We start from the raw sequence: 72,089 nt of genomic DNA, 5'->3' as shown, positions 1-72,089 counted from the left end.
CAGAATTGTGTAATATAAAGTCAGAATTGCGAGATATAAAGTCAGAATTGTGTGATCAAGTCCGAATTGTGAGATATAATGTCCGAATTGTGAGACATAAAGTCAGAATTGTGAGATATATTGTCCGAATTGTTTCAGAAAAAGTCAGAATTGTGAGATTTAAAGTCAGAATTGTGAGATATAAAGTCAGAATTGTGTGATATAAAGTCAGAATTGTGAGTTAAAAAGTCAGAATTGCGATATATAAAGTCAGAATTGTGAGATATAAAGTCAGAATTGTGAGATATAAAGTCCGAATTGTGAGATTTAAAGTCAGAATTGTGAGATATATTGTCCGAATTGTGTCAGAAAAAGTCAGAATTGTGAGATATAAAGTCAGAATTGTGAGATATAAAGTCAGAGTTGTGAGATATAAAGTCAGAATTGTGAGATATGAAGTCAGAATTGTGAGATATAAAGTCAGAATTGTGAGATAGTCAGAATTGTGAGATATAAAGTCTGAAGATATAAAGTCCAAATTGCGAGATATATAGTCAGAATTGTGAGATATAAAGTCAGATTTGTGAGATCAAGTCAGAATTGTGAGATATAAAGTCCAAATTCTGAGATATAATGTCTTGTGTATAAAGTCAAAATGGTGCGATATAAAGTCAGAATTGTGTGATCAAGTCAGAATTGTGAGATATAAAGTCTGAAGATATAAAGTTCGAATTGTGTATATAAAGTCAGAATTGTGAGATATAAAGTCAGATTTGTGTGTATAAAGTCAGAATTGTGAGACATAAAGTCAGAATTGTGTGTATAAAGTCAGAATTGTGAGATATAAAGTCAGAATTGCGAGAATAAGTCAGAATTGTGAGTCAGAATTGTGTGATATAAAGTCAGAATTGTGTGATCAAGTCAGAATTGTGAGATATAAAGTTAGAATTATGAGTCAGAATTGTGTGATATAAAGTCAGAATTGTGAGATATAAAGTCAGAATTGTGAGATTTAAAGTCAGAATTGTATGCTATATAGTCCAAATTCTGAGAAATAATGTCTTGTGTGTATAAAGTCAGAATTGTGAGATATAAAGTCCGAAGATATCAATTCCGAATTGTGTATATAAAGTCAGAATTGTGAGATATAAAGTCAGAATTGTGTGATATAAAGTCAGAATTGCGAGATATAAAGTCAGAATTGTGTGCTAAAGTCCAAATTCTGAGGTATAATGTCTTGTGTGTATAAAGTCAGAATTGTGAGATATAAAGTCAGAATTGTGAGTCAGAATTGTGTGATATAAAGTCAGAATTGTGAGATATAAAGTTAGAATTGTGAGTCAGAATTGTGTGATATAAAGTCAAAATGGTGAGATATAAAGTCAGAATTGTGTGATCAAGTCAGAATTGTGAGATATAAAGTCCGAATTGTGTGTATAAAGTCAGAATTGTGAGATATAAAGTCAGAATTGCGAGATATAAAGTCAGAATTGTGTGATATAAAGTCAGAATTGTGTAATATAAAGTCAGAATTGCGAGATATAAAGTCAGAATTGTGTGTATAAAGTCAGAATTGTGAGATATAAAGTCAGAATTGCGAGAATAAGTCAGAATTGTGAGTCAGAATTGTGTGATATGAAGTCAGAATTGCGAGATATAAAGTCAGAATTGTGTGATCAAGTCAGAATTGTGAGATATAAAGTTAGAATTGTGAGTCAGAATTGTGTGATATAAAGTCAGAATTGTGAGATATAAATTCAGAATTGTGAGATATAAAGTCAGAATTGTGAGATTTAAAAGTCAGAATTGTATGCTATATAGTCCAAATTCTGAGAAATAATGTCTTGTGTGTATAAAGTCATAATTGCGAGATATTAAGTCAGAATTGTGAGATATAAAGTCAGAATTGCGAGATTTAAAGTCAGAATTGTGTGTATAAAGTCAGAATTGTGAGATATAAAGTCAGAATTGCGAGAATAAGTCAGAATTGTGAGTCAGAATTGTGTGATATAAAGTCAGAATTGTGAGATATAAAGTTAGAATTGTGAGTCAGAATTGTGAGATATAAAGTCAGAATTGTGAGATATAAAGTCAGAATTGTGAGATATAAAGTTAGAATTGTGAGTCAGAATTGTGAGATATAAAGTCAGAATTGTGAGATATAAAGTCAGAATTGTGAGATTTAAAGTCAGAATTGTATGCTATATAGTCCAAATTCTGAGAAATAATGTCTTGTGTGTATAAAGTCAGAATTGTGAGATATAAAGTCCGAAGATATCAATTCCGAATTGTGTATATAAAGTCAGAATTGTGAGATATAAAGTCAGAATTGTGAGATATAAAGTCAGAATTGCGAGATAAAGTCAGAATTGTGAGATATAAAGTCAGAATTGTGTGATATAAAGTCAGAATTGCGAGATATAAAGTCAGAATTGTGAGATATAAAGTCAGAATTGCGAGATAAAGTCAGAATTGTGTGATATAAAGTCAAAATGGTGAGATATAAAGTCAGAATTGTGAGATATAAAGTCCGAATTGTGTGTATAAAGTCAGAATTGTGAGATATAAAGTCAGAATTGCGAGATATAAAGTCAGAATTGTGTGATATAAAGTCAGAATTGTGTAATATAAAGTCAGAATTGCGAGATATAAAGTCAGAATTGTGTGTATAAAGTCAGAATTGTGAGATATAAAGTCAGAATTGCGAGAATAAGTCAGAATTGTGAGTCAGAATTGTGTGATATGAAGTCAGAATTGCGAGATATAAAGTCAGAATTGTGTGATCAAGTCAGAATTGTGAGATATAAAGTTAGAATTGTGAGTCAGAATTGTGTGATATAAAGTCAGAATTGTGAGATATAAAGTCAGAATTGTGAGATATAAAGTCAGAATTGTAAGATTTAAAAGTCAGAATTGTATGCTATATAGTCCAAATTCTGAGAAATAATGTCTTGTGTGTATAAAGTCATAATTGCGAGATATTAAGTCAGAATTGTGAGATATAAAGTCAGAATTGCGAGATATAAAGTCAGAATTGTGTGTATAAAGTCCAAATTCTGAGGTATGATGTCTTGTGTGATCAAGTCAGAATTGTGAGATATAAAGTCCAAAGATATATAAAGTCCGAATTGTGTATATAAAGTCAGAATTGCGAGATAAAGTCAGAATTGTGAGTCAGAATTGTGTGATATAAAGTCAAAATGGTCAGATATAAAGTCAGAATTGTGTGTATAAACTCAGAATTGTGAGATATAAAGTCAGAATTGCGAGATATAAAGTCAGAATTGTGTGATCAAGTCAGAGTTGTGAGATATAAAGTCAGAATTGTGAGATAAAGTCAGAATTGTGAGTCAGAATTGTGTGATATAAAGTCAGAATTGTGAGATTTAAAGTCAGAATTGTATGCTATATAGTCCAAATTCTGAGAAACAATGTCTTGTGTGTATAAAGTCATAATTGCGAGATATAAAGTCATAATTGTGAGATATAAAGTCAGAATTTCGAGATATAAAGTCAGATTTGTGTGATATAAAGTCAGAATTGCGAGATATAAAGTCAGATTTGTGAGATATAAAGTCAGAATTGTGTGTATAAAGTCCAAATTCTGAGGTATAATGTCTTGTGTGATCAAGTCAGAATTGTGAGATATAAAGTCCAAAGATATAAAGTCCGAATTGTGAGATATAAAGTCCGAATTGTGATATAAAGTCAGAATTGTGAGATATAAAGTCAGAATTGTGATATAAAGTCAGAATTGCGAGATATAAAGTCAGATTTGTGAGATATAAAGTCAGAATTTTGAGTCAGAATTGTGCGATATAAAGTCAGAATTGTGTGATTAAGTCAGAATTGTGAGATATAAAGTCAGAATTGTGTGATATAAAGTCAGAATTGTGTGATATAAAGTCAGAATTGCGAGATATAAAGTCAGATTTGTGAGATTTAAGTCAGAATTGTGTGTATAAAGTCCAAATTCTGAGGTATAATGTCTTGTGTGATCAAGTCAGAATTGTGAGATATAAAGTCCGAAGATATAAAGTCCGAATTGTGTATATAAAGTCCGAATTGCGAGATATAAAGTCAGAATTTTGAGATATAAAGTCAGAATTGCGAGATAAAGTCAGAATTATGAGTCAGAATTGTGTGATATAAAGTCAAAATGGTCAGATATAAAGTCAGAATTGTATGCTATATAGTCCAAATTCTGAGAAATAATGTCTTGTGTATATAAAGTCAGAATTGCGAGATATAAAGTCGGAATTGTGAGATAAAGTCAGAATTGTGAGTCAGAATTGTGTGATATAAAGTCCGAATTGTGTATAAACTCAGAATTGTGTGATCAAGTCCGAATTGTGAGATATAAAGTCCGAATTGTGTGTATAAAGTCAGAATTGCAAGATATAAAGTCAGAATTGTGTGATATAAAGTCAGAATTGCTAGATAAAAAAACCAAAATGTGTCTATAAAGTCAGAATTATGAGATATAAAGTCAGAATTGTGTAATATAAAGTCAGAATTGCGAGAATAAGTCAGAATTGTGAGTCAGAATTGTGTGATCAAGTCAGAGTTGTGAGATATAAAGTCCGAATTGTCAGATATAATGTCCGAATTGTAAGATATAAAGTAAGAATTGCGAGATAAAGTCTGAATTGTGTGATATAAAGTCAGAATTGTGTGATCAAGTCAGAGTTGTGAGATATAAAGTCCGAATTGTCAGATATAATGTCCGAATATTGAGATATAAAGTCAGAATTGTGAGATTTAAAGTCAGAATTGTATGCTATATAGTCCAAATTCTGAGAAATAATGTCTTGTGTGTATAAAGTCCGAATTGTGTATATAAAGTCAGAATTGCGAGATATAAAGCCAGAATTGTGAGATAAAGTCAGAATTGTGAGTCAGAATTGTGTGATATAAAGTCAAAATGGTGAGATATGAAGTCAGAATTGTGTGATCAAGTCAGAGTTGTGAGATATAAAGTCCGAATTGTCAGATATAAAGTCAGAATCGTGAGATTTAAAGTCAGAATTGTATGCTATATAGTCCAAATTCTGAGAAATAATGTCTTGTGTGTATAAAGTCCGAATTGTGTATATAAAGTCAGAATTGCGAGATATAAAGCCAGAATTGTGAGATAAAGTCAGAATTGTGAGTCAGAATTGTGTGATATAAAGTCAGAATTGTGTGATCAAGTTAGAGTTGTGAGATATAAAGTCCGAATTGTCAGATATAAAGTCATAATTGCGAGATATTAAGTCAGAATTGTGAGATATAAAGTCAGAATTGCGAGATATAAAGTCAGAATTGTGTGATATAAAGTCATAATTGCGAGATATTAAGTCAGAATTGCGAGATATAAAGTCAGAATTGTGTGATATAAAGTCATAATTGCGAGATATTAAGTCAGAATTGTGAGATATAAAGTCAGAATTGCGATATAAAGTCAGAATTGTGTTATATAAAGTCAGAATTGCGAGATATAAAGTCAGATTTGTGAGATATAAAGTCAGAATTGTGTGATATAAAGTCAGAATTGTGAGTCAGAATTGTGTGATATAAAGTCAGAATTGCGAGATATAAAGTCAGAATTGTGTGATCAAGTCAGAATTGTGATATAAAGTCAGAATTGTGAGTCAGAATTGTGTGATATAAAGTCAGAATTGCGAGATATAAAGTCAGAATTGCGAGATATAAAGTCAGAATTGTGTATATAAAGTCAGAATTGTGAGATATAAAGTCAAAATTGTGTGTATAAAGTCAGAATTGTGAGATATAAAGTCAGAATTGCGAGATATAAAGTCAGAATTGTGAGTCAGAATTGTGTGATATAAAGTCAGAATTGTGAGATATAAAGTCAGAATTGTGAGTCAGAATTGTGTGATATAAAGTCAGAATTGTGAGATATAAAGTCAGAATTGTGAGTCAGAATTGTGATATAAAGTCAGAATTGTGAGATATAAAGTCAGAATTGTGAGTCAGAATTGTGATATAAAGTCAGAATTGTGAGATATAAAGTCAGAATTGTGAGTCAGAATTGTGATATAAAGTCAGAATTGTGAGATATAAAGTCAGAATTGTGAGTCAGAATTGTGTGATATAAAGTCAGAATTGTGAGATATAAAGTCAGAATTGTGAGTCAGAATTGTGTGATATAAAGTCAGAATTGTGAGATATAAAGTCAGAATTGTGTGTATAAAGTCAGAATTGTGAGATATAAAGTCAGAATTGCGAGATATAAAGTCAGAATTGTGTGATATAAAGTCAGAATTGCGAGGTACAAAGTCCGAATTATGTATATAAAGTCCGAATTGTGAGATATAAAGTCAGAATTGTGTAATATAAAGTCAGAATTGCGAGATTTAAAGTCAGAATTGTGTGTATAAAGTCAGAATTGTGAGATATAAAGTCAGAATTGCGAGAATAAGTCATAATTGTGAGTCAGAATTGTGTGATATAAAGTCAGAATTGCGAGATACAATTCTGAAAGTCAGAATTGTGAGATATAAAGTCAGAATTGTGAGATATAAAGTCAGAATTGTGAGATTTAAAGTCAGAATTGTGTGATATAGTCAGAATTAAGTGTGTATAAAGTCAGAATTGTGTGTATAAAGTCAGAATTGTGTGTATAGAGTCAGAATTGTGTGAATAAAGTCAGAATTGTGCGATATAAAGTCAGATTTGTGAGATATGAAGTCAGAATTGTGTGATATAGTCAGAATTAAGTGTGTATAAAGTCAGAATTGTGTGTATAAAGTCAGAATTGTGTGTATAGAGTCAGAATTGTGTGAATAAAGTCAGAATTGTGCGATATAAAGTCAGATTTGTGAGATATGAAGTCAGAATTGTGTGATATAGTCAGAATTAAGTGTGTATAAAGTCAGAATTGTGTGTATAAAGTCAGAATTGTGTGTATAGAGTCAGAATTGTGTGAATAAAGTCAGAATTGTGCGATATAAAGTCAGATTTGTGAGATATAAAGTCAGAATTGTGTGATATAGTCAGAATTAAGTGTGTATAAAGTCAGAATTGTGTGTATAAAGTCAGAATTGTGTGTATAGAGTCAGAATTGTGTGAATAAAGTCATAATTGTGCGATATAAAGTCAGATTTGTGAGATATGAAGTCAGAATTGTCAGAATTAAGTATGTATAAAGTCAGAATTGTGTGTATAAAGTAAGAATTGTGTGTATAGAGTCAGAATAGTGTATAATGTCAGAATTGTGTGATATAAAGTCAGAATTGTGTGTATAGAGTCAGAATTGTGTATAAAGTCAGAATTGTTTGATATAAAGTCAGAATTGTTTGATATAAAGTCAGAATTGTGTGATATAGTCAGAATTGTGAGATATAAAGTCAGAATTGTGTGTATAAAGTCAGAATTGTGTGTAAAAGTCAGAATTGTGTGTATAAAGTCAGAATTGTGAGATATAAAGTCAGATTTTTTGAGATATAAAGTAAGAATTGTGAGATATAAAGTCAGAATTGTGTGTATAAAGTCAGAATTGTGTGATATAAAGTCAGAATTGTGTATAAAATCAGAATTGTTTGATATAAAGTCAGAATTGTGTATAGAGTCAGAATTGTTTGATATAAAGTCAGAATTGTGTATAAAGTCAGAATTGTTTGATATAAAGTCAGAATTGTTTGTATAGTGTGTATAAAATCAGAATTGTGTGATATAAAGTCAGAATTGTGTGTATAAAGTCAGAATTGTGTGATACAAAGTCAGAATTGTGTGTATAAAGTCAGAATTTTGTGATATAAAGTCAGAATTGTGTGTATAAAGTCAGAATTGTGTGTATAAAGTCAGAATTTTGTGATATAAAGTCAGAATTGTGTGATATAAAGTCAGAATTGTGTGTATAAAGTCAGAATTTTGTGATATAAAGTCAGAATTGTGTATAAAGTCAGAATTGTTTGATATAAAGTCAGAATTGTTTGATATAAAGTCAGAATTGTGTATAAAGTCAGAATTGTTTGATATAAAGTCAGAATTGTCTATAAAGTCAGAATTGTGTGATACAAAGTCAGAATTTTGTGATATAAAGTCAGAATTGTGTGTATAAAGTCAACATTGTGTGATATAAACTCAGAATTGTGTGATATAAAGGCAGAATTGTGTATAAAGTCAGAATTGTTTGATATAAAGTCAGAATTGTGTATAAAGTCAGAATTGTTTGATATAAAGTCAGAATTGTCTATAAAGTCAGAATTCTGTGATACAAAGTCAGAATTGTGTGTATAAAGTCAGAATTTTGTGATATAAAGTCAGAATTGTGTGTATAAAGTCAGAATTGTGTGATATAGTCAGAATTGTGAGATATAAAGTCAGAATTGTGTGATATAAAGTCAGAATTGTGTGATATAAAGTCAGAATTGTGTGTATAAAGTCAGAATTGTGTGTAAAAGTCAGAATTGTGTGTATAAAGTCAGAATTTTGTGATATAGTCAGAATTGTGTGTATAAAGTCAGAATTGTGTATATAAATTGTGTGTATAAAGTCAGAATTGTGTGTATAAAGTCAGAATTTTGTGATATAAAGTCAGAATTGTGTGTATAAAGTCAACATTTTGTGATATAAACTCAGAATTGTGTGATTTAAAGTCAGAATTGTGTATAAAGTCAGAATTGTTTGATATAAAGTCAGAATTGTTTGATATAAAGGCAGAATTGTGTATAAAGTCAGAATTGTTTGATATAAAGTCAGAATTGTGTATAAAGTCAGAATTGTCTATAAAGTCAGAATTGTGTGATACAAAGTCAGAATTGTGTGTATAAAGTCAGAATTTTGTGATATAAAGTCAGAATTGTGTGTATAAAGTCAACATTGTGTGATATAAACTCAGAATTGTGTGATATAAAGGCAGAATTGTGTATAAAGTCAGAATTGTTTGATATAAAGTCAGAATTGTGTACAAAGTCAGAATTGTTTGATATAAAGTCAGAATTGTCTATAAAGTCAGAATTGTGTGTATAAAGTCAGAATTTTGTGATATAAAGTCAGAATTGTGTGTATAAAGCCAGAATTGTGTGTATAAAGTCAACATTGTGTGATATAAACTCAGAATTGTGTGATATAAAGGCAGAATTGTGTATAAAGTCAGAATTGTTTGATATAAAGTCAGAATTGTGTGTACAAAGTCAGAATTGTTTGATATAAAGTCAGAATTGTCTATAAAGTCAGAATTGTGTGTATAAAGTCAGAATTGTGTGATACAAAGTCAGAATTGTGTGTATAAAGTCAGAATTTTGTGATACAAAGTCAGAATTGTGTGTATAAAGTCAGAATTGTTTGATATAAAGTCAGAATTGTGTATAAAGTCAGAATTGTTTGATATAAAGTCAGAATTGTGTGATATAGTCAGAATTGTGTGAATAAAGTCAGAATTGTGCGATATAAAGTCAGATTTGTGAGATATGAAGTCAGAATTGTCAGAATTAAGTGTGTATAAAGTCAGAATTGTGTGTATAAAGTCAGAATTGTGTGTATAGAGTCAGAATTGTGTATAAAGTCAGAATTGTGTGATATAAAGTCAGAATTGTTAATAAAGTCAGAATTGTGTGTATAAAGTCAGAATTGTGTGATATAAAGTCAGAATTGTGTGTATAGAGTAAGAATTGTGTATAAAGTCAGAATTGTTTGATATAAAGTCAGAATTGTTTATAAAGTAAGAATTGCGTGATATAGTCAGAATTGTGAGATATAAAGTAAGAATTGTGTGATATAAAGTCAGAATTGTGTGTATAGAGTAAGAATTGTGTATAAAGTCAGAATTGTTTGATATAAAGTCAGAATTGTTTATAAAGTCAGAATTGCGTGATATAGTCAGAATTGTGAGATATAAAGTAAGAATTGTGTGATATAAAGTCAGAATTGTGTGATATAAAGTCAGAATTGTGTGTATAGTCAGAATTGTGTGATATAAAGTCAGAATTGTGTGTATAAAGTCAGAATTGTGTGTAAAAGTCAGAATTGTGTGTATAAAGTCAGAATTGTGTGATATAAGGTCAGAATTGTGTGTATAAAGTCAGGATTGTGTGTATAAAGTCAGAATTGTGAGATATAAAGTCAGATTTTTTGAGATATAAAGTAAGAATTGTGAGATATAAAGTCAGAATTGTGTGTATAAAGTCAGAACTGTGTGTATAAAGTCAGAATTGTGTATAAAGTCAGAATTGTTTGATATAAAGTCAGAATTGTGTATAAAGTCAGAATTGTTTGATATAAAGTCAGAATTGTTTGTATAGTGTGTATAAAATCAGAATTGTGTGATATAAAGTCAGAATTGTGTGTATAAAGTCAGAATTGTGTGATACAAAGTCAGAATTGTGTGTATAAAGTCAGAATTTTGTGATATAAAGTCAGAATTGTGTGATATAAAGTCAGAATTGTTTGATATAAAGTCAGAATTGTGTATAAAGTCAGAATTGTTTGATATAAAGTCAGAATTGTCTATAAAGTCAGAATTCTGTGATACAAAGTCAGAATACTGTGATACAAAGTCAGAATTGTGTGTATAAAGTCAGAATTTTGTGATATAAAGTCAGAATTGTGTGTATAAAGTCAGAATTGTGTGATATAGTCAGAATTGTGAGATATAAAGTCAGAATTGTGTGATATAAAGTCAGAATTGTGTGATATAAAGTCAGAATTGTGTGTATAAAGTCAGAATTGTGTGTAAAAGTCAGAATTGTGTGTATAAAGTCAGAATTTTGTGATATAAAGTCAGAATTGTGTGTATAAAGTCAGAATTGTTTGATATAAAGTCAGAATTGTGTATAAAATCAGAATTGTTTGATATAAAGTCAGAATTGTCTATAAAGTCAGAATTGTGTGATACAAAGTCAGAATTGTGTGTATAAAGTCAGAATTTTGTGATACAAAGTCAGAATTGTGTGTATAAAGTCAGAATTTTGTGATATAAAGTCAGAATTGTGTGTATATAGTCAACATTGTGTGATATAAAGTCAGAATTGTGTGATATAGTCAGAATTGTGTGAATAAAGTCAGAATTGTGCGATATAAAGTTAGATTTGTGAGATATAGTCAGAATTAAGTGTGTATAAAGTCAGAATTGTGTGTATAAAGTCAGAATTGTGTGTATAGAGTCAGAATTGTGTGAATAAAGTCAGAATTGTGCTATATAAAGTCAGATTTGTGAGATATGAAGTCAGAATTGTGTGATATAGTCAGAATTAAGTGTGTATAAAGTCAGAATTGTGTGTATAAAGTCAGAATTGTGTGTATAGAGTCAGAATTGTGTGAATAAAGTCAGAATTGTGCGATATAAAGTCAGATTTGTGAGATATGAAGACAGAATTGTGTGATATAGTCAGAATTAAGTGTGTATAAAGTCATAATTGTGTGTATAAAGTCAGAATTGTGTGTATAGAGTCAGAATTGTGTATAAAGTCAGAATTGTGTGATATAAAGTCAGAATTGTTAATAAAGTCAGAATTGTGTGTATAAAGTCAGAATTGTGTGATATAAAGTCAGAATTGTGTGTATAGAGTAAGAATTGTGTATAAAGTCAGAATTGTTTGATATAAAGTTAGAATTGTTTATAAAGTCAGAATTGCGTGATATAGTCAGAATTGTGAGATATAAAGTAAGAATTGTGTGATATAAAGTCAGAATTGTGTGATATAAAGTCAGAATTGTGTGTATAGTCAGAATTGTGTGATATAAAGTCAGAATTGTGTGTATAAAGTCAGAATTGTGTGTAAAAGTCAGAATTGTGTGTATAAAGTCAGAATTGTGTGATATAAGGTCAGAATTGTGTGTATAAAGTCAGGATTGTGTGTATAAAGTCAGAATTGCGAGATATAAAGTCAGAATTGTGAGTCAGAATTGTGTGATATAAAGTCAGAATTGTGAGATATAAAGTCAGAATTGTGAGTCAGAATTGTGTGATATAAAGTCAGAATTGTGAGATATAAAGTCAGAATTGTGAGTCAGAATTGTGATATAAAGTCAGAATTGTGAGATATAAAGTCAGAATTGTGAGTCAGAATTGTGATATAAAGTCAGAATTGTGAGATATAAAGTCAGAATTGTGAGTCAGAATTGTGATATAAAGTCAGAATTGTGAGATATAAAGTCAGAATTGTGAGTCAGAATTGTGTGATATAAAGTCAGAATTGTGAGATATAAAGTCAGAATTGTGAGTCAGAATTGTGTGATATAAAGTCAGAATTGTGAGATATAAAGTCAGAATTGTGTGTATAAAGTCAGAATTGTGAGATATAAAGTCAGAATTGCGAGATATAAAGTCAGAATTGTGTGATATAAAGTCAGAATTGCGAGGTACAAAGTCCGAATTATGTATATAAAGTCCGAATTGTGAGATATAAAGTCAGAATTGTGTAATATAAAGTCAGAATTGCGAGATTTAAAGTCAGAATTGTGTGTATAAAGTCAGAATTGTGAGATATAAAGTCAGAATTGCGAGAATAAGTCATAATTGTGAGTCAGAATTGTGTGATATAAAGTCAGAATTGCGAGATACAATTCTGAAAGTCAGAATTGTGAGATATAAAGTCAGAATTGTGAGATATAAAGTCAGAATTGTGAGATTTAAAGTCAGAATTGTGTGATATAGTCAGAATTAAGTGTGTATAAAGTCAGAATTGTGTGTATAAAGTCAGAATTGTGTGTATAGAGTCAGAATTGTGTGAATAAAGTCAGAATTGTGCGATATAAAGTCAGATTTGTGAGATATGAAGTCAGAATTGTGTGATATAGTCAGAATTAAGTGTGTATAAAGTCAGAATTGTGTGTATAAAGTCAGAATTGTGTGTATAGAGTCAGAATTGTGTGAATAAAGTCAGAATTGTGCGATATAAAGTCAGATTTGTGAGATATGAAGTCAGAATTGTGTGATATAGTCAGAATTAAGTGTGTATAAAGTCAGAATTGTGTGTATAAAGTCAGAATTGTGTGTATAGAGTCAGAATTGTGTGAATAAAGTCAGAATTGTGCGATATAAAGTCAGATTTGTGAGATATAAAGTCAGAATTGTGTGATATAGTCAGAATTAAGTGTGTATAAAGTCAGAATTGTGTGTATAAAGTCAGAATTGTGTGTATAGAGTCAGAATTGTGTGAATAAAGTCATAATTGTGCGATATAAAGTCAGATTTGTGAGATATGAAGTCAGAATTGTCAGAATTAAGTATGTATAAAGTCAGAATTGTGTGTATAAAGTAAGAATTGTGTGTATAGAGTCAGAATAGTGTATAATGTCAGAATTGTGTGATATAAAGTCAGAATTGTGTGTATAGAGTCAGAATTGTGTATAAAGTCAGAATTGTTTGATATAAAGTCAGAATTGTTTGATATAAAGTCAGAATTGTGTGATATAGTCAGAATTGTGAGATATAAAGTCAGAATTGTGTGTATAAAGTCAGAATTGTGTGTAAAAGTCAGAATTGTGTGTATAAAGTCAGAATTGTGAGATATAAAGTCAGATTTTTTGAGATATAAAGTAAGAATTGTGAGATATAAAGTCAGAATTGTGTGTATAAAGTCAGAATTGTGTGATATAAAGTCAGAATTGTGTATAAAGTCAGAATTGTCTATAAAGTCAGAATTGTGTGATACAAAGTCAGAATTGTGTGTATAAAGTCAGAATTTTGTGATATAAAGTCAGAATTGTGTGTATAAAGTCAACATTGTGTGATATAAACTCAGAATTGTGTGATATAAAGGCAGAATTGTGTATAAAGTCAGAATTGTTTGATATAAAGTCAGAATTGTGTACAAAGTCAGAATTGTTTGATATAAAGTCAGAATTGTCTATAAAGTCAGAATTGTGTGTATAAAGTCAGAATTTTGTGATATAAAGTCAGAATTGTGTGTATAAAGCCAGAATTGTGTGTATAAAGTCAACATTGTGTGATATAAACTCAGAATTGTGTGATATAAAGGCAGAATTGTGTATAAAGTCAGAATTGTTTGATATAAAGTCAGAATTGTGTGTACAAAGTCAGAATTGTTTGATATAAAGTCAGAATTGTCTATAAAGTCAGAATTGTGTGTATAAAGTCAGAATTGTGTGATACAAAGTCAGAATTGTGTGTATAAAGTCAGAATTTTGTGATACAAAGTCAGAATTGTGTGTATAAAGTCAGAATTGTTTGATATAAAGTCAGAATTGTGTATAAAGTCAGAATTGTTTGATATAAAGTCAGAATTGTGTGATATAGTCAGAATTGTGTGAATAAAGTCAGAATTGTGCGATATAAAGTCAGATTTGTGAGATATGAAGTCAGAATTGTCAGAATTAAGTGTGTATAAAGTCAGAATTGTGTGTATAAAGTCAGAATTGTGTGTATAGAGTCAGAATTGTGTATAAAGTCAGAATTGTGTGATATAAAGTCAGAATTGTTAATAAAGTCAGAATTGTGTGTATAAAGTCAGAATTGTGTGATATAAAGTCAGAATTGTGTGTATAGAGTAAGAATTGTGTATAAAGTCAGAATTGTTTGATATAAAGTCAGAATTGTTTATAAAGTAAGAATTGCGTGATATAGTCAGAATTGTGAGATATAAAGTAAGAATTGTGTGATATAAAGTCAGAATTGTGTGTATAGAGTAAGAATTGTGTATAAAGTCAGAATTGTTTGATATAAAGTCAGAATTGTTTATAAAGTCAGAATTGCGTGATATAGTCAGAATTGTGAGATATAAAGTAAGAATTGTGTGATATAAAGTCAGAATTGTGTGATATAAAGTCAGAATTGTGTGTATAGTCAGAATTGTGTGATATAAAGTCAGAATTGTGTGTATAAAGTCAGAATTGTGTGTAAAAGTCAGAATTGTGTGTATAAAGTCAGAATTGTGTGATATAAGGTCAGAATTGTGTGTATAAAGTCAGGATTGTGTGTATAAAGTCAGAATTGTGAGATATAAAGTCAGATTTTTTGAGATATAAAGTAAGAATTGTGAGATATAAAGTCAGAATTGTGTGTATAAAGTCAGAATTGTGTGTATAAAGTCAGAATTGTGTATAAAGTCAGAATTGTTTGATATAAAGTCAGAATTGTGTATAAAGTCAGAATTGTTTGATATAAAGTCAGAATTGTTTGTATAGTGTGTATAAAATCAGAATTGTGTGATATAAAGTCAGAATTGTGTGTATAAAGTCAGAATTGTGTGATACAAAGTCAGAATTGTGTGTATAAAGTCAGAATTTTGTGATATAAAGTCAGAATTGTGTGATATAAAGTCAGAATTGTTTGATATAAAGTCAGAATTGTGTATAAAGTCAGAATTGTTTGATATAAAGTCAGAATTGTCTATAAAGTCAGAATTCTGTGATACAAAGTCAGAATACTGTGATACAAAGTCAGAATTGTGTGTATAAAGTCAGAATTTTGTGATATAAAGTCAGAATTGTGTGTATAAAGTCAGAATTGTGTGATATAGTCAGAATTGTGAGATATAAAGTCAGAATTGTGTGATATAAAGTCAGAATTGTGTGATATAAAGTCAGAATTGTGTGTATAAAGTCAGAATTGTGTGTAAAAGTCAGAATTGTGTGTATAAAGTCAGAATTTTGTGATATAAAGTCAGAATTGTGTGTATAAAGTCAGAATTGTTTGATATAAAGTCAGAATTGTGTATAAAATCAGAATTGTTTGATATAAAGTCAGAATTGTCTATAAAGTCAGAATTGTGTGATACAAAGTCAGAATTGTGTGTATAAAGTCAGAATTTTGTGATACAAAGTCAGAATTGTGTGTATAAAGTCAGAATTTTGTGATATAAAGTCAGAATTGTGTGTATATAGTCAACATTGTGTGATATAAAGTCAGAATTGTGTGATATAGTCAGAATTGTGTGAATAAAGTCAGAATTGTGCGATATAAAGTTAGATTTGTGAGATATAGTCAGAATTAAGTGTGTATAAAGTCAGAATTGTGTGTATAAAGTCAGAATTGTGTGTATAGAGTCAGAATTGTGTGAATAAAGTCAGAATTGTGCTATATAAAGTCAGATTTGTGAGATATGAAGTCAGAATTGTGTGATATAGTCAGAATTAAGTGTGTATAAAGTCAGAATTGTGTGTATAAAGTCAGAATTGTGTGTATAGAGTCAGAATTGTGTGAATAAAGTCAGAATTGTGCGATATAAAGTCAGATTTGTGAGATATGAAGACAGAATTGTGTGATATAGTCAGAATTAAGTGTGTATAAAGTCATAATTGTGTGTATAAAGTCAGAATTGTGTGTATAGAGTCAGAATTGTGTATAAAGTCAGAATTGTGTGATATAAAGTCAGAATTGTTAATAAAGTCAGAATTGTGTGTACAAAGTCAGAATTGTTTGATATAAAGTCAGAATTGTGTGTATAGAGTAAGAATTGTGTATAAAGTCAGAATTGTTTGATATAAAGTTAGAATTGTTTATAAAGTCAGAATTGCGTGATATAGTCAGAATTGTGAGATATAAAGTAAGAATTGTGTGATATAAAGTCAGAATTGTGTGATATAAAGTCAGAATTGTGTGTATAGTCAGAATTGTGTGATATAAAGTCAGAATTGTGTGTATAAAGTCAGAATTGTGTGTAAAAGTCAGAATTGTGTGTATAAAGTCAGAATTGTGTGATATAAGGTCAGAATTGTGTGTATAAAGTCAGGATTGTGTGTATAAAGTCAGAATTGCGAGATATAAAGTCAGAATTGTGAGTCAGAATTGTGTGATATAAAGTCAGAATTGTGAGATATAAAGTCAGAATTGTGAGTCAGAATTGTGTGATATAAAGTCAGAATTGTGAGATATAAAGTCAGAATTGTGAGTCAGAATTGTGATATAAAGTCAGAATTGTGAGATATAAAGTCAGAATTGTGAGTCAGAATTGTGATATAAAGTCAGAATTGTGAGATATAAAGTCAGAATTGTGAGTCAGAATTGTGATATAAAGTCAGAATTGTGAGATATAAAGTCAGAATTGTGAGTCAGAATTGTGTGATATAAAGTCAGAATTGTGAGATATAAAGTCAGAATTGTGAGTCAGAATTGTGTGATATAAAGTCAGAATTGTGAGATATAAAGTCAGAATTGTGTGTATAAAGTCAGAATTGTGAGATATAAAGTCAGAATTGCGAGATATAAAGTCAGAATTGTGTGATATAAAGTCAGAATTGCGAGGTACAAAGTCCGAATTATGTATATAAAGTCCGAATTGTGAGATATAAAGTCAGAATTGTGTAATATAAAGTCAGAATTGCGAGATTTAAAGTCAGAATTGTGTGTATAAAGTCAGAATTGTGAGATATAAAGTCAGAATTGCGAGAATAAGTCATAATTGTGAGTCAGAATTGTGTGATATAAAGTCAGAATTGCGAGATACAATTCTGAAAGTCAGAATTGTGAGATATAAAGTCAGAATTGTGAGATATAAAGTCAGAATTGTGAGATTTAAAGTCAGAATTGTGTGATATAGTCAGAATTAAGTGTGTATAAAGTCAGAATTGTGTGTATAAAGTCAGAATTGTGTGTATAGAGTCAGAATTGTGTGAATAAAGTCAGAATTGTGCGATATAAAGTCAGATTTGTGAGATATGAAGTCAGAATTGTGTGATATAGTCAGAATTAAGTGTGTATAAAGTCAGAATTGTGTGTATAAAGTCAGAATTGTGTGTATAGAGTCAGAATTGTGTGAATAAAGTCAGAATTGTGCGATATAAAGTCAGATTTGTGAGATATGAAGTCAGAATTGTGTGATATAGTCAGAATTAAGTGTGTATAAAGTCAGAATTGTGTGTATAAAGTCAGAATTGTGTGTATAGAGTCAGAATTGTGTGAATAAAGTCAGAATTGTGCGATATAAAGTCAGATTTGTGAGATATAAAGTCAGAATTGTGTGATATAGTCAGAATTAAGTGTGTATAAAGTCAGAATTGTGTGTATAAAGTCAGAATTGTGTGTATAGAGTCAGAATTGTGTGAATAAAGTCATAATTGTGCGATATAAAGTCAGATTTGTGAGATATGAAGTCAGAATTGTCAGAATTAAGTATGTATAAAGTCAGAATTGTGTGTATAAAGTAAGAATTGTGTGTATAGAGTCAGAATAGTGTATAATGTCAGAATTGTGTGATATAAAGTCAGAATTGTGTGTATAGAGTCAGAATTGTGTATAAAGTCAGAATTGTTTGATATAAAGTCAGAATTGTTTGATATAAAGTCAGAATTGTGTGATATAGTCAGAATTGTGAGATATAAAGTCAGAATTGTGTGTATAAAGTCAGAATTGTGTGTAAAAGTCAGAATTGTGTGTATAAAGTCAGAATTGTGAGATATAAAGTCAGATTTTTTGAGATATAAAGTAAGAATTGTGAGATATAAAGTCAGAATTGTGTGTATAAAGTCAGAATTGTGTGATATAAAGTCAGAATTGTGTATAAAATCAGAATTGTTTGATATAAAGTCAGAATTGTGTATAGAGTCAGAATTGTTTGATATAAAGTCAGAATTGTGTATAAAGTCAGAATTGTTTGATATAAAGTCAGAATTGTTTGTATAGTGTGTATAAAATCAGAATTGTGTGATATAAAGTCAGAATTGTGTGTATAAAGTCAGAATTGTGTGATACAAAGTCAGAATTGTGTGTATAAAGTTAGAATTTTGTGATATAAAGTCAGAATTGTGTGTATAAAGTCAGAATTGTGTGTATAAAGTCAGAATTTTGTGATATAAAGTCAGAATTGTGTGATATAAAGTCAGAATTGTGTGTATAAAGTCAGAATTTTGTGATATAAAGTCAGAATTGTGTATAAAGTCAGAATTGTTTGATATAAAGTCAGAATTGTTTGATATAAAGTCAGAATTGTGTATAAAGTCAGAATTGTTTGATATAAAGTCAGAATTGTCTATAAAGTCAGAATTGTGTGATACAAAGTCAGAATTTTGTGATATAAAGTCAGAATTGTGTGTATAAAGTCAACATTGTGTGATATAAACTCAGAATTGTGTGATATAAAGGCAGAATTGTGTATAAAGTCAGAATTGTTTGATATAAAGTCAGAATTGTGTATAAAGTCAGAATTGTTTGATATAAAGTCAGAATTGTCTATAAAGTCAGAATTCTGTGATACAAAGTCAGAATTGTGTGTATAAAGTCAGAATTTTGTGATATAAAGTCAGAATTGTGTGTATAAAGTCAGAATTGTGTGATATAGTCAGAATTGTGAGATATAAAGTCAGAATTGTGTGATATAAAGTCAGAATTGTGTGATATAAAGTCAGAATTGTGTGTATAAAGTCAGAATTGTGTGTAAAAGTCAGAATTGTGTGTATAAAGTCAGAATTTTGTGATATAGTCAGAATTGTGTGTATAAAGTCAGAATTGTGTATATAAATTGTGTGTATAAAGTCAGAATTGTGTGTATAAAGTCAGAATTTTGTGATATAAAGTCAGAATTGTGTGTATAAAGTCAACATTTTGTGATATAAACTCAGAATTGTGTGATTTAAAGTCAGAATTGTGTATAAAGTCAGAATTGTTTGATATAAAGTCAGAATTGTTTGATATAAAGGCAGAATTGTGTATAAAGTCAGAATTGTTTGATATAAAGTCAGAATTGTGTATAAAGTCAGAATTGTCTATAAAGTCAGAATTGTGTGATACAAAGTCAGAATTGTGTGTATAAAGTCAGAATTTTGTGATATAAAGTCAGAATTGTGTGTATAAAGTCAACATTGTGTGATATAAACTCAGAATTGTGTGATATAAAGGCAGAATTGTGTATAAAGTCAGAATTGTTTGATATAAAGTCAGAATTGTGTACAAAGTCAGAATTGTTTGACATAAAGTCAGAATTGTCTATAAAGTCAGAATTGTGTGTATAAAGTCAGAATTTTGTGATATAAAGTCAGAATTGTGTGTATAAAGCCAGAATTGTGTGTATAAAGTCAACATTGTGTGATATAAACTCAGAATTGTGTGATATAAAGGCAGAATTGTGTATAAAGTCAGAATTGTTTGATATAAAGTCAGAATTGTGTGTACAAAGTCAGAATTGTTTGATATAAAGTCAGAATTGTCTATAAAGTCAGAATTGTGTGTATAAAGTCAGAATTGTGTGATACAAAGTCAGAATTGTGTGTATAAAGTCAGAATTTTGTGATACAAAGTCAGAATTGTGTGTATAAAGTCAGAATTGTTTGATATAAAGTCAGAATTGTGTATAAAGTCAGAATTGTTTGATATAAAGTCAGAATTGTGTGATATAGTCAGAATTGTGTGAATAAAGTCAGAATTGTGCGATATAAAGTCAGATTTGTGAGATATGAAGTCAGAATTGTCAGAATTAAGTGTGTATAAAGTCAGAATTGTGTGTATAAAGTCAGAATTGTGTGTATAGAGTCAGAATTGTGTATAAAGTCAGAATTGTGTGATATAAAGTCAGAATTGTTAATAAAGTCAGAATTGTGTGTATAAAGTCAGAATTGTGTGATATAAAGTCAGAATTGTGTGTATAGAGTAAGAATTGTGTATAAAGTCAGAATTGTTTGATATAAAGTCAGAATTGTTTATAAAGTAAGAATTGCGTGATATAGTCAGAATTGTGAGATATAAAGTAAGAATTGTGTGATATAAAGTCAGAATTGTGTGTATAGAGTAAGAATTGTGTATAAAGTCAGAATTGTTTGATATAAAGTCAGAATTGTTTATAAAGTCAGAATTGCGTGATATAGTCAGAATTGTGAGATATAAAGTAAGAATTGTGTGATATAAAGTCAGAATTGTGTGATATAAAGTCAGAATTGTGTGTATAGTCAGAATTGTGTGATATAAAGTCAGAATTGTGTGTATAAAGTCAGAATTGTGTGTAAAAGTCAGAATTGTGTGTATAAAGTCAGAATTGTGTGATATAAGGTCAGAATTGTGTGTATAAAGTCAGGATTGTGTGTATAAAGTCAGAATTGTGAGATATAAAGTCAGATTTTTTGAGATATAAAGTAGAGCCCTGCGCGGGACTGTTTTCTTCATCCCGCTCCCGCCCGCACCCGCCGATTTTCTGACCATTACCGCCCGCTCCCGCAACGTATGTGTTACACTCCCGCCCGCTCCCGCAATATGTATGTCCACTCCCGCCCGCACCCGCAAAACTCTGAGAATTTATTCCCGCACAATAATAGAGATGCATTGATTTTGTGTCTTCTCCCGTCCCGCAGGGAAAAAAACCACGTATTTGTATTGATATTATTAAAGAGATTCATGGGGTTGTTTGTTTCGTTTCCCTGGCCTGCATGTAAAAAAAAAAAAAAAGACAAATACATTCAAATATAATTTCGTTTTTATCAAAAACTTTGCACATAAAAATAGACTGCTTTGCAAAACAGAAAACAGAAAAACACATTGAGAAACAAAAAACAGATCCCAATTCGTCAGTCAGTTCCGACGTAGGCTACGTTGAACGTGACCGACTGAAAGGAAACCTGAGAAATGCTTCAACAGAACGTAATGTGAACACAAAATAGCAAACGGACATTTAGAAACAATCCATTTCCACTCATTAAACTTCTATGTATAGTTTGTCAAAAACACCAAACAGTCAACTTGACCTGCAGGGAGTGCTGAGCGTTTTTGGTGAGGCATATAACGTTATACCGCATGATTTTGCCTTCCAAAACAATTGAGAAACTTCTCCAAATGTCAGACTTTCCTTGCTTAGCTTTTGTGCTGTAAATACCTCGTTTGAGGTTCTTTTCTACATCATCTATTGACATCTTCTCCATCATGTCGTTAGGCAACCTCCCTATCCCGCCGATTCCCGCAGTGTTTTTTTTAGCCGCCCATTCCCGCCCGCTGCAAAATTCAAACCGCCCGCTCCCGCGAGATTTGCGTTGGGTCCCGCGGGACCCGGCGGGACTCAATCCCAATGCAGCCCTCTAATATAAAGTAAGAATTGTGAGATATAAAGTCAGAATTGTGTGTATAAAGTCAGAATTGTGTGTATAAAGTCAGAATTGTGTATAAAGTCAGAATTGTTTGATATAAAGTCAGAATTGTGTATAAAGTCAGAATTGTTTGATATAAAGTCAGAATTGTTTGTATAGTGTGTATAAAATCAGAATTGTGTGATATAAAGTCAGAATTGTGTGTATAAAGTCAGAATTGTGTGATACAAAGTCAGAATTGTGTGTATAAAGTCAGAATTTTGTGATATAAAGTCAGAATTGTGTGATATAAAGTCAGAATTGTTTGATATAAAGTCAGAATTGTGTATAAAGTCAGAATTGTTTGATATAAAGTCAGAATTGTCTATAAAGTCAGAATTCTGTGATACAAAGTCAGAATACTGTGATACAAAGTCAGAATTGTGTGTATAAAGTCAGAATTTTGTGATATAAAGTCAGAATTGTGTGTATAAAGTCAGAATTGTGTGATATAGTCAGAATTGTGAGATATAAAGTCAGAATTGTGTGATATAAAGTCAGAATTGTGTGATATAAAGTCAGAATTGTGTGTATAAAGTCAGAATTGTGTGTAAAAGTCAGAATTGTGTGTATAAAGTCAGAATTTTGTGATATAAAGTCAGAATTGTGTGTATAAAGTCAGAATTGTGTGTATAAAGTCAGAATTGTGTGTATAAAGTCAGAATTTTGTGATATAAAGTCAGAATTGTGTGTATAAAGTCAGAATTGTGTGTATAAAGTCAGAATTTTGTGATATAAAGTCAGAATTGTGTATAAAGTCAGAATTGTTTGATATAAAGTCAGAATTGTTTGATATAAAGTCAGAATTGTGTGTATAAAGTCAACATTGTGTGATATAAACTCAGAATTGTGTGATATAAAGTCAGAATTGTGTATAAAGTCAGAATTGTTTGATATAAAGTCAGAATTGTGTATAAAATCAGAATTGTTTGATATAAAGTCAGAATTGTCTATAAAGTCAGAATTGTGTGATACAAAGTCAGAATTGTGTGTATAAAGTCAGAATTTTGTGATACAAAGTCAGAATTGTGTGTATAAAGTCAGAATTTTGTGATATAAAGTCAGAATTGTGTGTATATAGTCAACATTGTGTGATATAAAGTCAGAATTGTGTGATATAGTCAGAATTGTGTGAATAAAGTCAGAATTGTGCGATATAAAGTTAGATTTGTGAGATATAGTCAGAATTAAGTGTGTATAAAGTCAGAATTGTGTGTATAAAGTCAGAATTGTGTGTATAGAGTCAGAATTGTGTGAATAAAGTCAGAATTGTGCTATATAAAGTCAGATTTGTGAGATATGAAGTCAGAATTGTGTGATATAGTCAGAATTAAGTGTGTATAAAGTCAGAATTGTGTGTATAAAGTCAGAATTGTGTATAAAGTCAGAATTGTTTGATATAAAGTCAGAATTGTGTATAAAGTCAGAATTGTTTGATATAAAGTCAGAATTGTTTGTATAGTGTGTATAAAATCAGAATTGTGTGATATAAAGTCAGAATTGTGTGTATAAAGTCAGAATTGTGTGATACAAAGTCAGAATTGTGTGTATAAAGTCAGAATTTTGTGATATAAAGTCAGAATTGTGTGATATAAAGTCAGAATTGTTTGATATAAAGTCAGAATTGTGTATAAAGTCAGAATTGTTTGATATAAAGTCAGAATTGTCTATAAAGTCAGAATTCTGTGATACAAAGTCAGAATACTGTGATACAAAGTCAGAATTGTGTGTATAAAGTCAGAATTTTGTGATATAAAGTCAGAATTGTGTGTATAAAGTCAGAATTGTGTGATATAGTCAGAATTGTGAGATATAAAGTCAGAATTGTGTGATATAAAGTCAGAATTGTGTGATATAAAGTCAGAATTGTGTGTATAAAGTCAGAATTGTGTGTAAAAGTCAGAATTGTGTGTATAAAGTCAGAATTTTGTGATATAAAGTCAGAATTGTGTGTATAAAGTCAGAATTGTGTGTATAAAGTCAGAATTGTGTGTATAAAGTCAGAATTTTGTGATATAAAGTCAGAATTGTGTGTATAAAGTCAGAATTGTGTGTATAAAGTCAGAATTGTGTGTATAAAGTCAGAATTTTGTGATATAAAGTCAGAATTGTGTATAAAGTCAGAATTGTTTGATATAAAGTCAGAATTGTTTGATATAAAGTCAGAATTGTGTGTATAAAGTCAACATTGTGTGATATAAACTCAGAATTGTGTGATATAAAGTCAGAATTGTGTATAAAGTCAGAATTGTTTGATATAAAGTCAGAATTGTGTATAAAATCAGAATTGTTTGATATAAAGTCAGAATTGTCTATAAAGTCAGAATTGTGTGATACAAAGTCAGAATTGTGTGTATAAAGTCAGAATTTTGTGATACAAAGTCAGAATTGTGTGTATAAAGTCAGAATTTTGTGATATAAAGTCAGAATTGTGTGTATATAGTCAACATTGTGTGATATAAAGTCAGAATTGTGTGATATAGTCAGAATTGTGTGAATAAAGTCAGAATTGTGCGATATAAAGTTAGATTTGTGAGATATAGTCAGAATTAAGTGTGTATAAAGTCAGAATTGTGTGTATAAAGTCAGAATTGTGTGTATAGAGTCAGAATTGTGTGAATAAAGTCAGAATTGTGCTATATAAAGTCAGATTTGTGAGATATGAAGTCAGAATTGTGTGATATAGTCAGAATTAAGTGTGTATAAAGTCAGAATTGTGTGTATAAAGTCAGAATTGTGTGTATAGAGTCAGAATTGTGTGAATAAAGTCAGAATTGTGCGATATAAAGTCAGATTTGTGAGATATGAAGACAGAATTGTGTGATATAGTCAGAATTAAGTGTGTATAAAGTCATAATTGTGTGTATAAAGTCAGAATTGTGTGTATAGAGTCAGAATTGTGTATAAAGTCAGAATTGTGTGATATAAAGTCAGAATTGTTAATAAAGTCAGAATTGTGTGTATAAAGTCAGAATTGTGTGATATAAAGTCAGAATTGTGTGTATAGAGTAAGAATTGTGTATAAAGTCAGAATTGTTTGATATAAAGTTAGAATTGTTTATAAAGTCAGAATTGCGTGATATAGTCAGAATTGTGAGATATAAAGTAAGAATTGTGTGATATAAAGTCAGAATTGTGTGATATAAAGTCAGAATTGTGTGTATAGTCAGAATTGTGTGATATAAAGTCAGAATTGTGTGTATAAAGTCAGAATTGTGTGTAAAAGTCAGAATTGTGTGTATAAAGTCAGAATTGTGTGATATAAGGTCAGAATTGTGTGTATAAAGTCAGGATTGTGTGTATAAAGTCAGAATTGTGAGATATAAAGTCAGATTTTTTGAGATATAAAGTAAGAATTGTGAGATATAAAGTCAGAATTGTGTGTATAAAGTCAGAATTGTGTGTATAAAGTCAGAATTGTCTATTGTGTGATATAAAGTCAGAATTGTGTGTATAAAGTCAGAATTGTGTGATATCAAGTCAGAATTGTGTGTATAGTGTGTATAAAATCTGAATTGTGTGATATAAAGTCAGAATTGTGTGTATAAAGTCAGAATTTTGTGATATAAAGTCAGAATTGTGTGTATAAAGTCAACATTGTGTGATATAAACTCAGAATTGTGTGATATAAAGTCAGAATTGTGTATAAAGTCAGAATTGTTTGATATAAAGTCAGAATTGTGTATAAAATCAGAATTGTTTGATATAAAGTCAGAATTGTCTATAAAGTCAGAATTGTGTGATACAAAGTCAGAATTGTGTGTATAAAGTCAGAATTTTGTGATACAAAGTCAGAATTGTGTGTATAAAGTCAGAATTGTCTATTGTGTGATATAAAGTCAGAATTGTGTGTATAAAGTCAGAATTGTGTGATATCAAGTCAGAATTGTGTGTATAGTGTGTATAAAATCTGAATTGTGTGATATAAAGTCAGAATTGTGTGTATAAAGTCAGAATTTTGTGATATAAAGTCAGAATTGTGTGTATAAAGTCAACATTGTGTGATATAAACTCAGAATTGTGTGATATAAAGTCAGAATTGTGTATAAAGTCAGAATTGTTTGATATAAAGTCAGAATTGTGTATAAAATCAGAATTGTTTGATATAAAGTCAGAATTGTCTATAAAGTCAGAATTGTGTGATACAAAGTCAGAATTGTGTGTATAAAGTCAGAATTTTGTGATACAAAGTCAGAATTGTGTGTATAAAGTCAGAATTTTGTGATATAAAGTCAGAATTGTGTGTATAAAGTCAACATTGTGTGATATAAAGTCAGAATTGTGTGATATAGTCAGAATTGTGTGAATAAAGTCAGAGTTGTGCGATATAAAGTTAGATTTGTGAGATATAGTCAGAATTAAGTGTGTATAAAGTCAGAATTGTGTGTATAAAGTCAGAATTGTGTGTATAGAGTCAGAATTGTGTGAATAAAGTCAGAATTGTGCTATATAAAGTCAGATTTGTGAGATATGAAGTCAGAATTGTGTGATATAGTCAGAATTAAGTGTGTATAAAGTCAGAATTGTGTGTATAAAGTCAGAATTGTGTGTATAGAGTCAGAATTGTGTGAATAAAGTCAGAATTGTGCGATATAAAGTCAGATTTGTGAGATATGAAGTCAGAATTGTGTGATATAGTCAGAATTAAGTGTGTATAAAGTCAGAATTGTGTGTATAAAGTCAGAATTGTGTGTATAGAGTCAGAATTGTGTGAATAAAGTCAGAATTGTGCGATATAAAGTCAGATTTGTGAGATATGAAGTCAGAATTGTGTGATATAGTCAGAATTAAGTGTGTATAAAGTCAGAATTGTGTGTATAAAGTCAGAATTGTGTATAGAGTCAGAATTGTGTGAATAAAGTCAGAATTGTGCGATATAAAGTCAGATTTGTGAGATATGAAGTCAGAATTGTCAGAATTAAGTGTGTATAAAGTCAGAATTGTGTGTATAAAGTAAGAATTGTGTGTATAGAGTCAGAATTGTGTATAATGTCAGAATTGTGTGATATAAAGTCAGAATTGTGTGTATAAAGTCAGAATTGTGTGTAAAAGTCAGAATTGTGTGTATAAAGTCAGAATTGTGAGATATAAAGTCAGATTTTTTGAGATATAAAGTAAGAATTGTGAGATATAAAGTCAGAATTGTGTGTATAAAGTCAGAATTGTGTGATATAAAGTCAGAATTGTGTATAAAGTCAGAATTGTTTGATATAAAGTCAGAATTGTGTATAGAGTCAGAATTGTTTGATATAAAGTCAGAATTGTGTATAAAGTCAGAATTGTTTGATATAAAGTCAGAATTGTTTGTATAGTGTGTATAAAATCAGATTTGGGTGATATAAAGTCAGAATTGTGTGTATAAAGTCAGAATTGTGTGATACAAAGTCAGAATTGTGTGTATAAAGTCAGAATTTTGTGATATAAAGTCAGAATTGTGTGTATAAAGTCAGAATTGTGTGTATTGTGTGTATAAAGTCAGAATTGTGTGTATAAAGTCAGAATTTTGTGATATAAAGTCAGAATTGTGTGTATAAAGTCAGAATTGTGTGTATAAAGTCAGAATTGTGTGTATAAAGTCAGAATTTTGTGATATAAAGTCAGAATTGTGTATAAAGTCAGAATTGTTTTATATAAAGTCAGAATTGTTTGATATAAAGTCAGAATTGTGTATAAAGTCAGAATTGTTTGATATAAAGTCAGAATTGTCTATAAAGTCAGAATTGTGTGATACAAAGTCAGAATTGTGTGTATAAAGTCAGAATTTTGTGATATAAAGTCAGAATTGTGTGTATAAAGTCAACATTGTGTGATATAAACTCAGAATTGTGTGATATAAAGGCAGAATTGTGTATAAAGTCAGAATTGTTTGATATAAAGTCAGAATTGTGTATAAAGTCAGAATTGTTTGATATAAAGTCAGAATTGTCTATAAAGTCAGAATTCTGTGATACAAAGTCAGAATTGTGTGTATAAAGTCAGAATTTTGTGATATAAAGTCAGAATTGTGTGTATAAAGTCAGAATTGTGTGATATAGTCAGAATTGTGTGTATAAAGTCAGAATTTTGTGATATAAAGTCAGAATTGTGTATAAAGTCAGAATTGTTTGATATAAAGTCAGAATTGTTTGATATAAAGTCAGAATTGTGTGTATAAAGTCAACATTGTGTGATATAAACTCAGAATTGTGTGATATAAAGTCAGAATTGTGTATAAAGTCAGAATTGTTTGATATAAAGTCAGAATTGTGTATAAAATCAGAATTGTTTGATATAAAGTCAGAATTGTCTATAAAGTCAGAATTGTGTGATACAAAGTCAGAATTGTGTGTATAAAGTCAGAATTTTGTGATACAAAGTCAGAATTGTGTGTATAAAGTCAGAATTTTGTGATATAAAGTCAGAATTGTGTGTATATAGTCAACATTGTGTGATATAAAGTCAGAATTGTGTGATATAGTCAGAATTGTGTGAATAAAGTCAGAATTGTGCGATATAAAGTTAGATTTGTGAGATATGGTCAGAATTAAGTGTGTATAAAGTCAGAATTGTGTGTATAAAGTCAGAATTGTGTGTATAGAGTCAGAATTGTGTGAATAAAGTCAGAATTGTGCTATATAAAGTCAGATTTGTGAGATATGAAGTCAGAATTGTGTGATATAGTCAGAATTAAGTGTGTATAAAGTCAGAATTGTGTGTATAAAGTCAGAATTGTGTGTATAGAGTCAGAATTGTGTGAATAAAGTCAGAATTGTGCGATATAAAGTCAGATTTGTGAGATATGAAGACAGAATTGTGTGATATAGTCAGAATTAAGTGTGTATAAAGTCAGAATTGTGTGTATAAAGTCAGAATTGTGTGTATAGAGTCAGAATTGTGTATAAAGTCAGAATTGTGTGATATAAAGTCAGAATTGTTAATAAAGTCAGAATTGTGTGTATAAAGTCAGAATTGTGTGATATAAAGTCAGAATTGTGTGTATAGAGTAAGAATTGTGTATAAAGTCAGAATTGTTTGATATAAAGTCAGAATTGTTTATAAAGTCAGAATTGCGTGATATAGTCAGAATTGTGAGATATAAAGTAAGAATTGTGTGATATAAAGTCAGAATTGTGTGATATAAAGTCAGAATTGTGTGTATAGTCAGAATTGTGTGATATAAAGTCAGAATTGTGTGATATAAAGTCAGAATTATGTATAAAGTCAGAATTGTTTGATATAAAGTCAGAATTGTGTATAAAATCAGAATTGTTTGATATAAAGTCAGAATTGTCTATAAAGTCAGAATTGTGTGATACAAAGTCAGAATTGTGTGTATAAAGTCAGAATTTTGTGATACAAAGTCAGAATTGTGTGTATAAAGTCAGAATTTTGTGATATAAAGTCAGAATTGTGTGTATAAAGTCAACATTGTGTGATATAAAGTCAGAATTGTGTGATATAGTCAGAATTGTGTGAATAAAGTCAGAATTGTGCGATATAAAGTTAGATTTGTGAGATATAGTCAGAATTAAGTGTGTATAAAGTCAGAATTGTGTGTATAAAGTCAGAATTGTGTGTATAGAGTCAGAATTGTGTGAATAAAGTCAGAATTGTGCTATATAAAGTCAGATTTGTGAGATATGAAGTCAGAATTGTGTGATATAGTCAGAATTAAGTGTGTATAAAGTCAGAATTGTGTGTATAAAGTCAGAATTGTGTGAATAAAGTCAGAATTGTGCGATATAAAGTCAGATTTGTGAGATATGAAGACAGAATTGTGTGATATAGTCAGAATTAAGTGTGTATAAAGTCATAATTGTGTGTATAAAGTCAGAATTGTGTGTATAGAGTCAGAATTGTGTATAAAGTCAGAATTGTGTGATATAAAGTCAGAATTGTTAATAAAGTCAGAATTGTGTGTATAAAGTCAGAATTGTGTGATATAAAGTCAGAATTGTGTGTATAGAGTAAGAATTGTGTATAAAGTCAGAATTGTTTGATATAAAGTTAGAATTGTTTATAAAGTCAGAATTGCGTGATATAGTCAGAATTGTGAGATATAAAGTAAGAATTGTGTGATATAAAGTCAGAATTGTGTGATATAAAGTCAGAATTGTGTGTATAGTCAGAATTGTGTGATATAAAGTCAGAATTGTGTGTATAAAGTCAGAATTGTGTGTAAAAGTCAGAATTGTGTGTATAAAGTCAGAATTGTGTGATATAAGGTCAGAATTGTGTGTATAAAGTCAGGATTGTGTGTATAAAGTCAGAATTGCGAGATATAAAGTCAGAATTGTGAGTCAGAATTGTGTGATATAAAGTCAGAATTGTGAGATATAAAGTCAGAATTGTGAGTCAGAATTGTGTGATATAAAGTCAGAATTGTGAGATATAAAGTCAGAATTGTGAGTCAGAATTGTGATATAAAGTCAGAATTGTGAGATATAAAGTCAGAATTGTGAGTCAGAATTGTGATATAAAGTCAGAATTGTGAGATATAAAGTCAGAATTGTGAGTCAGAATTGTGATATAAAGTCAGAATTGTGAGATATAAAGTCAGAATTGTGAGTCAGAATTGTGTGATATAAAGTCAGAATTGTGAGATATAAAGTCAGAATTGTGAGTCAGAATTGTGTGATATAAAGTCAGAATTGTGAGATATAAAGTCAGAATTGTGTGTATAAAGTCAGAATTGTGAGATATAAAGTCAGAATTGCGAGATATAAAGTCAGAATTGTGTGATATAAAGTCAGAATTGCGAGGTACAAAGTCCGAATTATGTATATAAAGTCCGAATTGTGAGATATAAAGTCAGAATTGTGTAATATAAAGTCAGAATTGCGAGATTTAAAGTCAGAATTGTGTGTATAAAGTCAGAATTGTGAGATATAAAGTCAGAATTGCGAGAATAAGTCATAATTGTGAGTCAGAATTGTGTGATATAAAGTCAGAATTGCGAGATACAATTCTGAAAGTCAGAATTGTGAGATATAAAGTCAGAATTGTGAGATATAAAGTCAGAATTGTGAGATTTAAAGTCAGAATTGTGTGATATAGTCAGAATTAAGTGTGTATAAAGTCAGAATTGTGTGTATAAAGTCAGAATTGTGTGTATAGAGTCAGAATTGTGTGAATAAAGTCAGAATTGTGCGATATAAAGTCAGATTTGTGAGATATGAAGTCAGAATTGTGTGATATAGTCAGAATTAAGTGTGTATAAAGTCAGAATTGTGTGTATAAAGTCAGAATTGTGTGTATAGAGTCAGAATTGTGTGAATAAAGTCAGAATTGTGCGATATAAAGTCAGATTTGTGAGATATGAAGTCAGAATTGTGTGATATAGTCAGAATTAAGTGTGTATAAAGTCAGAATTGTGTGTATAAAGTCAGAATTGTGTGTATAGAGTCAGAATTGTGTGAATAAAGTCAGAATTGTGCGATATAAAGTCAGATTTGTGAGATATAAAGTCAGAATTGTGTGATATAGTCAGAATTAAGTGTGTATAAAGTCAGAATTGTGTGTATAAAGTCAGAATTGTGTGTATAGAGTCAGAATTGTGTGAATAAAGTCATAATTGTGCGATATAAAGTCAGATTTGTGAGATATGAAGTCAGAATTGTCAGAATTAAGTATGTATAAAGTCAGAATTGTGTGTATAAAGTAAGAATTGTGTGTATAGAGTCAGAATAGTGTATAATGTCAGAATTGTGTGATATAAAGTCAGAATTGTGTGTATAGAGTCAGAATTGTGTATAAAGTCAGAATTGTTTGATATAAAGTCAGAATTGTTTGATATAAAGTCAGAATTGTGTGATATAGTCAGAATTGTGAGATATAAAGTCAGAATTGTGTGTATAAAGTCAGAATTGTGTGTAAAAGTCAGAATTGTGTGTATAAAGTCAGAATTGTGAGATATAAAGTCAGATTTTTTGAGATATAAAGTAAGAATTGTGAGATATAAAGTCAGAATTGTGTGTATAAAGTCAGAATTGTGTGATATAAAGTCAGAATTGTGTATAAAATCAGAATTGTTTGATATAAAGTCAGAATTGTGTATAGAGTCAGAATTGTTTGATATAAAGTCAGAATTGTGTATAAAGTCAGAATTGTTTGATATAAAGTCAGAATTGTTTGTATAGTGTGTATAAAATCAGAATTGTGTGATATAAAGTCAGAATTGTGTGTATAAAGTCAGAATTGTGTGATACAAAGTCAGAATTGTGTGTATAAAGTCAGAATTTTGTGATATAAAGTCAGAATTGTGTGTATAAAGTCAGAATTGTGTGTATAAAGTCAGAATTTTGTGATATAAAGTCAGAATTTTGTGATATAAAGTCAGAATTGTGTATAAAGTCAGAATTGTTTGATATAAAGTCAGAATTGTTTGATATAAAGTCAGAATTGTGTATAAAGTCAGAATTGTTTGATATAAAGTCAGAATTGTCTATAAAGTCAGAATTGTGTGATACAAAGTCAGAATTTTGTGATATAAAGTCAGAATTGTGTGTATAAAGTCAACATTGTGTGATATAAACTCAGAATTGTGTGATATAAAGGCAGAATTGTGTATAAAGTCAGAATTGTTTGATATAAAGTCAGAATTGTGTATAAAGTCAGAATTGTTTGATATAAAGTCAGAATTGTCTATAAAGTCAGAATTCTGTGATACAAAGTCAGAATTGTGTGTATAAAGTCAGAATTTTGTGATATAAAGTCAGAATTGTGTGTATAAAGTCAGAATTGTGTGATATAGTCAGAATTGTGAGATATAAAGTCAGAATTGTGTGATATAAAGTCAGAATTGTGTGATATAAAGTCAGAATTGTGTGTATAAAGTCAGAATTGTGTGTAAAAGTCAGAATTGTGTGTATAAAGTCAGAATTTTGTGATATAGTCAGAATTGTGTGTATAAAGTCAGAATTGTGTATATAAATTGTGTGTATAAAGTCAGAATTGTGTGTATAAAGTCAGAATTTTGTGATATAAAGTCAGAATTGTGTGTATAAAGTCAACATTTTGTGATATAAACTCAGAATTGTGTGATTTAAAGTCAGAATTGTGTATAAAGTCAGAATTGTTTGATATAAAGTCAGAATTGTTTGATATAAAGGCAGAATTGTGTATAAAGTCAGAATTGTTTGATATAAAGTCAGAATTGTGTATAAAGTCAGAATTGTCTATAAAGTCAGAATTGTGTGATACAAAGTCAGAATTGTGTGTATAAAGTCAGAATTTTGTGATATAAACTCAGAATTGTGTGATATAAAGGCAGAATTGTGTATAAAGTCAGAATTGTTTGATATAAAGTCAGAATTGTGTACAAAGTCAGAATTGTTTGATATAAAGTCAGAATTGTCTATAAAGTCAGAATTGTGTGTATAAAGTCAGAATTTTGTGATATAAAGTCAGAATTGTGTGTATAAAGCCAGAATTGTGTGTATAAAGTCAACATTGTGTGATATAAACTCAGAATTGTGTGATATAAAGGCAGAATTGTGTATAAAGTCAGAATTGTTTGATATAAAGTCAGAATTGTGTGTACAAAGTCAGAATTGTTTGATATAAAGTCAGAATTGTCTATAAAGTCAGAATTGTGTGTATAAAGTCAGAATTGTGTGATACAAAGTCAGAATTGTGTGTATAAAGTCAGAATTTTGTGATACAAAGTCAGAATTGTGTGTATAAAGTCAGAATTGTTTGATATAAAGTCAGAATTGTGTATAAAGTCAGAATTGTTTGATATAAAGTCAGAATTGTGTGATATAGTCAGAATTGTGTGAATAAAGTCAGAATTGTGCGATATAAAGTCAGATTTGTGAGATATGAAGTCAGAATTGTCAGAATTAAGTGTGTATAAAGTCAGAATTGTGTGTATAAAGTCAGAATTGTGTGTATAGAGTCAGAATTGTGTATAAAGTCAGAATTGTGTGATATAAAGTCAGAATTGTTAATAAAGTCAGAATTGTGTGTATAAAGTCAGAATTGTGTGATATAAAGTCAGAATTGTGTGTATAGAGTAAGAATTGTGTATAAAGTCAGAATTGTTTGATATAAAGTCAGAATTGTTTATAAAGTAAGAATTGCGTGATATAGTCAGAATTGTGAGATATAAAGTAAGAATTGTGTGATATAAAGTCAGAATTGTGTGTATAGAGTAAGAATTGTGTATAAAGTCAGAATTGTTTGATATAAAGTCAGAATTGTTTATAAAGTCAGAATTGCGTGATATAGTCAGAATTGTGAGATATAAAGTAAGAATTGTGTGATATAAAGTCAGAATTGTGTGATATAAAGTCAGAATTGTGTGTATAGTCAGAATTGTGTGATATAAAGTCAGAATTGTGTGTATAAAGTCAGAATTGTGTGTAAAAGTCAGAATTGTGTGTATAAAGTCAGAATTGTGTGATATAAGGTCAGAATTGTGTGTATAAAGTCAGGATTGTGTGTATAAAGTCAGAATTGTGAGATATAAAGTCAGATTTTTTGAGATATAAAGTAAGAATTGTGAGATATAAAGTCAGAATTGTGTGTATAAAGTCAGAATTGTGTGTATAAAGTCAGAATTGTGTATAAAGTCAGAATTGTTTGATATAAAGTCAGAATTGTGTATAAAGTCAGAATTGTTTGATATAAAGTCAGAATTGTTTGTATAGTGTGTATAAAATCAGAATTGTGTGATATAAAGTCAGAATTGTGTGTATAAAGTCAGAATTGTGTGATACAAAGTCAGAATTGTGTGTATAAAGTCAGAATTTTGTGATATAAAGTCAGAATTGTGTGATATAAAGTCAGAATTGTTTGATATAAAGTCAGAATTGTGTATAAAGTCAGAATTGTTTGATATAAAGTCAGAATTGTCTATAAAGTCAGAATTCTGTGATACAAAGTCAGAATACTGTGATACAAAGTCAGAATTGTGTGTATAAAGTCAGAATTTTGTGATATAAAGTCAGAATTGTGTGTATAAAGTCAGAATAGTGTGATATAGTCAGAATTGTGAGATATAAAGTCAGAATTGTGTGATATAAAGTCAGAATTGTGTGATATAAAGTCAGAATTGTGTGTATAAAGTCAGAATTGTGTGTAAAAGTCAGAATTGTGTGTATAAAGTCAGAATTTTGTGATATAAAGTCAGAATTGTGTGTATAAAGTCAGAATTGTTTGATATAAAGTCAGAATTGTGTATAAAATCAGAATTGTTTGATATAAAGTCAGAATTGTCTATAAAGTCAGAATTGTGTGATACAAAGTCAGAATTGTGTGTATAAAGTCAGAATTTTGTGATACAAAGTCAGAATTGTGTGTATAAAGTCAGAATTTTGTGATATAAAGTCAGAATTGTGTGTATATAGTCAACATTGTGTGATATAAAGTCAGAATTGTGTGATATAGTCAGAATTGTGTGAATAAAGTCAGAATTGTGCGATATAAAGTTAGATTTGTGAGATATAGTCAGAATTAAGTGTGTATAAAGTCAGAATTGTGTGTATAAAGTCAGAATTGTGTGTATAGAGTCAGAATTGTGTGAATAAAGTCAGAATTGTGCTATATAAAGTCAGATTTGTGAGATATGAAGTCAGAATTGTGTGATATAGTCAGAATTAAGTGTGTATAAAGTCAGAATTGTGTGTATAAAGTCAGAATTGTGTGTATAGAGTCAGAATTGTGTGAATAAAGTCAGAATTGTGCGATATAAAGTCAGATTTGTGAGATATGAAGACAGAATTGTGTGATATAGTCAGAATTAAGTGTGTATAAAGTCATAATTGTGTGTATAAAGTCAGAATTGTGTGTATAGAGTCAGAATTGTGTATAAAGTCAGAATTGTGTGATATAAAGTCAGAATTGTTAATAAAGTCAGAATTGTGTGTACAAAGTCAGAATTGTTTGATATAAAGTCAGAATTGTGTGTATAGAGTAAGAATTGTGTATAAAGTCAGAATTGTTTGATATAAAGTTAGAATTGTTTATAAAGTCAGAATTGCGTGATATAGTCAGAATTGTGAGATATAAAGTAAGAATTGTGTGATATAAAGTCAGAATTGTGTGATATAAAGTCAGAATTGTGTGTATAGTCAGAATTGTGTGATATAAAGTCAGAATTGTGTGTATAAAGTCAGAATTGTGTGTAAAAGTCAGAATTGTGTGTATAAAGTCAGAATTGTGTGATATAAGGTCAGAATTGTGTGTATAAAGTCAGGATTGTGTGTATAAAGTCAGAATTGCGAGATATAAAGTCAGAATTGTGAGTCAGAATTGTGTGATATAAAGTCAGAATTGTGAGATATAAAGTCAGAATTGTGAGTCAGAATTGTGTGATATAAAGTCAGAATTGTGAGATATAAAGTCAGAATTGTGAGTCAGAATTGTGATATAAAGTCAGAATTGTGAGATATAAAGTCAGAATTGTGAGTCAGAATTGTGATATAAAGTCAGAATTGTGAGATATAAAGTCAGAATTGTGAGTCAGAATTGTGATATAAAGTCAGAATTGTGAGATATAAAGTCAGAATTGTGAGTCAGAATTGTGTGATATAAAGTCAGAATTGTGAGATATAAAGTCAGAATTGTGAGTCAGAATTGTGTGATATAAAGTCAGAATTGTGAGATATAAAGTCAGAATTGTGTGTATAAAGTCAGAATTGTGAGATATAAAGTCAGAATTGCGAGATATAAAGTCAGAATTGTGTGATATAAAGTCAGAATTGCGAGGTACAAAGTCCGAATTATGTATATAAAGTCCGAATTGTGAGATATAAAGTCAGAATTGTGTAATATAAAGTCAGAATTGCGAGATTTAAAGTCAGAATTGTGTGTATAAAGTCAGAATTGTGAGATATAAAGTCAGAATTGCGAGAATAAGTCATAATTGTGAGTCAGAATTGTGTGATATAAAGTCAGAATTGCGAGATACAATTCTGAAAGTCAGAATTGTGAGATATAAAGTCAGAATTGTGAGATATAAAGTCAGAATTGTGAGATTTAAAGTCAGAATTGTGTGATATAGTCAGAATTAAGTGTGTATAAAGTCAGAATTGTGTGTATAAAGTCAGAATTGTGTGTATAGAGTCAGAATTGTGTGAATAAAGTCAGAATTGTGCGATATAAAGTCAGATTTGTGAGATATGAAGTCAGAATTGTGTGATATAGTCAGAATTAAGTGTGTATAAAGTCAGAATTGTGTGTATAAAGTCAGAATTGTGTGTATAGAGTCAGAATTGTGTGAATAAAGTCAGAATTGTGCGATATAAAGTCAGATTTGTGAGATATGAAGTCAGAATTGTGTGATATAGTCAGAATTAAGTGTGTATAAAGTCAGAATTGTGTGTATAAAGTCAGAATTGTGTGTATAGAGTCAGAATTGTGTGAATAAAGTCAGAATTGTGCGATATAAAGTCAGATTTGTGAGATATAAAGTCAGAATTGTGTGATATAGTCAGAATTAAGTGTGTATAAAGTCAGAATTGTGTGTATAAAGTCAGAATTGTGTGTATAGAGTCAGAATTGTGTGAATAAAGTCATAATTGTGCGATATAAAGTCAGATTTGTGAGATATGAAGTCAGAATTGTCAGAATTAAGTATGTATAAAGTCAGAATTGTGTGTATAAAGTAAGAATTGTGTGTATAGAGTCAGAATAGTGTATAATGTCAGAATTGTGTGATATAAAGTCAGAATTGTGTGTATAGAGTCAGAATTGTGTATAAAGTCAGAATTGTTTGATATAAAGTCAGAATTGTTTGATATAAAGTCAGAATTGTGTGATATAGTCAGAATTGTGAGATATAAAGTCAGAATTGTGTGTATAAAGTCAGAATTGTGTGTAAAAGTCAGAATTGTGTGTATAAAGTCAGAATTGTGAGATATAAAGTCAGATTTTTTGAGATATAAAGTAAGAATTGTGAGATATAAAGTCAGAATTGTGTGTATAAAGTCAGAATTGTGTGATATAAAGTCAGAATTGTGTATAAAATCAGAATTGTTTGATATAAAGTCAGAATTGTGTATAGAGTCAGAATTGTTTGATATAAAGTCAGAATTGTGTATAAAGTCAGAATTGTTTGATATAAAGTCAGAATTGTTTGTATAGTGTGTATAAAATCAGAATTGTGTGATATAAAGTCAGAATTGTGTGTATAAAGTCAGAATTGTGTGATACAAAGTCAGAATTGTGTGTATAAAGTCAGAATTTTGTGATATAAAGTCAGAATTGTGTGTATAAAGTCAGAATTGTGTGTATAAAGTCAGAATTTTGTGATATAAAGTCAGAATTGTGTGATATAAAGTCAGAATTGTGTGTATAAAGTCAGAATTTTGTGATATAAAGTCAGAATTGTGTATAAAGTCAGAATTGTTTGATATAAAGTCAGAATTGTTTGATATAAAGTCAGAATTGTGTATAAAGTCAGAATTGTTTGATATAAAGTCAGAATTGTCTATAAAGTCAGAATTGTGTGATACAAAGTCAGAATTTTGTGATATAAAGTCAGAATTGTGTGTATAAAGTCAACATTGTGTGATATAAACTCAGAATTGTGTGATATAAAGGCAGAATTGTGTATAAAGTCAGAATTGTTTGATATAAAGTCAGAATTGTGTATAAAGTCAGAATTGTTTGATATAAAGTCAGAATTGTCTATAAAGTCAGAATTCTGTGATACAAAGTCAGAATTGTGTGTATAAAGTCAGAATTTTGTGATATAAAGTCAGAATTGTGTGTATAAAGTCAGAATTGTGTGATATAGTCAGAATTGTGAGATATAAAGTCAGAATTGTGTGATATAAAGTCAGAATTGTGTGATATAAAGTCAGAATTGTGTGTATAAAGTCAGAATTGTGTGTAAAAGTCAGAATTGTGTGTATAAAGTCAGAATTTTGTGATATAGTCAGAATTGTGTGTATAAAGTCAGAATTGTGTATATAAATTGTGTGTATAAAGTCAGAATTGTGTGTATAAAGTCAGAATTTTGTGATATAAAGTCAGAATTGTGTGTATAAAGTCAACATTTTGTGATATAAACTCAGAATTGTGTGATTTAAAGTCAGAATTGTGTATAAAGTCAGAATTGTTTGATATAAAGTCAGAATTGTTTGATATAAAGGCAGAATTGTGTATAAAGTCAGAATTGTTTGATATAAAGTCAGAATTGTGTATAAAGTCAGAATTGTCTATAAAGTCAGAATTGTGTGATACAAAGTCAGAATTGTGTGTATAAAGTCAGAATTTTGTGATATAAAGTCAGAATTGTGTGTATAAAGTCAACATTGTGTGATATAAACTCAGAATTGTGTGATATAAAGGCAGAATTGTGTATAAAGTCAGAATTGTTTGATATAAAGTCAGAATTGTGTACAAAGTCAGAATTGTTTGATATAAAGTCAGAATTGTCTATAAAGTCAGAATTGTGTGTATAAAGTCAGAATTTTGTGATATAAAGTCAGAATTGTGTGTATAAAGCCAGAATTGTGTGTATAAAGTCAACATTGTGTGATATAAACTCAGAATTGTGTGATATAAAGGCAGAATTGTGTATAAAGTCAGAATTGTTTGATATAAAGTCAGAATTGTGTGTACAAAGTCAGAATTGTTTGATATAAAGTCAGAATTGTCTATAAAGTCAGAATTGTGTGTATAAAGTCAGAATTGTGTGATACAAAGTCAGAATTGTGTGTATAAAGTCAGAATTTTGTGATACAAAGTCAGAATTGTGTGTATAAAGTCAGAATTGTTTGATATAAAGTCAGAATTGTGTATAAAGTCAGAATTGTTTGATATAAAGTCAGAATTGTGTGATATAGTCAGAATTGTGTGAATAAAGTCAGAATTGTGCGATATAAAGTCAGATTTGTGAGATATGAAGTCAGAATTGTCAGAATTAAGTGTGTATAAAGTCAGAATTGTGTGTATAAAGTCAGAATTGTGTGTATAGAGTCAGAATTGTGTATAAAGTCAGAATTGTGTGATATAAAGTCAGAATTGTTAATAAAGTCAGAATTGTGTGTATAAAGTCAGAATTGTGTGATATAAAGTCAGAATTGTGTGTATAGAGTAAGAATTGTGTATAAAGTCAGAATTGTTTGATATAAAGTCAGAATTGTTTATAAAGTAAGAATTGCGTGATATAGTCAGAATTGTGAGATATAAAGTAAGAATTGTGTGATATAAAGTCAGAATTGTGTGTATAGAGTAAGAATTGTGTATAAAGTCAGAATTGTTTGATATAAAGTCAGAATTGTTTATAAAGTCAGAATTGCGTGATATAGTCAGAATTGTGAGATATAAAGTAAGAATTGTGTGATATAAAGTCAGAATTGTGTGATATAAAGTCAGAATTGTGTGTATAGTCAGAATTGTGTGATATAAAGTCAGAATTGTGTGTATAAAGTCAGAATTGTGTGTAAAAGTCAGAATTGTGTGTATAAAGTCAGAATTGTGTGATATAAGGTCAGAATTGTGTGTATAAAGTCAGGATTGTGTGTATAAAGTCAGAATTGTGAGATATAAAGTCAGATTTTTTGAGATATAAAGTAAGAATTGTGAGATATAAAGTCAGAATTGTGTGTATAAAGTCAGAATTGTGTGTATAAAGTCAGAATTGTGTATAAAGTCAGAATTGTTTGATATAAAGTCAGAATTGTGTATAAAGTCAGAATTGTTTGATATAAAGTCAGAATTGTTTGTATAGTGTGTATAAAATCAGAATTGTGTGATATAAAGTCAGAATTGTGTGTATAAAGTCAGAATTGTGTGATACAAAGTCAGAATTGTGTGTATAAAGTCAGAATTTTGTGATATAAAGTCAGAATTGTGTGATATAAAGTCAGAATTGTTTGATATAAAGTCAGAATTGTGTATAAAGTCAGAATTGTTTGATATAAAGTCAGAATTGTCTATAAAGTCAGAATTCTGTGATACAAAGTCAGAATACTGTGATACAAAGTCAGAATTGTGTGTATAAAGTCAGAATTTTGTGATATAAAGTCAGAATTGTGTGTATAAAGTCAGAATTGTGTGATATAGTCAGAATTGTGAGATATAAAGTCAGAATTGTGTGATATAAAGTCAGAATTGTGTGATATAAAGTCAGAATTGTGTGTATAAAGTCAGAATTGTGTGTAAAAGTCAGAATTGTGTGTATAAAGTCAGAATTTTGTGATATAAAGTCAGAATTGTGTGTATAAAGTCAGAATTGTGTGTATAAAGTCAGAATTGTGTATAAAATCAGAATTGTTTGATATAAAGTCAGAATTGTCTATAAAGTCAGAATTGTGTGATACAAAGTCAGAATTGTGTGTATAAAGTCAGAATTTTGTGATACAAAGTCAGAATTGTGTGTATAAAGTCAGAATTTTGTGATATAAAGTCAGAATTGTGTGTATATAGTCAACATTGTGTGATATAAAGTCAGAATTGTGTGATATAGTCAGAATTGTGTGAATAAAGTCAGAATTGTGCGATATAAAGTTAGATTTGTGAGATATGGTCAGAATTAAGTGTGTATAAAGTCAGAATTGTGTGTATAAAGTCAGAATTGTGTGTATAGAGTCAGAATTGTGTGAATAAAGTCAGAATTGTGCTATATAAAGTCAGATTTGTGAGATATGAAGTCAGAATTGTGTGATATAGTCAGAATTAAGTGTGTATAAAGTCAGAATTGTGTGTATAAAGTCAGAATTGTGTGTATAGAGTCAGAATTGTGTGAATAAAGTCAGAATTGTGCGATATAAAGTCAGATTTGTGAGATATGAAGACAGAATTGTGTGATATAGTCAGAATTAAGTGTGTATAAAGTCAGAATTGTGTGTATAAAGTCAGAATTGTGTGTATAGAGTCAGAATTGTGTATAAAGTCAGAATTGTGTGATATAAAGTCAGAATTGTTAATAAAGTCAGAATTGTGTGTATAAAGTCAGAATTGTGTGATATAAAGTCAGAATTGTGTGTATAGAGTAAGAATTGTGTATAAAGTCAGAATTGTTTGATATAAAGTCAGAATTGTTTATAAAGTCAGAATTGCGTGATATAGTCAGAATTGTGAGATATAAAGTAAGAATTGTGTGATATAAAGTCAGAATTGTGTGATATAAAGTCAGAATTGTGTGTATAGTCAGAATTGTGTGATATAAAGTCAGAATTGTGTGATATAAAGTCAGAATTATGTATAAAGTCAGAATTGTTTGATATAAAGTCAGAATTGTGTATAAAATCAGAATTGTTTGATATAAAGTCAGAATTGTCTATAAAGTCAGAATTGTGTGATACAAAGTCAGAATTGTGTGTATAAAGTCAGAATTTTGTGATACAAAGTCAGAATTGTGTGTATAAAGTCAGAATTTTGTGATATAAAGTCAGAATTGTGTGTATAAAGTCAACATTGTGTGATATAAAGTCAGAATTGTGTGATATAGTCAGAATTGTGTGAATAAAGTCAGAATTGTGCGATATAAAGTTAGATTTGTGAGATATAGTCAGAATTAAGTGTGTATAAAGTCAGAATTGTGTGTATAAAGTCAGAATTGTGTGTATAGAGTCAGAATTGTGTGAATAAAGTCAGAATTGTGCTATATAAAGTCAGATTTGTGAGATATGAAGTCAGAATTGTGTGATATAGTCAGAATTAAGTGTGTATAAAGTCAGAATTGTGTGTATAAAGTCAGAATTGTGTGAATAAAGTCAGAATTGTGCGATATAAAGTCAGATTTGTGAGATATGAAGACAGAATTGTGTGATATAGTCAGAATTAAGTGTGTATAAAGTCATAATTGTGTGTATAAAGTCAGAATTGTGTGTATAGAGTCAGAATTGTGTATAAAGTCAGAATTGTGTGATATAAAGTCAGAATTGTTAATAAAGTCAGAATTGTGTGTATAAAGTCAGAATTGTGTGATATAAAGTCAGAATTGTGTGTATAGAGTAAGAATTGTGTATAAAGTCAGAATTGTTTGATATAAAGTTAGAATTGTTTATAAAGTCAGAATTGCGTGATATAGTCAGAATTGTGAGATATAAAGTAAGAATTGTGTGATATAAAGTCAGAATTGTGTGATATAAAGTCAGAATTGTGTGTATAGTCAGAATTGTGTGATATAAAGTCAGAATTGTGTGTATAAAGTCAGAATTGTGTGTAAAAGTCAGAATTGTGTGTATAAAGTCAGAATTGTGTGATATAAGGTCAGAATTGTGTGTATAAAGTCAGGATTGTGTGTATAAAGTCAGAATTGCGAGATATAAAGTCAGAATTGTGAGTCAGAATTGTGTGATATAAAGTCAGAATTGTGAGATATAAAGTCAGAATTGTGAGTCAGAATTGTGTGATATAAAGTCAGAATTGTGAGATATAAAGTCAGAATTGTGAGTCAGAATTGTGATATAAAGTCAGAATTGTGAGATATAAAGTCAGAATTGTGAGTCAGAATTGTGATATAAAGTCAGAATTGTGAGATATAAAGTCAGAATTGTGAGTCAGAATTGTGATATAAAGTCAGAATTGTGAGATATAAAGTCAGAATTGTGAGTCAGAATTGTGTGATATAAAGTCAGAATTGTGAGATATAAAGTCAGAATTGTGAGTCAGAATTGTGTGATATAAAGTCAGAATTGTGAGATATAAAGTCAGAATTGTGTGTATAAAGTCAGAATTGTGAGATATAAAGTCAGAATTGCGAGATATAAAGTCAGAATTGTGTGATATAAAGTCAGAATTGCGAGGTACAAAGTCCGAATTATGTATATAAAGTCCGAATTGTGAGATATAAAGTCAGAATTGTGTAATATAAAGTCAGAATTGCGAGATTTAAAGTCAGAATTGTGTGTATAAAGTCAGAATTGTGAGATATAAAGTCAGAATTGCGAGAATAAGTCATAATTGTGAGTCAGAATTGTGTGATATAAAGTCAGAATTGCGAGATACAATTCTGAAAGTCAGAATTGTGAGATATAAAGTCAGAATTGTGAGATATAAAGTCAGAATTGTGAGATTTAAAGTCAGAATTGTGTGATATAGTCAGAATTAAGTGTGTATAAAGTCAGAATTGTGTGTATAAAGTCAGAATTGTGTGTATAGAGTCAGAATTGTGTGAATAAAGTCAGAATTGTGCGATATAAAGTCAGATTTGTGAGATATGAAGTCAGAATTGTGTGATATAGTCAGAATTAAGTGTGTATAAAGTCAGAATTGTGTGTATAAAGTCAGAATTGTGTGTATAGAGTCAGAATTGTGTGAATAAAGTCAGAATTGTGCGATATAAAGTCAGATTTGTGAGATATGAAGTCAGAATTGTGTGATATAGTCAGAATTAAGTGTGTATAAAGTCAGAATTGTGTGTATAAAGTCAGAATTGTGTGTATAGAGTCAGAATTGTGTGAATAAAGTCAGAATTGTGCGATATAAAGTCAGATTTGTGAGATATAAAGTCAGAATTGTGTGATATAGTCAGAATTAAGTGTGTATAAAGTCAGAATTGTGTGTATAAAGTCAGAATTGTGTGTATAGAGTCAGAATTGTGTGAATAAAGTCATAATTGTGCGATATAAAGTCAGATTTGTGAGATATGAAGTCAGAATTGTCAGAATTAAGTATGTATAAAGTCAGAATTGTGTGTATAAAGTAAGAATTGTGTGTATAGAGTCAGAATAGTGTATAATGTCAGAATTGTGTGATATAAAGTCAGAATTGTGTGTATAGAGTCAGAATTGTGTATAAAGTCAGAATTGTTTGATATAAAGTCAGAATTGTTTGATATAAAGTCAGAATTGTGTGATATAGTCAGAATTGTGAGATATAAAGTCAGAATTGTGTGTATAAAGTCAGAATTGTGTGTAAAAGTCAGAATTGTGTGTATAAAGTCAGAATTGTGAGATATAAAGTCAGATTTTTTGAGATATAAAGTAAGAATTGTGAGATATAAAGTCAGAATTGTGTGTATAAAGTCAGAATTGTGTGATATAAAGTCAGAATTGTGTATAAAATCAGAATTGTTTGATATAAAGTCAGAATTGTGTATAGAGTCAGAATTGTTTGATATAAAGTCAGAATTGTGTATAAAGTCAGAATTGTTTGATATAAAGTCAGAATTGTTTGTATAGTGTGTATAAAATCAGAATTGTGTGATATAAAGTCAGAATTGTGTGTATAAAGTCAGAATTGTGTGATACAAAGTCAGAATTGTGTGTATAAAGTCAGAATTTTGTGATATAAAGTCAGAATTGTGTGTATAAAGTCAGAATTGTGTGTATAAAGTCAGAATTTTGTGATATAAAGTCAGAATTGTGTGATATAAAGTCAGAATTGTGTGTATAAAGTCAGAATTTTGTGATATAAAGTCAGAATTGTGTATAAAGTCAGAATTGTTTGATATAAAGTCAGAATTGTTTGATATAAAGTCAGAATTGTGTATAAAGTCAGAATTGTTTGATATAAAGTCAGAATTGTCTATAAAGTCAGAATTGTGTGATACAAAGTCAGAATTTTGTGATATAAAGTCAGAATTGTGTGTATAAAGTCAACATTGTGTGATATAAACTCAGAATTGTGTGATATAAAGGCAGAATTGTGTATAAAGTCAGAATTGTTTGATATAAAGTCAGAATTGTGTATAAAGTCAGAATTGTTTGATATAAAGTCAGAATTGTTTGATATAAAGTCAGAATTGTCTATAAAGTCAGAATTCTGTGATACAAAGTCAGAATTGTGTGTATAAAGTCAGAATTTTGTGATATAAAGTCAGAATTGTGTGTATAAAGTCAGAATTGTGTGATATAGTCAGAATTGTGAGATATAAAGTCAGAATTGTGTGATATAAAGTCAGAATTGTGTGATATAAAGTCAGAATTGTGTGTATAAAGTCAGAATTGTGTGTAAAAGTCAGAATTGTGTGTATAAAGTCAGAATTTTGTGATATAGTCAGAATTGTGTGTATAAAGTCAGAATTGTGTATATAAATTGTGTGTATAAAGTCAGAATTGTGTGTATAAAGTCAGAATTTTGTGATATAAAGTCAGAATTGTGTGTATAAAGTCAACATTTTGTGATATAAACTCAGAATTGTGTGATTTAAAGTCAGAATTGTGTATAAAGTCAGAATTGTTTGATATAAAGTCAGAATTGTTTGATATAAAGGCAGAATTGTGTATAAAGTCAGAATTGTTTGATATAAAGTCAGAATTGTGTATAAAGTCAGAATTGTCTATAAAGTCAGAATTGTGTGATACAAAGTCAGAATTGTGTGTATAAAGTCAGAATTTTGTGATATAAAGTCAGAATTGTGTGTATAAAGTCAACATTGTGTGATATAAACTCAGAATTGTGTGATATAAAGGCAGAATTGTGTATAAAGTCAGAATTGTTTGATATAAAGTCAGAATTGTGTACAAAGTCAGAATTGTTTGATATAAAGTCAGAATTGTCTATAAAGTCAGAATTGTGTGTATAAAGTCAGAATTTTGTGATATAAAGTCAGAATTGTGTGTATAAAGCCAGAATTGTGTGTATAAAGTCAACATTGTGTGATATAAACTCAGAATTGTGTGATATAAAGGCAGAATTGTGTATAAAGTCAGAATTGTTTGATATAAAGTCAGAATTGTGTGTACAAAGTCAGAATTGTTTGATATAAAGTCAGAATTGTCTATAAAGTCAGAATTGTGTGTATAAAGTCAGAATTGTGTGATACAAAGTCAGAATTGTGTGTATAAAGTCAGAATTTTGTGATACAAAGTCAGAATTGTGTGTATAAAGTCAGAATTGTTTGATATAAAGTCAGAATTGTGTATAAAGTCAGAATTGTTTGATATAAAGTCAGAATTGTGTGATATAGTCAGAATTGTGTGAATAAAGTCAGAATTGTGCGATATAAAGTCAGATTTGTGAGATATGAAGTCAGAATTGTCAGAATTAAGTGTGTATAAAGTCAGAATTGTGTGTATAAAGTCAGAATTGTGTGTATAGAGTCAGAATTGTGTATAAAGTCAGAATTGTGTGATATAAAGTCAGAATTGTTAATAAAGTCAGAATTGTGTGTATAAAGTCAGAATTGTGTGATATAAAGTCAGAATTGTGTGTATAGAGTAAGAATTGTGTATAAAGTCAGAATTGTTTGATATAAAGTCAGAATTGTTTATAAAGTAAGAATTGCGTGATATAGTCAGAATTGTGAGATATAAAGTAAGAATTGTGTGATATAAAGTCAGAATTGTGTGTATAGAGTAAGAATTGTGTATAAAGTCAGAATTGTTTGATATAAAGTCAGAATTGTTTATAAAGTCAGAATTGCGTGATATAGTCAGAATTGTGAGATATAAAGTAAGAATTGTGTGATATAAAGTCAGAATTGTGTGATATAAAGTCAGAATTGTGTGTATAGTCAGAATTGTGTGATATAAAGTCAGAATTGTGTGTATAAAGTCAGAATTGTGTGTAAAAGTCAGAATTGTGTGTATAAAGTCAGAATTGTGTGATATAAGGTCAGAATTGTGTGTATAAAGTCAGGATTGTGTGTATAAAGTCAGAATTGTGAGATATAAAGTCAGATTTTTTGAGATATAAAGTAAGAATTGTGAGATATAAAGTCAGAATTGTGTGTATAAAGTCAGAATTGTGTGTATAAAGTCAGAATTGTGTATAAAGTCAGAATTGTTTGATATAAAGTCAGAATTGTGTATAAAGTCAGAATTGTTTGATATAAAGTCAGAATTGTTTGTATAGTGTGTATAAAATCAGAATTGTGTGATATAAAGTCAGAATTGTGTGTATAAAGTCAGAATTGTGTGATACAAAGTCAGAATTGTGTGTATAAAGTCAGAATTTTGTGATATAAAGTCAGAATTGTGTGATATAAAGTCAGAATTGTTTGATATAAAGTCAGAATTGTGTATAAAGTCAGAATTGTTTGATATAAAGTCAGAATTGTCTATAAAGTCAGAATTCTGTGATACAAAGTCAGAATACTGTGATACAAAGTCAGAATTGTGTGTATAAAGTCAGAATTTTGTGATATAAAGTCAGAATTGTGTGTATAAAGTCAGAATTGTGTGATATAGTCAGAATTGTGAGATATAAAGTCAGAATTGTGTGATATAAAGTCAGAATTGTGTGATATAAAGTCAGAATTGTGTGTATAAAGTCAGAATTGTGTGTAAAAGTCAGAATTGTGTGTATAAAGTCAGAATTTTGTGATATAAAGTCAGAATTGTGTGTATAAAGTCAGAATTGTGTGTATAAAGTCAGAATTGTGTGTATAAAGTCAGAATTTTGTGATATAAAGTCAGAATTGTGTGTATAAAGTCAGAATTGTGTGTATAAAGTCAGAATTTTGTGATATAAAGTCAGAATTGTGTATAAAGTCAGAATTGTTTGATATAAAGTCAGAATTGTTTGATATAAAGTCAGAATTGTGTGTATAAAGTCAACATTGTGTGATATAAACTCAGAATTGTGTGATATAAAGTCAGAATTGTGTATAAAGTCAGAATTGTTTGATATAAAGTCAGAATTGTGTATAAAATCAGAATTGTTTGATATAAAGTCAGAATTGTCTATAAAGTCAGAATTGTGTGATACAAAGTCAGAATTGTGTGTATAAAGTCAGAATTTTGTGATACAAAGTCAGAATTGTGTGTATAAAGTCAGAATTTTGTGATATAAAGTCAGAATTGTGTGTATATAGTCAACATTGTGTGATATAAAGTCAGAATTGTGTGATATAGTCAGAATTGTGTGAATAAAGTCAGAATTGTGCGATATAAAGTTAGATTTGTGAGATATAGTCAGAATTAAGTGTGTATAAAGTCAGAATTGTGTGTATAAAGTCAGAATTGTGTGTATAGAGTCAGAATTGTGTGAATAAAGTCAGAATTGTGCTATATAAAGTCAGATTTGTGAGATATGAAGTCAGAATTGTGTGATATAGTCAGAATTAAGTGTGTATAAAGTCAGAATTGTGTGTATAAAGTCAGAATTGTGTATAAAGTCAGAATTGTTTGATATAAAGTCAGAATTGTGTATAAAGTCAGAATTGTTTGATATAAAGTCAGAATTGTTTGTATAGTGTGTATAAAATCAGAATTGTGTGATATAAAGTCAGAATTGTGTGTATAAAGTCAGAATTGTGTGATACAAAGTCAGAATTGTGTGTATAAAGTCAGAATTTTGTGATATAAAGTCAGAATTGTGTGATATAAAGTCAGAATTGTTTGATATAAAGTCAGAATTGTGTATAAAGTCAGAATTGTTTGATATAAAGTCAGAATTGTCTATAAAGTCAGAATTCTGTGATACAAAGTCAGAATACTGTGATACAAAGTCAGAATTGTGTGTATAAAGTCAGAATTTTGTGATATAAAGTCAGAATTGTGTGTATAAAGTCAGAATTGTGTGATATAGTCAGAATTGTGAGATATAAAGTCAGAATTGTGTGATATAAAGTCAGAATTGTGTGATATAAAGTCAGAATTGTGTGTATAAAGTCAGAATTGTGTGTAAAAGTCAGAATTGTGTGTATAAAGTCAGAATTTTGTGATATAAAGTCAGAATTGTGTGTATAAAGTCAGAATTGTGTGTATAAAGTCAGAATTGTGTGTATAAAGTCAGAATTTTGTGATATAAAGTCAGAATTGTGTGTATAAAGTCAGAATTGTGTGTATAAAGTCAGAATTGTGTGTATAAAGTCAGAATTTTGTGATATAAAGTCAGAATTGTGTATAAAGTCAGAATTGTTTGATATAAAGTCAGAATTGTTTGATATAAAGTCAGAATTGTGTGTATAAAGTCAACATTGTGTGATATAAACTCAGAATTGTGTGATATAAAGTCAGAATTGTGTATAAAGTCAGAATTGTTTGATATAAAGTCAGAATTGTGTATAAAATCAGAATTGTTTGATATAAAGTCAGAATTGTCTATAAAGTCAGAATTGTGTGATACAAAGTCAGAATTGTGTGTATAAAGTCAGAATTTTGTGATACAAAGTCAGAATTGTGTGTATAAAGTCAGAATTTTGTGATATAAAGTCAGAATTGTGTGTATATAGTCAACATTGTGTGATATAAAGTCAGAATTGTGTGATATAGTCAGAATTGTGTGAATAAAGTCAGAATTGTGCGATATAAAGTTAGATTTGTGAGATATAGTCAGAATTAAGTGTGTATAAAGTCAGAATTGTGTGTATAAAGTCAGAATTGTGTGTATAGAGTCAGAATTGTGTGAATAAAGTCAGAATTGTGCTATATAAAGTCAGATTTGTGAGATATGAAGTCAGAATTGTGTGATATAGTCAGAATTAAGTGTGTATAAAGTCAGAATTGTGTGTATAAAGTCAGAATTGTGTGTATAGAGTCAGAATTGTGTGAATAAAGTCAGAATTGTGCGATATAAAGTCAGATTTGTGAGATATGAAGACAGAATTGTGTGATATAGTCAGAATTAAGTGTGTATAAAGTCATAATTGTGTGTATAAAGTCAGAATTGTGTGTATAGAGTCAGAATTGTGTATAAAGTCAGAATTGTGTGATATAAAGTCAGAATTGTTAATAAAGTCAGAATTGTGTGTATAAAGTCAGAATTGTGTGATATAAAGTCAGAATTGTGTGTATAGAGTAAGAATTGTGTATAAAGTCAGAATTGTTTGATATAAAGTTAGAATTGTTTATAAAGTCAGAATTGCGTGATATAGTCAGAATTGTGAGATATAAAGTAAGAATTGTGTGATATAAAGTCAGAATTGTGTGATATAAAGTCAGAATTGTGTGTATAGTCAGAATTGTGTGATATAAAGTCAGAATTGTGTGTATAAAGTCAGAATTGTGTGTAAAAGTCAGAATTGTGTGTATAAAGTCAGAATTGTGTGATATAAGGTCAGAATTGTGTGTATAAAGTCAGGATTGTGTGTATAAAGTCAGAATTGTGAGATATAAAGTCAGATTTTTTGAGATATAAAGTAAGAATTGTGAGATATAAAGTCAGAATTGTGTGTATAAAGTCAGAATTGTGTGTATAAAGTCAGAATTGTCTATTGTGTGATATAAAGTCAGAATTGTGTGTATAAAGTCAGAATTGTGTGATATCAAGTCAGAATTGTGTGTATAGTGTGTATAAAATCTGAATTGTGTGATATAAAGTCAGAATTGTGTGTATAAAGTCAGAATTTTGTGATATAAAGTCAGAATTGTGTGTATAAAGTCAACATTGTGTGATATAAACTCAGAATTGTGTGATATAAAGTCAGAATTGTGTATAAAGTCAGAATTGTTTGATATAAAGTCAGAATTGTGTATAAAATCAGAATTGTTTGATATAAAGTCAGAATTGTCTATAAAGTCAGAATTGTGTGATACAAAGTCAGAATTGTGTGTATAAAGTCAGAATTTTGTGATACAAAGTCAGAATTGTGTGTATAAAGTCAGAATTGTCTATTGTGTGATATAAAGTCAGAATTGTGTGTATAAAGTCAGAATTGTGTGATATCAAGTCAGAATTGTGTGTATAGTGTGTATAAAATCTGAATTGTGTGATATAAAGTCAGAATTGTGTGTATAAAGTCAGAATTTTGTGATATAAAGTCAGAATTGTGTGTATAAAGTCAACATTGTGTGATATAAACTCAGAATTGTGTGATATAAAGTCAGAATTGTGTATAAAGTCAGAATTGTTTGATATAAAGTCAGAATTGTGTATAAAATCAGAATTGTTTGATATAAAGTCAGAATTGTCTATAAAGTCAGAATTGTGTGATACAAAGTCAGAATTGTGTGTATAAAGTCAGAATTTTGTGATACAAAGTCAGAATTGTGTGTATAAAGTCAGAATTTTGTGATATAAAGTCAGAATTGTGTGTATAAAGTCAACATTGTGTGATATAAAGTCAGAATTGTGTGATATAGTCAGAATTGTGTGAATAAAGTCAGAGTTGTGCGATATAAAGTTAGATTTGTGAGATATAGTCAGAATTAAGTGTGTATAAAGTCAGAATTGTGTGTATAAAGTCAGAATTGTGTGTATAGAGTCAGAATTGTGTGAATAAAGTCAGAATTGTGCTATATAAAGTCAGATTTGTGAGATATGAAGTCAGAATTGTGTGATATAGTCAGAATTAAGTGTGTATAAAGTCAGAATTGTGTGTATAAAGTCAGAATTGTGTGTATAGAGTCAGAATTGTGTGAATAAAGTCAGAATTGTGCGATATAAAGTCAGATTTGTGAGATATGAAGTCAGAATTGTGTGATATAGTCAGAATTAAGTGTGTATAAAGTCAGAATTGTGTGTATAAAGTCAGAATTGTGTGTATAGAGTCAGAATTGTGTGAATAAAGTCAGAATTGTGCGATATAAAGTCAGATTTGTGAGATATGAAGTCAGAATTGTGTGATATAGTCAGAATTAAGTGTGTATAAAGTCAGAATTGTGTGTATAAAGTCAGAATTGTGTATAGAGTCAGAATTGTGTGAATAAAGTCAGAATTGTGCGATATAAAGTCAGATTTGTGAGATATGAAGTCAGAATTGTCAGAATTAAGTGTGTATAAAGTCAGAATTGTGTGTATAAAGTAAGAATTGTGTGTATAGAGTCAGAATTGTGTATAATGTCAGAATTGTGTGATATAAAGTCAGAATTGTGTGTATAAAGTCAGAATTGTGTGTAAAAGTCAGAATTGTGTGTATAAAGTCAGAATTGTGAGATATAAAGTCAGATTTTTTGAGATATAAAGTAAGAATTGTGAGATATAAAGTCAGAATTGTGTGTATAAAGTCAGAATTGTGTGATATAAAGTCAGAATTGTGTATAAAGTCAGAATTGTTTGATATAAAGTCAGAATTGTGTATAGAGTCAGAATTGTTTGATATAAAGTCAGAATTGTGTATAAAGTCAGAATTGTTTGATATAAAGTCAGAATTGTTTGTATAGTGTGTATAAAATCAGATTTGGGTGATATAAAGTCAGAATTGTGTGTATAAAGTCAGAATTGTGTGATACAAAGTCAGAATTGTGTGTATAAAGTCAGAATTTTGTGATATAAAGTCAGAATTGTGTGTATAAAGTCAGAATTGTGTGTATTGTGTGTATAAAGTCAGAATTGTGTGTATAAAGTCAGAATTTTGTGATATAAAGTCAGAATTGTGTGTATAAAGTCAGAATTGTGTGTATAAAGTCAGAATTGTGTGTATAAAGTCAGAATTTTGTGATATAAAGTCAGAATTGTGTATAAAGTCAGAATTGTTTGATATAAAGTCAGAATTGTTTGATATAAAGTCAGAATTGTGTATAAAGTCAGAATTGTTTGATATAAAGTCAGAATTGTCTATAAAGTCAGAATTGTGTGATACAAAGTCAGAATTGTGTGTATAAAGTCAGAATTTTGTGATATAAAGTCAGAATTGTGTGTATAAAGTCAACATTGTGTGATATAAACTCAGAATTGTGTGATATAAAGGCAGAATTGTGTATAAAGTCAGAATTGTTTGATATAAAGTCAGAATTGTGTATAAAGTCAGAATTGTTTGATATAAAGTCAGAATTGTCTATAAAGTCAGAATTCTGTGATACAAAGTCAGAATTGTGTGTATAAAGTCAGAATTTTGTGATATAAAGTCAGAATTGTGTGTATAAAGTCAGAATTGTGTGATATAGTCAGAATTGTGTGTATAAAGTCAGAATTTTGTGATATAAAGTCAGAATTGTGTATAAAGTCAGAATTGTTTGATATAAAGTCAGAATTGTTTGATATAAAGTCAGAATTGTGTGTATAAAGTCAACATTGTGTGATATAAACTCAGAATTGTGTGATATAAAGTCAGAATTGTGTATAAAGTCAGAATTGTTTGATATAAAGTCAGAATTGTGTATAAAATCAGAATTGTTTGATATAAAGTCAGAATTGTCTATAAAGTCAGAATTGTGTGATACAAAGTCAGAATTGTGTGTATAAAGTCAGAATTTTGTGATACAAAGTCAGAATTGTGTGTATAAAGTCAGAATTTTGTGATATAAAGTCAGAATTGTGTGTATATAGTCAACATTGTGTGATATAAAGTCAGAATTGTGTGATATAGTCAGAATTGTGTGAATAAAGTCAGAATTGTGCGATATAAAGTTAGATTTGTGAGATATGGTCAGAATTAAGTGTGTATAAAGTCAGAATTGTGTGTATAAAGTCAGAATTGTGTGTATAGAGTCAGAATTGTGTGAATAAAGTCAGAATTGTGCTATATAAAGTCAGATTTGTGAGATATGAAGTCAGAATTGTGTGATATAGTCAGAATTAAGTGTGTATAAAGTCAGAATTGTGTGTATAAAGTCAGAATTGTGTGTATAGAGTCAGAATTGTGTGAATAAAGTCAGAATTGTGCGATATAAAGTCAGATTTGTGAGATATGAAGACAGAATTGTGTGATATAGTCAGAATTAAGTGTGTATAAAGTCAGAATTGTGTGTATAAAGTCAGAATTGTGTGTATAGAGTCAGAATTGTGTATAAAGTCAGAATTGTGTGATATAAAGTCAGAATTGTTAATAAAGTCAGAATTGTGTGTATAAAGTCAGAATTGTGTGATATAAAGTCAGAATTGTGTGTATAGAGTAAGAATTGTGTATAAAGTCAGAATTGTTTGATATAAAGTCAGAATTGTTTATAAAGTCAGAATTGCGTGATATAGTCAGAATTGTGAGATATAAAGTAAGAATTGTGTGATATAAAGTCAGAATTGTGTGATATAAAGTCAGAATTGTGTGTATAGTCAGAATTGTGTGATATAAAGTCAGAATTGTGTGATATAAAGTCAGAATTGTGTATAAAGTCAGAATTGTTTGATATAAAGTCAGAATTGTGTATAAAATCAGAATTGTTTGATATAAAGTCAGAATTGTCTATAAAGTCAGAATTGTGTGATACAAAGTCAGAATTGTGTGTATAAAGTCAGAATTTTGTGATACAAAGTCAGAATTGTGTGTATAAAGTCAGAATTTTGTGATATAAAGTCAGAATTGTGTGTATAAAGTCAACATTGTGTGATATAAAGTCAGAATTGTGTGATATAGTCAGAATTGTGTGAATAAAGTCAGAATTGTGCGATATAAAGTTAGATTTGTGAGATATAGTCAGAATTAAGTGTGTATAAAGTCAGAATTGTGTGTATAAAGTCAGAATTGTGTGTATAGAGTCAGAATTGTGTGAATAAAGTCAGAATTGTGCTATATAAAGTCAGATTTGTGAGATATGAAGTCAGAATTGTGTGATATAGTCAGAATTAAGTGTGTATAAAGTCAGAATTGTGTGTATAAAGTCAGAATTGTGTGAATAAAGTCAGAATTGTGCGATATAAAGTCAGATTTGTGAGATATGAAGACAGAATTGTGTGATATAGTCAGAATTAAGTGTGTATAAAGTCAGAATTGTGTGTATAAAGTCAGAATTGTGTGTATAGAGTCAGAATTGTGTATAAAGTCAGAATTGTGTGATATAAAGTCAGAATTGTTAATAAAGTCAGAATTGTGTGTATAAAGTCAGAATTGTGTGATATAAAGTCAGAATTGTGTGTATAGAGTAAGAATTGTGTATAAAGTCAGAATTGTTTGATATAAAGTCAGAATTGTTTATAAAGTCAGAATTGCGTGATATAGTCAGAATTGTGAGATATAAAGTAAGAATTGTGTGATATAAAGTCAGAATTGTGTGATATAAAGTCAGAATTGTGTGTATAGTCAGAATTGTGTGATATAAAGTCAGAATTGTGTGATATAAAGTCAGAATTGTGTAAAAGTCAGAATTGTTTGATATAAAGTCAGAATTGTGTATAAAATCAGAATTGTTTGATATAAAGTCAGAATTGTCTATAAAGTCAGAATTGTGTGATACAAAGTCAGAATTGTGTGATACAAAGTCAGAATTTTGTGATACAAAGTCAGAATTGTGTGTATAAAGTCAGAATTTTGTGATATAAAGTCAGAATTGTGTGTATAAAGTCAACATTGTGTGATATAAAGTCAGAATTGTGTGATATAGTCAGAATTGTGTGAATAAAGTCAGAATTGTGCGATATAAAGTTAGATTTGTGAGATATAGTCAGAATTAAGTGTGTATAAAGTCAGAATTGTGTGTATAAAGTCAGAATTGTGTGTATAGAGTCAGAATTGTGTGAATAAAGTCAGAATTGTGCTATATAAAGTCAGATTTGTGAGATATGAAGTCAGAATTGTGTGATATAGTCAGAATTAAGTGTGTATAAAGTCAGAATTGTGTGTATAAAGTCAGAATTGTGTGTATAGAGTCAGAATTGTGTGAATAAAGTCAGAATTGTGCGATATAAAGTCCGATTTGTGAGATATGAAGTCAGAATTGTGTGATATAGTCAGAATTAAGTGTGTATAAAGTCAGAATTGTGTGTATAAAGTCAGAATTGTGTGTATAGAGTCAGAATTGTGTGAATAAAGTCAGAATTGTGCGATATAAAGTCAGATTTGTGAGATATGAAGTCAGAATTGTGTGATATAGTCAGAATTAAGTGTGTATAAAGTCAGAATTGTGTGTATAAAGTCAGAATTGTGTATAGAGTCGGAATTGTGTGAATAAAGTCAGAATTGTGCGATATAAAGTCAGATTTGTGAGATATGAAGTCAGAATTGTCAGAATTAAGTGTGTATAAAGTCAGAATTGTGTGTATAAAGTAAGAATTGTGTGTATAGAGTCAGAATTGTGTATAATGTCAGAATTGTGTGATATAAAGTCAGAATTGTGTGTATAAAGTCAGAATTGTGTGTAAAAGTCAGAATTGTGTGTATAAAGTCAGAATTGTGAGATATAAAGTCAGATTTTTTGAGATATAAAGTAAGAATTGTGAGATATAAAGTCAGAATTGTGTGTATAAAGTCAGAATTGTGTGATATAAAGTCAGAATTGTGTATAAAGTCAGAATTGTTTGATATAAAGTCAGAATTGTGTATAGAGTCAGAATTGTTTGATATAAAGTCAGAATTGTGTATAAAGTCAGAATTGTTTGATATAAAGTCAGAATTGTTTGTATAGTGTGTATAAAATCAGATTTGGGTGATATAAAGTCAGAATTGTGTGTATAAAGTCAGAATTGTGTGATACAAAGTCAGAATTGTGTGTATAAAGTCAGAATTTTGTGATATAAAGTCAGAATTGTGTGTATAAAGTCAGAATTGTGTGTATTGTGTGTATAAAGTCAGAATTGTGTGTATAAAGTCAGAATTTTGTGATATAAAGTCAGAATTGTGTGTATAAAGTCAGAATTGTGTGTATAAAGTCAGAATTGTGTGTATAAAGTCAGAATTTTGTGATATAAAGTCAGAATTGTGTATAAAGTCAGAATTGTTTGATATAAAGTCAGAATTGTTTGATATAAAGTCAGAATTGTATATAAAGTCAGAATTGTTTGATATAAAGTCAGAATTGTCTATAAAGTCAGAATTGTGTGATACAAAGTCAGAATTGTGTGTATAAAGTCAGAATTTTGTGATATAAAGTCAGAATTGTGTGTATAAAGTCAACATTGTGTGATATAAACTCAGAATTGTGTGATATAAAGGCAGAATTGTGTATAAAGTCAGAATTGTTTGATATAAAGTCAGAATTGTGTATAAAGTCAGAATTGTTTGATATAAAGTCAGAATTGTCTATAAAGTCAGAATTCTGTGATACAAAGTCAGAATTGTGTGTATAAAGTCAGAATTTTGTGATATAAAGTCAGAATTGTGTGTATAAAGTCAGAATTGTGTGATATAGTCAGAATTGTGTGTATAAAGTCAGAATTTTGTGATATAAAGTCAGAATTGTGTATAAAGTCAGAATTGTTTGATATAAAGTCAGAATTGTTTGATATAAAGTCAGAATTGTGTATAAAATCAGAATTGTTTGATATAAAGTCAGAATTGTCTATACAGTCAGAATTGTGTGATACAAAGTCAGAATTGTGTGTAAAAGTCAGAATTGTGTGTATAAAGTCAGAATTTTGTGATATAAAGTCAGAATTGTGTGTATAAAGTCAGAATTGTGTGTATAAAGTCAGAATTGTGTGTATAAAGTCAGAATTTTGTGATATAAAGTCAGAATTGTGTGTATAAAGTCAGAATTGTGTGTATAAAGTCAGAATTGTGTGTATAAAGTCAGAATTTTGTGATATAAAGTCAGAATTGTGTATAAAGTCAGAATTGTTTGATATAAAGTCAGAATTGTTTGATATAAAGTCAGAATTGTGTGTATAAAGTCAACATTGTGTGATATAAACTCAGAATTGTGTGATATAAAGTCAGAATTGTGTATAAAGTCAGAATTGTTTGATATAAAGTCAGAATTGTGTATAAAATCAGAATTGTTTGATATAAAGTCAGAATTGTCTATAAAGTCAGAATTGTGTGATACAAAGTCAGAATTGTGTGTATAAAGTCAGAATTTTGTGATACAAAGTCAGAATTTTGTGATACAAAGTCAGAATTTTGTGATATAAAGTCAGAATTGTGTGTATATAGTCAACATTGTGTGATATAAAGTCAGAATTGTGTGATATAGTCAGAATTGTGTGAATAAAGTCAGAATTGTGCGATATAAAGTTAGATTTGGGAGATATAGTCAGAATTAAGTGTGTATAAAGTCAGAATTGTGTGTATAAAGTCAGAATTGTGTGTATAGAGTCAGAATTGTGTGAATAAAGTCAGAATTGTGCTATATAAAGTCAGATTTGTGAGATATGAAGTCAGAATTGTGTGATATAGTCAGAATTAAGTGTGTATAAAGTCAGAATTGTGTGTATAAAGTCAGAATTGTGTGTATAGAGTCAGAATTGTGTGAATAAAGTCAGAATTGTGCGATATAAAGTCAGATTTGTGAGATATGAAGACAGAATTGTGTGATATAGTCAGAATTAAGTGTGTATAAAGTCAGAATTGTGTGTATAAAGTCAGAATTGTGTGTATAGAGTCAGAATTGTGTATAAAGTCAGAATTGTGTGATATAAAGTCAGAATTGTTAATAAAGTCAGAATTGTGTGTATAAAGTCAGAATTGTGTGATAAAAAGTCAGAATTGTGTGTATAGAGTAAGAATTGTGTATAAAGTCAGAATTGTTTGATATAAAGTCAGAATTGTTTATAAAGTCAGAATTGCGTGATATAGTCAGAATTGTGAGATATAAAGTAAGAATTGTGTGATATAAAGTCAGAATTGTGTGATATAAAGTCAGAATTGTGTGTATAGTCAGAATTGTGTGATATAAAGTCAGAATTGTGTGTATAAAGTCAGAATTGTGTGTAAAAGTCAGAATTGTGTGTATAAAGTCAGAATTGTGTGATATAAGGTCAGAATTGTGTGTATAAAGTCAGGATTGTGTGTATAAAGTCAGAATTGTGAGATATAAAGTCAGATTTTTTGAGATATAAAGTAAGAATTGTGAGATATAAAGTCAGAATTGTGTGTATAAAGTCAGAATTGTGTGTATAAAGTCAGAATTGTGTGTATAAAGTCAGAATTGTCTATTGTGTGATATAAAGTCAGAATTGTGTGTATAAAGTCAGAATTGTGTGATATCAAGTCAGAATTGTGTGTATAGTGTGTATAAAATCTGAATTGTGTGATATAAAGTCAGAATTGTGTGTATAAAGTCAGAATTTTGTGATATAAAGTCAGAATTGTGTGTATAAAGTCAACATTGTGTGATATAAACTCAGAATTGTGTGATATAAAGTCAGAATTGTGTATAAAGTCAGAATTGTTTGATATAAAGTCAGAATTGTGTATAAAATCAGAATTGTTTGATATAAAGTCAGAATTGTCTATAAAGTCAGAATTGTGTGATACAAAGTCAGAATTGTGTGTATAAAGTCAGAATTTTGTGATACAAAGTCAGAATTGTGTGTATAAAGTCAGAATTTTGTGATATAAAGTCAGAATTGTGTGTATAAAGTCAACATTGTGTGATATAAAGTCAGAATTGTGTGATATAGTCAGAATTGTGTGAATAAAGTCAGAATTGTGCGATATAAAGTTAGATTTGTGAGATATAGTCAGAATTAAGTGTGTATAAAGTCAGAATTGTGTGTATAAAGTCAGAATTGTGTGTATAGAGTCAGAATTGTGTGAATAAAGTCAGAATTGTGCTATATAAAGTCAGATTTGTGAGATATGAAGTCAGAATTGTGTGATATAGTCAGAATTAAGTGTGTATAAAGTCAGAATTGTGTGTATAAAGTCAGAATTGTGTGTATAGAGTCAGAATTGTGAATAAAGTCAGAATTGTGCGATATAAAGTCAGATTTGTGAGATATGAAGTCAGAATTGTGTGATATAGTCAGAATTAAGTGTGTATAAAGTCAGAATTGTGTGTATAAAGTCAGAATTGTGTGTATAGAGTCAGAATTGTGTGAATAAAGTCAGAATTGTGCGATATAAAGTCAGATTTGTGAGATATGAAGTCAGAATTGTGTGATATAGTCAGAATTAAGTGTGTATAAAGTCAGAATTGTGTGTATAAAGTCAGAATTGTGTATAGAGTCAGAATTGTGTGAATAAAGTCAGAATTGTGCGATATAAAGTCAGATTTGTGAGATATGAAGTCAGAATTGTCAGAATTAAGTGTGTATAAAGTCAGAATTGTGTGTATAAAGTAAGAATTGTGTGTATAGAGTCAGAATTGTGTATAATGTCAGAATTGTGTGATATAAAGTCAGAATTGTGTGTATAAAGTCAGAATTGTGTGTATAAAGTCAGAATTGTGAGATATAAAGTCAGATTTTTTGAGATATAAAGTAAGAATTGTGAGATATAAAGTCAGAATTGTGTGTATAAAGTCAGAATTGTGTGATATAAAGTCAGAATTGTGTATAAAGTCAGAATTGTTTGATATAAAGTCAGAATTGTGTATAGAGTCAGAATTGTTTGATATAAAGTCAGAATTGTGTATAAAGTCAGAATTGTTTGATATAAAGTCAGAATTGTTTGTATAGTGTGTATAAAATCAGATTTGGGTGATATAAAGTCAGAATTGTGTGTATAAAGTCAGAATTGTGTGATACAAAGTCAGAATTGTGTGTATAAAGTCAGAATTTTGTGATATAAAGTCAGAATTGTGTGTATAAAGTCAGAATTGTGTGTATTGTGTGTATAAAGTCAGAATTGTGTGTATAAAGTCAGAATTTTGTGATATAAAGTCAGAATTGTGTGTATAAAGTCAGAATTGTGTGTATAAAGTCAGAATTGTGTGTATAAAGTCAGAATTTTGTGATATAAAGTCAGAATTGTGTATAAAGTCAGAATTGTTTGATATAAAGTCAGAATTGTTTGATATAAAGTCAGAATTGTGTATAAAGTCAGAATTGTTTGATATAAAGTCAGAATTGTCTATAAAGTCAGAATTGTGTGATACAAAGTCAGAATTGTGTGTATAAAGTCAGAATTTTGTGATATAAAGTCAGAATTGTGTGTATAAAGTCAACATTGTGTGATATAAACTCAGAATTGTGTGATATAAAGGCAGAATTGTGTATAAAGTCAGAATTGTTTGATATAAAGTCAGAATTGTGTACAAAGTCAGAATTGTTTGATATAAAGTCAGAATTGTCTATAAAGTCAGAATTGTGTGTATAAAGTCAGAATTTTGTGATATAAAGTCAGAATTGTGTGTATAAAGCCAGAATTGTGTGTATAAAGTCAACATTGTGTGATATAAACTCAGAATTGTGTGATATAAAGGCAGAATTGTGTATAAAGTCAGAATTGTTTGATATAAAGTCAGAATTGTGTGTACAAAGTCAGAATTGTTTGATATAAAGTCAGAATTGTCTATAAAGTCAGAATTGTGTGTATAAAGTCAGAATTTTGTGATATAAACTCAGAATTGTGTGATATAAAGTCAGAATTGTGTATAAAGTCAGAATTGTTTGATATAAAGTCAGAATTGTGTATAAAGTCAGAATTGCTTGATATAAAGTCAGAATTGTGTGATATAGTCAGAATTGTGTGAATAAAGTCAGAATTGTGCGATATAAAGTCAGATTTGTGAGATATGAAGTCAGAATTGTCAGAATTAAGTGTGTATAAAGTCAGAATTGTGTGTATAAAGTCAGAATTGTGTGTATAGAGTCAGAATTGTGTATAAAGTCAGAATTGTGTGATATAAAGTCAGAATTGTTAATAAAGTCAGAATTGTGTGTATAAAGTCAGAATTGTTTGATATAAAGTCAGAATTGTGTACAAAGTCAGAATTGTTTGATATAAAGTCAGAATTGTCTATAAAGTCAGAATTGTGTGTATAAAGTCAGAATTTTGTGATATAAAGTCAGAATTGTGTGTATAAAGCCAGAATTGTGTGTATAAAGTCAACATTGTGTGATATAAACTCAGAATTGTGTGATATAAAGGCAGAATTGTGTATAAAGTCAGAATTGTTTGATATAAAGTCAGAATTGTGTGTACAAAGTCAGAATTGTTTGATATAAAGTCAGAATTGTCTATAAAGTCAGAATTGTGTGTATAAAGTCAGAATTTTGTGATATAAACTCAGAATTGTGTGATATAAAGTCAGAATTGTGTATAAAGTCAGAATTGTTTGATATAAAGTCAGAATTGTGTATAAAGTCAGAATTGTTTGATATAAAGTCAGAATTGTGTGATATAGTCAGAATTGTGTGAATAAAGTCAGAATTGTGCGATATAAAGTCAGATTTGTGAGATATGAAGTCAGAATTGTCAGAATTAAGTGTGTATAAAGTCAGAATTGTGTGTATAAAGTCAGAATTGTGTGTATAGAGTCAGAATTGTGTATAAAGTCAGAATTGTGTGATATAAAGTCAGAATTGTTAATAAAGTCAGAATTGTGTGTATAAAGTCAGAATTGTGTGATATAAAGTCAGAATTGTGTGTATAGAGTAAGAATTGTGTATAAAGTCAGAATTGTTTGATATAAAGTCAGAATTGTTTATAAAGTCAGAATTGCGTGATATAGTCAGAATTGTGAGATATAAAGTAAGAATTGTGTGATATAAAGTCAGAATTGTGTGATATAAAGTCAGAATTGTGTGTATAGTCAGAATTGTGTGATATAAAGTCAGTATTGTGTGTATAAAGTCAGAATTGTGTAAAAGTCAGAATTGTGTGTATAAAGTCAGAATTGTGTGATATAAGGTCAGAATTGTGTGTATAAAGTCAGGATTGTGAGATATAAAGTCAGATTTTTTGAGATATAAAGTAAGAATTGTGAGATATAAAGTCAGAATTGTGTGTATAAAGTCAGAATTGTGTGTATAAAGTCAGAATTGTGTGATATAAAGTCAGAATTATTTGATATAAAGTCAGAATTGTGTATAAAGTCAGAATTGTGTATAAAGTCAGAATTGTTTGATATAAAGTCAGAATTGTGTATAAAGTCAGAATTGTTTGATATAAAGTCAGAATTGTTTGTATAGTGTGTATAAAATCAGAATTGTGTGATATAAAGTCAGAATTGTGTGTATAAAGTCAGAATTGTGTGATACAAAGTCAGAATTGTGTGTATAAAGTCAGAATTTTGTGATATAAAGTCAGAATTGTGTGTATAAAGTCAACATTGTGTGATATCAAGTCAGAATTGTGTGTATAGTGTGTATAAAATCTGAATTGTGTGATATAAAGTCAGAATTGTGTGTATAAAGTCAGAATTTTGTGATATAAAGTCAGAATTGTGTGTATAAAGTCAACATTGTGTGATATAAACTCAGAATTGTGTGATATAAAGTCAGAATTGTGTATAAAGTCAGAATTGTTTGATATAAAGTCAGAATTGTGTATAAAATCAGAATTGTTTGATATAAAGTCAGAATTGTCTATAAAGTCAGAATTGTGTGATACAAAGTCAGAATTGTGTGTATAAAGTCAGAATTTTGTGATACAAAGTCAGAATTGTGTGTATAAAGTCAGAATTTTGTGATATAAAGTCAGAATTGTGTGTATAAAGTCAACATTGTGTGATATAAAGTCAGAATTGTGTGATATAGTCAGAATTGTGTGAATAAAGTCAGAATTGTGCGATATAAAGTTAGATTTGTGAGATATAGTCAGAATTAAGTGTGTATAAAGTCAGAATTGTGTGTATAAAGTCAGAATTGTGTGTATAGAGTCAGAATTGTGTGAATAAAGTCAGAATTGTGCTATATAAAGTCAGATTTGTGAGATATGAAGTCAGAATTGTGTGATATAGTCAGAATTAAGTGTGTATAAAGTCAGAATTGTGTGTATAAAGTCAGAATTGTGTGTATAGAGTCAGAATTGTGAATAAAGTCAGAATTGTGCGATATAAAGTCAGATTTGTGAGATATGAAGTCAGAATTGTGTGATATAGTCAGAATTAAGTGTGTATAAAGTCAGAATTGTGTGTATAAAGTCAGAATTGTGTGTATAGAGTCAGAATTGTGTGAATAAAGTCAGAATTGTGCGATATAAAGTCAGATTTGTGAGATATGAAGTCAGAATTGTGTGATATAGTCAGAATTAAGTGTGTATAAAGTCAGAATTGTGTGTATAAAGTCAGAATTGTGTATAGAGTCAGAATTGTGTGAATAAAGTCAGAATTGTGCGATATAAAGTCAGATTTGTGAGATATGAAGTCAGAATTGTCAGAATTAAGTGTGTATAAAGTCAGAATTGTGTGTATAAAGTAAGAATTGTGTGTATAGAGTCAGAATTGTGTATAATGTCAGAATTGTGTGATATAAAGTCAGAATTGTGTGTATAAAGTCAGAATTGTGTGTATAAAGTCAGAATTGTGAGATATAAAGTCAGATTTTTTGAGATATAAAGTAAGAATTGTGAGATATAAAGTCAGAATTGTGTGTATAAAGTCAGAATTGTGTGATATAAAGTCAGAATTGTGTATAAAGTCAGAATTGTTTGATATAAAGTCAGAATTGTGTATAGAGTCAGAATTGTTTGATATAAAGTCAGAATTGTGTATAAAGTCAGAATTGTTTGATATAAAGTCAGAATTGTTTGTATAGTGTGTATAAAATCAGATTTGGGTGATATAAAGTCAGAATTGTGTGTATAAAGTCAGAATATGTGTGTGTGATACAAAGTCAGAATTGTGTGTATAAAGTCAGAATTTTGTGATATAAAGTCAGAATTGTGTGTATAAAGTCAGAATTGTGTGTATTGTGTGTATAAAGTCAGAATTGTGTGTATAAAGTCAGAATTTTGTGATATAAAGTCAGAATTGTGTGTATAAAGTCAGAATTGTGTGTATAAAGTCAGAATTGTGTGTATAAAGTCAGAATTTTGTGATATAAAGTCAGAATTGTGTATAAAGTCAGAATTGTTTGATATAAAGTCAGAATTGTTTGATATAAAGTCAGAATTGTGTATAAAGTCAGAATTGTTTGATATAAAGTCAGAATTGTCTATAAAGTCAGAGTGATACAAAGTCAGAATTGTGTGTATAAAGTCAGAATTTTGTGATATAAAGTCAGAATTGTGTGTATAAAGTCAACATTGTGTGATATAAACTCAGAATTGTGTGATATAAAGGCAGAATTGTGTATAAAGTCAGAATTGTTTGATATAAAGTCAGAATTGTGTACAAAGTCAGAATTGTTTGATATAAAGTCAGAATTGTCTATAAAGTCAGAATTGTGTGTATAAAGTCAGAATTTTGTGATATAAAGTCAGAATTGTGTGTATAAAGCCAGAATTGTGTGTATAAAGTCAACATTGTGTGATATAAACTCAGAATTGTGTGATATAAAGGCAGAATTGTGTATAAAGTCAGAATTGTTTGATATAAAGTCAGAATTGTGTGTACAAAGTCAGAATTGTTTGATATAAAGTCAGAATTGTCTATAAAGTCAGAATTGTGTGTATAAAGTCAGAATTTTGTGATATAAACTCAGAATTGTGTGATATAAAGTCAGAATTGTGTATAAAGTCAGAATTGTTTGATATAAAGTCAGAATTGTGTATAAAGTCAGAATTGCTTGATATAAAGTCAGAATTGTGTGATATAGTCAGAATTGTGTGAATAAAGTCAGAATTGTGCGATATAAAGTCAGATTTGTGAGATATGAAGTCAGAATTGTCAGAATTAAGTGTGTATAAAGTCAGAATTGTGTGTATAAAGTCAGAATTGTGTGTATAGAGTCAGAATTGTGTATAAAGTCAGAATTGTGTGATATAAAGTCAGAATTGTTAATAAAGTCAGAATTGTGTGTATAAAGTCAGAATTGTTTGATATAAAGTCAGAATTGTGTACAAAGTCAGAATTGTTTGATATAAAGTCAGAATTGTCTATAAAGTCAGAATTGTGTGTATAAAGTCAGAATTTTGTGATATAAAGTCAGAATTGTGTGTATAAAGCCAGAATTGTGTGTATAAAGTCAACATTGTGTGATATAAACTCAGAATTGTGTGATATAAAGGCAGAATTGTGTATAAAGTCAGAATTGTTTGATATAAAGTCAGAATTGTGTGTACAAAGTCAGAATTGTTTGATATAAAGTCAGAATTGTCTATAAAGTCAGAATTGTGTGTATAAAGTCAGAATTTTGTGATATAAACTCAGAATTGTGTGATATAAAGTCAGAATTGTGTATAAAGTCAGAATTGTTTGATATAAAGTCAGAATTGTGTATAAAGTCAGAATTGTTTGATATAAAGTCAGAATTGTGTGATATAGTCAGAATTGTGTGAATAAAGTCAGAATTGTGCGATATAAAGTCAGATTTGTGAGATATGAAGTCAGAATTGTCAGAATTAAGTGTGTATAAAGTCAGAATTGTGTGTATAAAGTCAGAATTGTGTGTATAGAGTCAGAATTGTGTATAAAGTCAGAATTGTGTGATATAAAGTCAGAATTGTTAATAAAGTCAGAATTGTGTGTATAAAGTCAGAATTGTGTGATATAAAGTCAGAATTGTGTGTATAGAGTAAGAATTGTGTATAAAGTCAGAATTGTTTGATATAAAGTCAGAATTGTTTATAAAGTCAGAATTGCGTGATATAGTCAGAATTGTGAGATATAAAGTAAGAATTGTGTGATATAAAGTCAGAATTGTGTGATATAAAGTCAGAATTGTGTGTATAGTCAGAATTGTGTGATATAAAGTCAGTATTGTGTGTATAAAGTCAGAATTGTGTAAAAGTCAGAATTGTGTGTATAAAGTCAGAATTGTGTGATATAAGGTCAGAATTGTGTGTATAAAGTCAGGATTGTGAGATATAAAGTCAGATTTTTTGAGATATAAAGTAAGAATTGTGAGATATAAAGTCAGAATTGTGTGTATAAAGTCAGAATTGTGTGTATAAAGTCAGAATTGTGTGATATAAAGTCAGAATTATTTGATATAAAGTCAGAATTGTGTATAAAGTCAGAATTGTGTATAAAGTCAGAATTGTTTGATATAAAGTCAGAATTGTGTATAAAGTCAGAATTGTTTGATATAAAGTCAGAATTGTTTGTATAGTGTGTATAAAATCAGAATTGTGTGATATAAAGTCAGAATTGTGTGTATAAAGTCAGAATTGTGTGATACAAAGTCAGAATTGTGTGTATAAAGTCAGAATTTTGTGATATAAAGTCAGAATTGTGTGTATAAAGTCAACATTGTGTGATATAAACTCAGAATTGTGTGATATAAAGTCAGAATTGTGTATAAAGTCAGAATTGTTTGATATAAAGTCAGAATTGTGTATAAAGTCAGAATTGTCTATAAAGTCAGAATTGTGTGTATAAAGTCAGAATTTTGTGATATAAAGTCAGAATTGTGTGTATAAAGTCAACATTGTGTGATATAAACTCAGAATTGTGTGATATAAAGGCAGAATTGTGTATACAGTCAGAATTGTTTGATATAAAGTCAGAATTGTGTACAAAGTCAGAATTGTTTGATATAAAGTCAGAATTGTCTATAAAGTCAGAATTGTGTGTATAAAGTCAGAATTTTGTGATATAAAGTCAGAATTGTGTGTATAAAGTCAACATTGTGTGATATAAACTCAGAATTGTGTGATATAAAGTCAGAATTGTCTATAAAGTCAGAATTGTTTGATATTAAGTCAGAATTGTGTATAAAGTCAGAATTGTTTGATATAAAGTCAGAATTGTATATTGTGTGATATAAAGTCAGAATTGTGTGTATAAAGTCAGAATTGTGTGAAATCAAGTCAGAATTGTGTGTATAGTGTGTATAAAACCAGAATTGTGTGATATAAAGTCAGAATTGTGTGTATAAAGTCAGAATTGTGTGTATAAAGTCAGAATTGTGTGTATAAAGTCAGAATTTTGTGATATAAAGTCAGAATTGTGTGTATAAAGTCAACATTGTGTGATATAAACTCAGAATTGTGTGATATAAAGTCAGAATTGTGTATAAAGTCAGAATTGTTTGATATAAAGTCAGAATTGTCTATAAAGTCAGAATTATGTGATATTAAGTCAGAATTGTGTGTATAAAGTCAGAATTGTGTATAAAGTCAGAATTGTTTGATATAAAGTCAGAATTGTCTATAAAGTCAGAATTATGTGATATTAAGTCAGAATTGTGTATAAAGTCAGAATTGTTTGATATAAAGTCAGAATTGTGTATAAAGTTAGAATTGTGTGTATAAAGTCAGAATTGTGTGTATAAAGTCAGAATTTTGTGATATAAAGTCAGAATTGTGTGTATAAAGTCAACTTTGTGTGATATAAAGTCAGAATTGTGTGATATAGTCAGAATTGTGTGAATAAAGTCAGAATTGTGCGATATAAAGTTAGATTTGTGAGATATGAAGTCAGAATTGTCAGAATTAAGTGTGTATAAAGTCAGAATTGTGTGTATAAAGTCAGAATTGTGTGTATAGAGTCAGAATTGTGTATAAAGTCAGAATTGTGTGATATAAAGTCAGAATTGTTTATAAAGTCAGAATTGTGTGTATAAAGTCAGAATTGTGTGATATAAAGTCCGAATTGTGTGTATAGAGTCAGAATTGTGTATAAAGTCAGAATTGTTTGATATAAAGTCAGAATTGTTTATAAAGTCAGAATTGTGTGATATAGTCAGAATTGTGAGATATAAAGTCAGAATTGTGTGATATAAAGTCAGAATTGTGTGTATAAAGTCAGAATTGTGTGTAAAAGTCAGAATTGTGTGTATACAGTCAGAATTGTGTGTACAAAGTCAGAATTGTGTGTATAAAGTCAGAATTTTGTGATATAAAGTCAGAATTGTGTGTATAAAGTCAACTTTGTGTGATATAAAGTCAGAATTGTGTGATATAGTCAGAATTGTGTGAATAAAGTCAGAATTGTGCGATATAAAGTTAGATTTGTGAGATATGAAGTCAGAATTGTCAGAATGAAGTGTGTATAAAGTCAGAATTGTGTGTATAAAGGCAGAATTGTGTGTATAGAGTCAGAATTGTGTATAAAGTCAGAATTGTGTGATATAAAGCCAGAATTGTTTATAAAGTCAGAATTGTGTGTATAAAGTCAGAATTGTGTGATATAAAGTCCGAATTGTGTGTATAGAGTCAGAATTGTGTATAAAGTCAGAATTGTTTGATATAAAGTCAGAATTGTTTATAAAGTCAGAATTGTGTGATATAGTCAGAATTGTGTGATATAGTCAGAATTGTGAGATATAAAGTCAGAATTGTGTGATATAAAGTCAGAATTGTGTGTATAAAGTCAGAATTGTGTGTAAAAGTCAGAATTGTGTGTATAAAGTCAGAATTGTGTGATATAAATATACTCTGTTTCAAAGTCAACACATGGCTTTTTTTTCTCGGGTAAAGCAAGGAAACGACACCTTACCTGGCATTTAGGTTAAAAAAAATTAAATAATGGAGAGCACATACGTTCCTGGAGGGGGAAAAACAAAGGTCTTTATGACCTGCTTTTAAAAGGGTTTAAAAACGAAAGAAAAGACGAAAGTCGGCTGTTTTTGTATATAGCCTATTGTACGTTTCTAATTTAAAATGTTTATAGGCTATAAGTTATATTTAAATGTTTTGACACTTGTGTGAGCTAAATCTATAGGCTATAAATATAAATAATTAATTGAATAAAACGTTGTTTAAATGTAGCCTACAACTACGTTAAAACGTGACATCTATGAAAGTGTAAACAAAGAGAATTGCAATTCTGACAAGCCATGTTCAGTAACAACTTTTGGATTTGAAATAAAAAATAAAGAATAAATGCTGTGTTTGTGGTATACAACCGCGGATCAGTTGCGTGCTGCAAACGCATCATATATGAAAGCACAACAGCACGTGCTGCTCCTGCACCGCATACACACCGCAACACACACCGCATACGCACTGCAGACGGAGTATGTGTGAAACGGGCCTCAGAATTGTGTGATATAAAGTCAGAATTGTGTGATATAAAGTCAGAATTCTGTGATACAAGGTCAGAATTGTGTGTATAAAGTCAGAATTGTGTGTATAAAGTCAGAATTTTGTGATATAAAGTCAGAATTGTGTGTATAAAGTCAACATTGTGTGAATAAAGTCAGAATTGTGCGATATAAAGTTAGATTTGTGAGATATGAAGTCAGAATTGTCAGAATTAAGTGTGTATAAAGTCAGAATTGTGTGTATAAAGTCAGAATTGTGTGTATAGAGTCAGAATTGTGTATAAAGTCAGAATTGTGTGATATAAAGTCAGAATTGTTTATAAAGTCAGAATTGTGTGTATAAAGTCAGAATTGTGTGATATAAAGTCCGAATTGTGTGTATAGAGTCAGAATTGTGTATAAAGTCAGAATTGTTTTATATAAAGTCAGAATTGTTTATAAAGTCAGAATTGTGTGATATAGTCAGAATTGTGAGATATAAAGTCAGAATTGTGTGATATAAAGTCAGAATTGTGTGATATAAAGTCAGAATTGTGTGTATAAAGTCAGAATTGTGTGTAAAAGTCAGAATTGTGTGTATAAAGTCAGAATTGTGTGATATAAGGTCAGAATTGTGTGTATAAAGTCAGGATTGTGCGATATAAAGTTAGATTTGTGAGATATGAAGTCAGAATTGTCAGAATTAAGTGTGTATAAAGTCAGAATTGTGTGTATAAAGTCAGAATTGTGTGTATAGAGTCAGAATTGTGTGATACAAAGTCAGAATTGTGTATAAAGTCAGAATTGTTTGATATAAAGTCAGAATTGTGTATAAAGTCAGAATTGTTTGATATAAAGCAGGGCCGGCGTTTGCTATAGGCGAGCTAGGCGGTTGCCTAGGGCGACAAATGTGTTGGGGGCGCGCGCAGGCGCCCTCTAGTGGCGCCCTTTATATTTATATTTATATTTATATATTTATATTTATGCATTTGGCAGACGCTTTTATCCAAAGCGACTTACAGTGCCCTTATTACAGGGACAATCCCCCTGGAGCAACATGGAGTAAAGAGCCTTGCTCAAGGACACACTGGTGGTGACCGCTGGGATCGAACCAGCAACCTTCTGCGTATCAGTTCCATGGTTTAACCCACTGGACCACCATCTCACCTTTAACTTACTTCCCATTAAGCATAGAATTAAAACAAGCGAAATAAAACATACTGTTTATTAAACATGATCATCCTTGGGCGCCCCCTCAGCCGCACGTTTAATTACTTAACCTGATTATTAGATTGAATTGATAGTGAGTATTGTCGAGCACAGGCGTTCAGGCGTTAGGTCAGGCAAGTGCTCAGCACTGGCGCGTTCTTCAAAAATGTGGTCTAAACCCTCGAGTGCACAGGGACGGAAAAAGAGAAAGGCACACGATCAAAAGAAAGCCCAGTATAGAAAGCCCAGTATAGAAAGCCCAGTATAGAGGTAAGTCTTCTCATCTCAGCCATAAAGCTGTCAAACGAAATAAATTTACTTCGTATTATCAATATTATCAACTAATATTGGACGGCATTGGACATTTTATTGCTGTCACTAAGCTATCACTAGCTAGCTAGTTATCTACATATTACTACGCATTTCAGATTTCACTGACAATAAGGAAATCCAGACGAGCCAAATTTTAATGCTGCGTCAATTTTGAAGGTGAATAGAAATGCCAGAAACAACTGTTCATCTTTTATTATTTAAGAAAGGGATAGAGCTACAAGAACTTATATATTTTAATTTTTGTAGTGGTAAGTACAGTGTATCCATAATAGCACTTTTGTTTGTAGAGGGTATAGTTAATCCAGTTTATGGGTCATAATTTGTGTATCATTTAAGTCATAATTAGCTTTTTAAGTCTTGGAGTA

The sequence above is a fragment of the Gobio gobio genome (genome assembly GCF_949357685.1).
Source record: "Gobio gobio genome assembly, chromosome: 15".
Lineage (NCBI taxonomy): Eukaryota > Metazoa > Chordata > Actinopteri > Cypriniformes > Gobionidae > Gobio > Gobio gobio.
Note: the sequence above shows the minus strand (reverse complement) of the source record.